Source organism: Ursus maritimus, unplaced genomic scaffold (assembly GCF_017311325.1).
Source record: "Ursus maritimus isolate PB19 unplaced genomic scaffold, ASM1731132v1 scaffold_9, whole genome shotgun sequence".
Taxonomy (NCBI): Eukaryota; Metazoa; Chordata; class Mammalia; order Carnivora; family Ursidae; genus Ursus; species Ursus maritimus.
Genome location: NW_024427107.1, coordinates 22,104,835 through 22,176,923, shown reverse-complemented (window position 1 = coordinate 22,176,923; position 72,089 = coordinate 22,104,835). Strand labels below are relative to the sequence as shown.

The 72,089-nt window shown below is 37.8% G+C and overlaps 1 protein-coding gene across 1 annotated transcript; it reads left to right on the top strand.

Moving 5' to 3' along the window:
* Positions 1 to 17,058: 17,058 nt before the first annotated feature.
* On the top strand, positions 17,059 to 66,752 carry TRPA1 (transient receptor potential cation channel subfamily A member 1). Its single transcript, XM_040625586.1, has 27 exons — positions 17,059 to 17,169; positions 23,262 to 23,421; positions 25,848 to 26,023; positions 30,442 to 30,549; positions 33,674 to 33,782; positions 33,964 to 34,109; positions 34,516 to 34,652; positions 36,921 to 36,969; positions 38,492 to 38,591; positions 39,535 to 39,635; positions 40,671 to 40,840; positions 40,927 to 41,091; positions 42,737 to 42,851; positions 43,728 to 43,894; positions 45,314 to 45,407; positions 48,810 to 48,869; positions 49,596 to 49,694; positions 52,383 to 52,453; positions 52,968 to 53,130; positions 53,874 to 53,963; positions 55,552 to 55,721; positions 57,291 to 57,420; positions 57,829 to 58,011; positions 60,542 to 60,610; positions 64,116 to 64,226; positions 65,805 to 65,902; positions 66,542 to 66,752. Exons 1-27 carry the CDS (start codon positions 17,059 to 17,061, stop codon positions 66,750 to 66,752), a joined length of 3,363 nt encoding a protein of 1,120 aa, XP_040481520.1.
* Positions 66,753 to 72,089: the final 5,337 nt, after the last annotated feature.

Here is a 72,089-nt window from a genome sequence, read left to right as displayed (position 1 = left end):
AAATCAAAATAAAAGAACACTAAGAAATGTATCCAAGAACACCAAAAGAGCATAAAAGTCCACTGAAGGAAAAATCAACAAATGAAGATGGAGATTACATAGTGGTTACTATTCCGGAACAAACACATCTGAGTTTATCTTCTCCCCAAATATTTATTTCACTTGCTAAGATAGTTTTCATGATGTTTTAAATGTTTCATATGCCTGAACACCCTTGTGAATAGGCAACACCACTTTAAGACAGTGATGAGGCAACTTTACAGAAAATCAGGCAACATTTGGCAATATAAACACATGACCATAACAGAAGATTAACATCTGTGCAGAAGGAAAATTAGCTGTTCAAACAGGACCTCAAAATCTGTGGTGTGCAGTGCACACTTGTACCTCTGGTTGGCCAAGTTGGCCAGCATCTTGTGGGAACATGCTCTACGAAAGGAGATTTTCACTGTCTGAACAGATGGATGGAATTGGATTAGATTATTTCCCTGACTGGGACTGGAATCCCTATTAAAGGATGCTCACTCAAGAGAAAAAAAATATTACTCTGGAAGTGCAGGGTGCAGAAGAAGTGGAAGGAAGACAACACTAGGAAGCAACAGGAAGACGATAAAAGATAAAGGATGATCCCCTTCTTGTGGAGATTCTTGGATGGTTTTAGGGGTTCCTTCTTACCCCAAGCTATTACTTTGTACCACATTCTTTCCTCTAACTCAGTGGCACCACTTAAAGAGGCAAGGCATCACACCCACATCGTGGGGTGCTGGTGGCATTCCCCAGGACATTAGTCTTGGCTCTCCTCTCTCTTTATTCTAGATATGGCCCCAAGAGTTTTTGGTTTCGCTTGCACAGTCTTTCTTCTTTCCCCACCTGTTTTTGTCCTGCTCCGTTGCCCTGGGAGGTGATTCTTGTGGGCTCTTTTAAGGGTTGCAGATAGGTGTGGATAAAAGACACCAGGAGAACACTGAAGGACAGCAGGAGAGAGAAGTAGTTCTTTACTGCTTCCTCCCTCTTTCAGTGTGGTCTCTCTGGTGGTGACCTTGTTCCTGCCAGCAGGTCCTCCTCTAGCACTCTGGGTAGTGGTGGGCTCTGGAAGCTCTAGTTCTTCTTTCCCTCAGCCTTAGCAGGCTATCATGCTTTCCAGTGCATTCTTGCTAACTAGAGGAAGCCTCACCAGCCATTGTTGGCTCTTTTCATTCTAACCTGCCTCTGTAAGAAGGCCTTTTATTTCTCTACATTTGAATCATCTGGGTAATTCTGCTTCCTTCTGGGACCTTGACCACACAGCTGCCATCTCCTAAAAGTGGGAAATTGCCTCTTGAAAAAATCAGACTTGACATTACCAGGCCCATATTCTCACATCAAAACAAGTACTTAGAGCAGAAAAACAGAAACAATTTGACCTTTTAAATCAGTGCCTCCCAGACTTTAGCGTGCCTAAGTATCAACTGGGAATCTTGCTAAAATGAATATCTGGGTATAGTAGGTCTGGTGTTGGGCCTGGGATTCTGCATTTCTAACAAGCTTTCAGGTAATGTCAATGTCCATGAACCACATTTTTGAGCAGCGGGACTTTAGACAGGATGTAGTCACCCTCATTTGCCACTCTCATTTATGTTACTTTCACAGTACGTTTATTTAATCCTTGCTCATTTATGATACTAGTCTGGTTTGTAATCTTTGCTTTCTATCTATTCATTTTCGTTGATTTCCTTTAGTCTGATGATCTCAACTGTCCCTCAATTTCAGATCTCTCTCTTGATCTTTAGATGAATGATAACGCTTACCACCTAGAAATGGAGTAATCCCAGAAAAAAAATCCCCTTTCATCTACTCACATTCAATTGCTTAGAATTTTGGCTGTTTCTGTCTCCCATAAATCTTGTCCATCCACCAGGCTCTCCACTTGAATTTCTTTTGCCCCCCAGTCTGACTCTTATCACCTGCCTGTTAGGACCTTCTAACTGGTCCCCCTGTCTTTAGGTTTTGTGCATTCAACCTATTCTTCAGACCAGCACCAGACTGATTATTCTAAGAAGCAAACTGAATGTTGTCCCACTTTTTTTGGGGGGTGGGGGTGGGTGTTTTATACAATGTACAGGATAAGAAAGCCCTTAGCAATCTTGTTTCCACATTCTGATGCAGCCCCTCACCTGTCAATTTCATGCTCTGAGAACACTGAAAAACTTACATCAGACTTCCAATCCCTCAAGCCTTTGTTCATGCTGTTTCTTCTCCCTGAAATGCTTTTGCTACCGTCTCTTGACTCCTGCAAACACACCTATGTGCTTTTCCTCCCAGGAGAAGAACTTCAGGCCAAAAACCATGTCTTTTTCTTTTTCTTTTTCTTTCCTTTTCTTTCTTTTCTTTTTTAATCTCCAGCATCTAGTCAAGAGGATCTTGAGCAAATATTAATAAAATAAATGCATCACTTAAAATGGGAGATTAATATTTGACCATGCATTTATTACAATATTCTATTTCAATTTATACACTAAGATTTATTTTAAATGTCACTAGATATAAAACAAAACTGTGATATTTCTCTTGATGTTTTCAATAGTAGGGAAATAATTTTTAAAGAAAGAGGCTAATAATCTTCACCCTGGCTCTCCATTTGGCCTTTATTAGAGATTAATTAATTTTCTTCCTTGGATCTGTGCTTGGAATCTCTCAATGAGGGTGACAAAGGATTTGTCCAATGTAGACCCTAATTTGGATTAATTTTGTATCTTACTGAGCAAGTAAGCAATTGTAATTTGTTTCTTTTTCTTTCACCACAACACAGGAAATTTATATCTGGAAGGATTTCCTCTTGGGCAGGCAATCTGCCTGGAAGTATTTATTGAGCACAGTCAGGATGAATCAGACTATCAGGTCGCAGTGTTTACAGATAAAAATAACTTACATGAGTAGAGCAACAGAGGGAGTATTTGAGACTTGTTGATGCATAGAGATCATGAAATGTTAGAACTGACAACCAAAGACGCTACAGAATCTCTATCCGTGGCAGTCCTGAAAAGCCATATACATTGACTTGGGAAAGTCATTCCACCATTCCATGCCTTAATTGCCTTATTTGTAAAATGGGTAGAATAAGGACCTACTTTATAAGTTGTCAGGAGAATTCACTGAGGTAATAAATGTGAAGCACTTAAATGAGATAAGTATAAAACCTGGCTCACTGTGTTCATTAATAAATGTTACTATCAATTTAGTAAACAGTGTCCAGTAATTACTGTAAGTATCTTGGTGACTCTGGAATAAAGAAGCATAAAGCATTATTTCCCTTTTATTACAATGACTCAATTAAAGAATTACTCTATAGTCCTTTCCCCAAAGGCTCATCTTATTCCCAAGAACCTCAAATGGGCACCTTTGACTTTAGAAAATTCCAAGATTTACTGCTTCTCCCTCTGAAAGGTTTCTAAGTGTTTAGTCCTGCATTGTGCTCCTAATGCGTTCTCCTATTACTGATCATCGGCATAATAAATAAGCATTTAGTAATGGTGCTCATAAAATCTAGTGATTATGCTGCACTTTACAGGTTAATCAACATTTTCTCATACGCTAATTTGCTTGTAACAACCCTAGGGAGGCTGGTTTTACTATTTCCATTTTGTGCACAAGGGATGAGAAATTCAGAGAAATTACATGACCAACCTAAGGTCACAAAATTGCCAGATGGCAAGTTGGGACACAAACCTTGGTCTTCTTACTTCAAATTCCATGTCATTGCACAAACTTTTGGTCTCTTGGCCTGGAAAAGATTGGTTTAGCAGAGCATTTGTGGAATCTTGTGTGAGTAGGTAGTACTTTGGGCATGGGTTTGCTGATTTCCTCCCGGGATGACAGACCAATATTTGTATTGTCCTTTATATTAGTCCACAGCTGTTTTACTTTCCACTATGGAATTATTGCATTTACTTTATCCCTGGTGAGTCCACAGAAAAACAAAACCAAAAATAATCAAATGTAAAAGGCGGGTTATTTAGTTTGTTTTTTCGTAAGAACTCAAATCATATGGTAAGTTTAAAATAAATGCAGGTCATTCACCACTTAAAGTTTTTGAGCTTCTCATTGAATATATAGAGAAAAAGGTGCTCCATTTCAGTTTTTAAGAGTGATTGTATAACCAAATACATTTTATAGGTCAATTTCTGCATCACTTTTATTTCTTTGAGATTTTGTTATTCCAGGTAATGCAGTATTGCATTTTCAATTTTGAGAGATTTTCCATTCTACCAATTCCAGTTTTGCCAATTTTTATAAGCTATTTTTTATCCTTCAAAGATTTGGTATTGCACTGAAATGTCTGTTATTAAAATGCTTATCTTTGATAATAGATAATAAGTAAAGCATATTATTGGGTATAAGGATTTGAAAAAGATAATTTTTGATTCTGCATCCCTTGAAATTTTGTCATAAATTCCAGAAATCAACATTCTTGCTAATAGCATGATCTTCTAACATTTTTATATTGAACTTTAAAAAACATCATTGTAAATTACAGCATGATGTTTTAGTAATAATAATCATATGCATTATCATCAAATTTCCCAAAAAATTTAGGCAGAAGTGAAAGTCTTCCATATGGAGACATGCCAGGTTTGGAACTCTAGTAATTCTGTATAGAAATCACCTTTTTTATGTTCAAAGCATAATCATTCATTTTAAAATTTGCCCAATATCATTATGCTAAACATCAAAGCTCCTGCCTATCTATAACTAAATCACTTAAACACTAAACTAAGCTGTGCTATTATTTATCATAACAAATGTGATATTATTTCCAATGTTATTAAAGTACTTAGTACTAACCAATAAATTTAAATGCTCATGCTGCTGTTAGCAAGGTCACCAGTGAGATTCTAGTTTCCACATTGAAAAATTACCTTTTGGTTCTCTCTCTCTCTCTCTTTTTTTTTTTTTTTTTGTCATCTTGCAGATTTTGCAAAATGAAATTTTTCTAACATTTTGAAATCTCTCATCTCATGGCCTTCTGGATGGCAGGCGTTTTTTCTCCCTCTCTGAATACATCTCACTTTTTCCCTCCTCCGCTCTCCATCTCAAGGAAACCCGAAGCACTGAAGCCATTCTACACTCTACTTTCACTCATCTCACCCTCGAATTGTCCTCCAATGTCTGTAGTGTCTATGTCCCAGACGTCTAATAAATCCTGCCCCCTCTTTATTTCCATTGCCATGACTCAGAACTTCTTCCTTCTCAACTGTATGGCCACTATGCCATCTTTATTGATTTTACCAACTCTACCCTATCCTGCTTGCTTCATCCCTACAATATTGTTAGAGACACACATAAAAAATGGAGTTTTATGCCCTACAAAGTGGACACCCACATTACAAAAACCATCCACGGCCCTTCATGCTCTATTTTCCTCCTATTCCTTCTTCACAGGGACCCACGTTCTTGACACGCCTTAATTTTACCATCTTCTCTCACTCCTGTGACTTGCACACGGCTCTTCCTTCTACGTACAATGATCTTGCTCACATGCCTCTTCCTTCACCACTCCAGTTTTCTCCTGGTTAGCTGCTACTCATCAAATCGGATGGGCTTTGTGTCCTTCAGAGAGCCGTCTTTGACCAACCTCCTACCCAAGCTGCAGTCCCAGAGCACCTGCAGAAGGGACTATCAAACACACTCCCTCTTCCTCCTCAGCAACACCTTTCCCAGCCTCCTTCGCAGTTATTACGGTCATGTAACCACAAAGGACCTAGCCCAAAACAATTCCCTTGGAGCTGCTCCATGCTTTTTGTCTTCCGTGGCTGGATACAAATAAACAAGGCAACATGGGAAGCCCTGAGATGAAGATGGCAGAGTCACTACAGGAGATTACGCTTGGCTTCTGAATTATCACTTGAAGAAAAGTTTCAGGCTGATTAGGAATACCTATTTTGGACTTTGTGTGATTAAAGTACCAACTTTTATTACCACAGATAGTTTATGCTAATACACTCCGTACACTCTAGCGAAAACATCTACTTTCTTGTCTAATCAAGATGGTAGCTCTCTGGGAAGTCCTAATACACTACCTGTTATAGTTACTACTCAATCAGTGTTTCTAAATAATAATTAAATGAGTGAATAAAAATGCTTTATGGACAGAAAACAGAGAATACATCAAATGGGACATCTTTAAAAAAAAAAAGATTTTATTTACTTATTTATCTGTCAGAGAGAGAGAGAGCACGAGCAAGCACAAGCAGGGGGAGCGACAGGCAGAGGGCAAATCAGGTTCCCCACTGAGCAAGGAGCCTGATGTGGGAATTGATCCCAGGACACTGGGATCATGACCTGAGCCAAAGGTAGATGCTTAACTGACTAAGCCACTAGATGTCCCCAGATGGAATATCTTCAATCAAGTTGTCATAGTTGATGTGCAAAGTTAATTTTTAAATATTACAGCTTTCATAAGGTAATTTGATAGTTACCCTCTTTAGAAATGCATTTTTCTTCAAATCATATCTATGATAGACATAGATACATGCTTATGGTATGAGGCATCTATCATATTTTATTTTAGATATTTCTCCTTGTATAGGCCGGTTTTATCCCCAATTTACTGGTATGTAGCAGATTTTAACAAGTAAGTGATAATGCTATGATTCTTTATTTATTTTTCTTAGTAATGTTTTATTCAGTAGGAAGATGGTAATTAGTTTTCTAAAAAAGCCAGATAATTCTCCTAAGCCTACCATTGTTAACTATTTTGATTTGTGGTACTGCATTATAAAGGGGTCATGGCAGGTGAGATAAACCTACAAGCAATAATTATATTAGGTGATTTTTTTTCAGTAGCCAATAATCAAATTTTAAAGCTGAAATTATGCAATCTTAGTGTTTACTCATCATTTATATAAGATAGTCTAATCAAAAAGCATAATATTGACTCTTAGAATGAACCACCCCTTGTATAATTATATGGAACTATAAAAGTGGGTGCAACCTGTTGACTCTGTCAGGAAAAGAACAGTCCTCTACTTGGACATTTATACTTGTGTAACATCAGAAACAGGATGTCAGTTTCTGTGAATGAAGGTAAGCATAACTTTTACTATCTTGTAACTTTCATATTTTTAAAGGATAATGCATAGATTCAGATGTTAGGTGAGTCAAGTTTTCTTATGTAAGAAATAAGTATTTCTCATGTAAGAAATTAGAAATTTTAATACTAATTATAGATCTGAAATGTCAGTTTGGGTTTCAACTGAAAGGAATGTAGGCTCTCCCTTTGCATTTGATGTTATTTAATCTGACCTACTTCCCATAATGTATTGGATAAAATAACAACTTTATTTTACAACTAATTCTATTGTTACAACTAATTCAAATTGTTTAAGCTATTGTTGTTCAGAATTCGCTAAGAAGCTTAAGACCTGGGATCCTAAAAAGTTTTTCTCTTCCCAGACTGAGATAAATTAATATATCCTTGAAACAGTAAACAAGAATTTCTCTAAATACTAAAGACAGAGTTTGAACTACAGACATTATTAGTGTTAGCTTCTTAGGACAAATTTGATAAAATGTTTTCATATTTTAAATATTTAACGTGTTTTAAAATTTAAATAATTTAAAATATTCTTGGACTAAAAAAGTTCCATATATAATAAAGTTGTTAAAGCAAATAGCAGAGGTGCTAAAGAGAAAAGAGCTTTCTTTTGTATTCTTACTGCCCCAGGCTAAAGTAATCTATGTATAGCTTAGTTAAGTGCATATCAAGTAAAGTTGTACCCTACAGGTCTTTTATAATCTGTAGGAAGCTTCAATTGTACTTTCAAATCCTATAAAGGAATACTACTACTATGAGAAATCTGCCACTATCTCTCATTCACTGGCAGATACCATGGCAACATTTTAAATTTTGTCTGTTGCTTCAGGTTAAATAGTTAGAAATAAAAATTCACAATGTAAAGATTAATCCCATCATAAGATTTTGGCTAACATTTCAGGTTAAATAGTTAGAATAAATATTCACAACATAAAGATTGATTCCATCATCTCATTAAGTTATGGAATAAAAGTTTATAAGAATACAAATAAATTTATATGTCTAATTTTATTCTAAAATTCGAAATATTATTTGGTATGACACAATTAACTTTTAGCAAGGTTTTCCTTATCTAGAAGGCCAACTTTTTTTTTTTTTTTTTTTTTAAAGATAGAGGGAACACAAGCAGGGTGAGTGGAAGAGGGAGAAGCAGGCTCCTAGCGGAGGAGCCCGATGTGGGGCTTGATCCCAGAACGCTGGGAACACGCCCTGAGCCGAAGGCAGACGCTTAAGGACTGTGCCACCCAGACGCCCCTAGAAGGCCAACTTAATTAGCTTTTTAAATATCTCACATTTTAAATAATCTTATCAGATTTGCATTTTTAGTAATTGTTCCAATAATTTCTCTAGACTATGGTTGCTAAGGGCCCTGGGAATGGTGCTGGTTTGGATAATCTATGTACAGCAATTAGTCTTCTGGGAAGTAGAGCAGAATTTGCTTCAGGTTTCTCTGTAACAAAGTACACTGAGTTTCTCGGATTCCCTGGTAGAAAAGAGCATTTCATAGGATGTCCACAGTAGTGTGTATATGTGTGCATGTGTGTGTGTGTGTGTGTGTGTGTAATTTATCTCACTATTTATCAACATTAAGCAGAATTTTCCACGTGAGGCTCTGTTGTCACGAGACTGATGACACAGCCTGGTGAGTAGTAGAATCTCATGAACATTAGTTTCCTCCCTTCCTCCCTGACCCAATCCTTTTCTAATGTAACTTAAATATTTCAAGACACGCTATATGAAAAATTTCTCCTTTCCACAAAATTTGGCAGAAACGGGGTAGAATTTTTGAAAATTACCTAAAAAATAAGAGAAAGCAATTGAATTAAGACAGTTGTCTAAGTACACATATTTATTTTCCTTTCCATCTGAAAACCTATGAAATGTCAAAAAATTATAATTAAGAGTAAATACAAACAAAGCAATGCCACCTATAGTCTAGAAATGTTAAAGAATTCTGGAAAAATGGAAGGGGGGCAGGATCACATCTATAGAGATATAAATAAAGGAAAACACAAGCATAGGCAAAAATATACTATGATGAGAAGAATGACAGGGGAGCCAAGCCACAGGATAAAAGAGGTGGTCTTTAAACATTCCTCAGAGCAGTTGTTAATAGAAGAGAAATGGTCAGAGTAAGGTCAGAGTCAATACCTCTCCCCTCTCTAATTTGTAGTAAGCAGTGGACAGCAATGGTGCTTGCCCATAGCCTAAAGTGGAGTGTGGGCAATGGGGCCCTGGAGCAGAGCAATGTTCCAGAGAGGACAGGAACTGCTGAACTCAGAAGGGAAGCTGAGGCACACTGCATAGCCTCCCAACAGCATATCTGGGTTCTCCCACAAAATCACCAGAGACTGAACTTGAACAGAAAAGGCAAGTACATAGAGATACCAAACACAAAAATGAACAAACAGGGATTACTCAACATTTGAAGGAAATGGCCTCTACTGTAAAAGAGAAAAGGAGATCAGGACTTTAAAATAAAAATGTGAGAATATATTACATTTACAGAGACTCAAGCGGAGATTTTGAAATAAAAATTTCTTCATGAAATTTTAAAAAATACTTGAATGATAGACATTACTAGAGAGCAAAATAGTGAATTGGAAGATCAAGTTGAAGAATTTTCCCATGATACAGTGTAAGAAGAAAAATAAATTATATATGTGCATATATATATATATATACATACCCATATATATGTATGGGTATGCATTCATACATATAAGTGACAGTAGGCTTCAGATGCAAGGAAAGATGGATCAGGAAATGTTAATATGTAACCACAAAAATCAAACGGACAGAAGGTATACAAATATCTACACATCCAGCTGGAAATAGACACTTAGCATCATTCCTCCTTCTTTTGCCAATTGTACTCCAATTGATCTCAGGGTGATAGAAATGATCCTTCCCCCATTCTCAGTCCATGCAATTCAGGCAAAGTTGACTCTAAGTATGACTTTGACAAAGGGCATATAACTCAGATCCAAATAATCAGATGATTGTTTTTCTGGCTATGGTGACTAAGATATTGAATTTATAAATTAATTAGAGCCAGTGGTACATCATGAAATTTTGTAGAGCTGGTAGAAAATTCAGTGATCATACCCAGAGATATAAACTTGAAAGATTTTAGCCAGGTGCTGCTGTAGGTGAGCCTTCAAAGAAGTAGAGAATTTTCTTGCTCTTGATGTAAAAAAGAGATAGAGACAGCTTAAAAAAAAAAAAGATTTTCTAGATTTATTTGAGAGAGAGAGTGAGAGAGAGAGCACAAGAGAGGGACACTGGGAAAAGGAGCAGCAGACTCCCCACCAAACAGGGAGCCTGACTCAGCGCTTGATCCCAGGACCCCAGGATCATGACCTGAGCCAAAGGCAGACACTTAGCTGCCTGAGCCACCCAGGTGTCCCAAGAAACAGCTTTGATGACACAGAGTCCTGGATCCATCTGGGTCTTAAGCTAGTTCTACCACAGGCCTTTTTAATTTTGGAGCCAATTAATTCTAGTTTGGGTTAAGCCAGTTCTGATTGTGTTTTTCTATTGCTTGCCATGAAAAGATGCCTAACCTATGTAGAAATAAATAACAATACTAAACAAAATAGAAGAAAATTTCCCAGAGCCCAAGAAAGATAATCACTAGATTAGAAGTGACCACAGAGTACAGAACAAGATAAACAGCAGAAAATCCCCACTGAGTTGCATGACGGTGAAATTTCAGAACACCAAGAATTATAATAAAAGTCCTAAAGATTTCAGAGAAAAAAATGAAATACAGCATCAAGAAATGAATGAGAAATAGCTAGACATAAGACACTTTATCTGCAAATATTGGATTGTAAAAGGTAACAATAAAGTCTTAAAATTTCTGAGGGAGGGGCGCCTGGGTGGCACAGCGGTTGGGCATCTGCCTTCGGCTCAGGGCGTGATCCTGGCGTTATGGGATCGAGCCCCACATCAGGCTCCTCTGCTATGAGCCTGCTTCTTCCTCTCCCACTCCCCCTGCTTGTGTTCCCTCTCTCGCTGGCTGTCTCTATCTCTGTCAAATAAATAAATAAAATCTTTAAAAAAAAAAAATTTGAGGGAAAATGACTTTGAAAGAATTTTGTATTGATTAAACTGCTATTTAATAGGAAGCCAAAATAAGGAGATCTTTGGACATGCAAGGACATAGACATGTTACCACTAACATACTTTACCTGGCAGAATTACTTACATATAGAATCTAGAAAAATTAATATGAATACAAGAAAAAGAATTATAAAGATTATGAGGAACAACCATACAATTTACAATTGTCTAAATATTTTATAAAGTTTAATTTCTTAAAAATCAGAAACTAAAATAATGGATATATTAATATGGATGGAAGAGACAGGGAGGAGAGAAATGCAAGCATACTAAGCTTATTATATTGTAAATGGGGAAGATATAGACAATCATTAACCACTGTCGTTTAAGCAAGTAACAGCTATATGATATTTTGATGACTTCTCTTCAGAAACAACAGAGGACAGAATAACATTTGAGATGCTTAAGAAAAAGAAACAACTGTTAAATAAAAGTTCTCCACCCAGCAAAGTATGCCTTAACATATTTTTCAAGCAGAACTGCCTTACAAAAAATTCCAAAGAAAGTCCTCCAGGTTGAAAAGAGATGACCCCAGACAGTAACTCAAATCTACAGGAAGAAATGAGTAGTGGATATGGTAAATATAACACTGTATTTTGGAGGGCATAATAACATTTAAAAAACCTACCAATAAATGAGAATCATTTTCTAAAAGAATTGTTGGACACAAAAGAAGGCAGTAAAAGAAGAACAGGTGGCAGAAAAAGATATGAGACATAGAAAACAAATATCAAAATAGAAGTATCATAGCAACAATTACATTAAATGTCAATGACTAAACATTAATTAAAAGGCAGAGACTATCAAGCTGGATAAAAGAGCAACCTCTAACTCTGCTATATATAGAAAATACCCTTTAAAGACAAATAAGTTAAAAGTAAAATGATGGAAAAAGATTTACCATAGAAACAATAAATATATGATACCTGGAATAGCTATCTCAGACAAAATCGACTTTAACAGGAAATATTACTAAAGACAAAAAAAAAAAAAATCTTGTAATGATAAAGGAAAAATAGGAAACGAACAATTACAAATTTGCATATATCTAAGAACAGAGAATCCCCAAAATGAAGTAAATCCTGAACAGAATGAAGAGACTAGACAATAGTTACAATTGAAATGTAAATACTCCTCTCTCAGGAGCTGATAGAATAGACAGAAACTGAGGGTTTTAGAGGGGAGGGGGGGTGGGGGGATGGGCTAGCCTGGTGATGGGTATTAAGGAGGGCATGCATTGCATGGAGCACTGGGTGTTATACGCAAACAATGAATAATGGAACACTACATCAAAAACTAATGATGTACTGTATGGGGACTAATATATCAAAAAAAAAAAAAAAAAGGACAGAAAATCACTGAGAATATAGAAGGCTTGAACAGCACTACTAACCAACTGGACCTAATAACATATTCAGAACCTTGACCAAACGACAGCAGAATACACTTTCTTTTCAAGTAATAATCTCCAGGATAGACCACATGCCAGCCATAAAACATGTTTCAACAAGTCTACATTTGAATTTAGACAGACTAAAATCATACAAAGTATGTTGCCTGACCACAACCAGATTGGATTAGAATTCAACAACTGAAAGAAATTTGGGGAAACCCTACATATTTGGAAATTAAACATTACACTTCCAAAAAATAACTTGTGAGTAAAAGAAGCTGCAAATGAGAACAACAAATCAGAGTTTATGGGATGCCACTAACACAGGGTTTAGAAAGTATCTTGTAGCTTTAAATGCCTACATTAGAAGGATGAAAGACCTGAAATCAATAACCTAAGGTTACATATCAAGGAAGGAGAGAAAGAAGAGCAAATCAAACCCAAAGTAATTAGAAAGAAAGAAAAATCAGGAGGAAAAAAACAATGAAAACAATGAAACCTAAAGTAGAAAGACAATAGAGAAAAACCAATAAAATTAAAAACTGGTTCTTCGCAGGGATCAAGAAATTTGATAAACTATTAGCTAGCAGAGAGCAATGACACAAATTACCAAAATTAGGAATGAAAGAGGGGACATTACTGCAGATCCTACAAGAATTAAAAGTATTATAAGGGAATTTTATGAGTAACCTTATGCCAAAAATAGATGAATAGATATATTTCTTGAAAGGCACAAACCACCAAAATTTACTCAAGAAAAGAATAAATTCAGAAAAGATCTATAAAAGGTAAGAAAAGTGAATTGGTAATTAAATATATTCCCAGAAAGAAGCCTAGACAACCCAATTCACCAGGCTGCACTGGTGACTTGTATCAGAAATTTTAGAAAGAAATAATACCAATACTATATGTACTACTTCAGGAAATAGAAGGGAACATTTCTCAACTCTATCAGTGAGGCCAGGATTACACTGATACCAAAGCCATACAGAGACATTACACAAAAGAGAAACTACAGATCAATATTCTTCACGAACATAAAACCTAAAATCTTTAACAAAATATTAGTAAACTGAATTCAGCAACATATAAAAGTTTTACTTAATAGGAAGTCAATTAATGTAAAATAATAGAATAAATGAGAAAAAAACACATAATCATCTCAATAGTTGTAAAGAAAGCAAATAAAAATGTAACACCTTCTCATGATTAGAAACTCTTAACAAAGTCATCATGGAAGATATGTTCCTCAACCTGATAATAGGCAATTATGAAAATTCTAATATTCTCATTATACTCAATGGTGAAAGACAACGCATTTCCCCTAAGACTGGGAAAGAGGCAAGATGTCCACTCTCTGGACATCTATTCAACAACATCCTGGAGCTTTTAACCTGTGTTTTATGGTGGAAAAAAAGAAGTTAAAGGCATATAGTTGGGAAAGAAAGACGCAAACTGCCCTTATGACAAAAGACATGACCTTACATGTATAAGTTTCTAAGAAATCCAGAAAAAAAACTATTAAAGTTAATAAGCATGATTAACAAGGTTGTAGGTTACAAGAGCAATATAAAAACTCAAATTTTATTTTTATACTTTAACAACAGATAATCTGAAAGCAAAATTAAGAAAACAATTCTGTTCAATATATCTTAGAACTAATAAAATTCTTAGGAATACAATTAACAACAACAACAAAGTGTATGGCCTGTGCATGGAAAACTATAAAACCCTGCTGTGAGAAATCAAGAAATATCTATGTGATGGAGAAAAATGCCATGTTTCTGGATTAGGAGACTTGATATTGTTAAGATGGCACTTCTGCTAAATTGATCTATAGACTAAATGCAATTCCTATCAAAATCCTAGCAAGCTTTTCCATGGAAATTGACAAGGTGATCCTAAAATTTATAGTGCAAAGAACTTGGAATAGCCAAACCAATTTGGAAAAAGAAGAACAAATTTGGAGGAATTACACTATCTGATTTCAAAATTTACCATGAAGCTACAAAATCAAGACTACAAAATTGACTTATTTATGCACAGACTTATCAATCAGTGGAGTAGAATATGAAGTCTAGAAACAAACCTATATATTTATGGTCATTTGATTTTTGACTACGGTCCCAAAGCAATTTGAAGAAAGCATAGTTTTATTTAACAAGTGGTAACAATTGAATATCCATGATGATGAACTTATACCTCTACCTCACACCCTACACAAAAATTAACTCAAAATGAATGTAAAAGAATAAAATCATAAGCCTTTTTAATGAGAACATAAGCAAAAATTGCTGTATATGACCCTCAAAGCACAATCCATAAAAATAAATTAGACGTTTTTCAAAATTAAAAATTTTGCCTTTCAAAAGACACCATTAAGAAAATAGAAGCCACAGAGTCTGCGAAAATATTTGTGAATCATTTATCTGATACAAGACCTGAATCCAGAATAAAGAACTCTTACAACCTAATATTAAGAAGAAAACTCAATTTGGGGGCGCCTGGGTGGCACAGCGGTTAAAGCGTCTGCCTTCGGCTCAGGGCGTGATCCCGGCGTTCCGGGATCGAACCCCACATCAGGCTCCTCCTCTATGAGCCTGCTTCTTCCTCTCCCACTCCCCCTGCTTGTGTTCCCTCTCTCGCTGGCTGTCTCTATCTCTGTCAAATAAATAAAGAAATAAAAATCTTTAAAAAAAAAAAAAGAAGAAAACTCAATTTAAAAAAGCAAAATAATTTACTAAGCATTTTGTTAAGAAGATGTATGAATGGCTGATAAATGAAAAACATGGACAATATCATTAACCATTAGGGAAATGCCAATTAAAACCATAATGAGATACCACTATATACACACTAGAATGATTAAAATCAAAAAGATTGCTGACACCACGTTTTGTGAGGGTACGGAGAAACTGAAATCCTCATACAGTGCTAGTGGGCATGTAAAATGGCCCAGCCACTTTGGAAAATGGTTTGGCAGTTTCATACAAAGCCAAACACATACTTATCCTATGACCCAGCAATTCACTACCACGTATTTAACCAAGAAAAATGAAAACGGGTGTCCACAGAAGGATTTGTATGAAAAATTTCATAGCAGCATTACTCATGATAAACTAAAATTAGAAATAATCCAAATGCCCAGCAACTGGTAAATGGCAACACCTTTAATATTATCCTGCTGAGGAATTCCATTCCTTGGGTGGAATTGATGGCAACCTGCACAATCTATTAATAGATTTGTGTGTTGGGGGCGGAGCTTCCATTGTCCCAAAATATTATGATGCCGCATTACCTGCCCTTAAGTTCAGCCCAGTGTAGCCCCTAGGTCAAGTGGTCCACAACCTTCATTTAGCACAGGATCTATGCCAGGTCCTGGAGCCATGAGGGTCTTACAACAGGTACTGGAGATTGCTAAATGAAGTGATTATGTGATTATGACAATCCAGGGCCTTAAAGGAGCACACAGATTGTCCAAACAAGAGACTGCCAAAGCTGTTTTGGCCTGTGCAAAGTGCAATCCGTTTTTGAAAGAAGTTTTTTCCTTTCTAACCTTGTAGCCTAAACATAGTTGCTACAGTTTCAAAGCGTCCACTGAATGAACAGAGAGAAGCAGCCTCAACCTTCCACTCCACAACTTACACCCATACTGCTGATTAATAGATGCAGCGCAGGCCCATGAAGATAAGCCTTTCACAAAGCTGAGGGTAAACAAGCTGACAGCAGTCAATATGATTCACCTTTACCTAAGTTGTTGTTTGTAGCCATTCTGAAACACCACATCATGAGATTAGTATTGCCATCCACAGGAAATGGGGCCTGAGGTTCAAAGGGACATGATCTAGTTGCTCAAACCAGTGCTAAGATTTAATCTGTCTCCCTAGTCTTCTGGAAAGAGAAGTTCTCATAAAAATCTTATTTCCAACTCAAAGAGTCTAAAATGAAATGGGAAACCCAACCTCAGAAGCTTTTAGGAAAAAAAAAAATTCTAAAAAGGAAAAATCGTCCCAATTTACTCAGTTATTCTCTCACTCTCAACCACCTCCATCCCCCGCCTCCCTTCCTCCCCCCCTCCTCCGCCCCGGTCCTGAGGGTGGGCGGTTCTTACTGTTTTTATTATAAAAGTTTCCAGATTCCTTGGATCCACCCAGACCTGACACCTTGACTCAGGGGGTGCGCAGCCCGGACAGGCAAGTCGCCGCGTTCTCTGCGCTTGAAGTAGCGAGCGGGGGACAGTCTCAGCGCGGCCCCGAAGTCTGTGTCCCGGCCTCCTCCCCGCGCCCCTCTTGCTTCCCGCGCTGCGAGCAGCCCGGGACGCGGAACCCCTTCCAGAAGTTCTGTCGGCCCGGGGAGAGCGAGTTGCCGGCAGCTCTCCGCGCTCCCTCGCCGCAGGTGCCCGCGCACGTGGGGAGCAGCTGGCGCAGGGGGAGCAGCTGGCGCAGGTGGCGCCGGGGTGCGGTCGATGAGGCGCAGCATGAGGAAGATGCTAAGCCCGGGGAAGCAGGAGGAGCCCCCGGGCGCAGTCTACCAGGGCGTGGAGAACGACATGGACGACTCCAAGGACTCGCTTAAGGTACCCCGATTGGTGGGCGGTCGGGACGGGGTCGGGAGCCCCGGCGGGGGCGGCAGTGCTTGACTCTGCCCTCCTGCGTTCGGGGTTTCTCAGCCGGCGGCTCTGGGACGGGAGGACGCCGGGCACTGGGGACCTTCTCAGAATGGGGGCGGGGGGCGATAGGCGGCGTTAGTGAGGCGCCCCAGCAGCCCTGCTGTATCCTTTCTGTTCGCTTGCTGGTTTGCTCACCCTGCCCTTACTCCTGCGCGGGCACCTGCAGTCCGGGGACACTTACCCCAAAGTAGCGGGAATGGCGGGACTGGCGAGCTCCTCCAGGGAGTGGGGCGTCAGGAAGGGCTGTGGAAGGGGAGGCCCTCTGACGTCGGGTACGTGGTCTTCGCTAGGCGCTGAGGACTAGAATGGGCTTGGGTCGTTTGAGCGGCTCCCGGGACACCCGGCGTCTGCAGAGGCAGCATGAGCTCCAAAGGGCGCGGTCAGGGGACAGAGGCTGTTGAGGGTTCAGCAAACCCGCGCCCTGGCTTTCTTCCCATTGTCAGCAGGAGGAGGGGTCTTTTTTTAAACGTGAAAATGTCACGTCTTTCCAACCTCCCAGCCCCCACCTCAAATCCATTTCCGAAGTGGACTCCTGTTAATAGCGCCTCAGGTATTTTCCAGAGCGCGGGGGGAGGGGCCGTTTGCACAAATACACACACGTGGCTTATGAAATTATATTTTAGAGTACTTTAAAATTCAGCACCTGGGGATTTACCTTACTCTTTTTTGCAGCTTAATAGTATTCCCTTGTATGACTGTACCATGATTTACTCACTAGCTCAGCGTGAGTGGACACTTAGGTTGTGTTTGTTTTTGTTTTATTTTGCTATCACACATGTGATTGTGTTTGTGAATGTGAATACGACTGACTCTGTTAGTATATTAGTGAATATGTATGCATGTCAAAGTCTTCGTAGGACCAAGAGGTATGTACAGCTTTAGTTTTGATAGAAATCACCAGACCTCTAAATAGGTTGCACAAATTGACACTGTTGCCAATAGTGTGAGTCAGGCATGTGAATCACAAAAGCCTGGAAGACAAACCAGCCTTCACCTATTTGGGCATCGAGATTAAACACTGACTTTTTTCTTCTCCTCCTTGATTTCATATTAACTAGGGTCTTTTGGCTTAATCCAAAGAACAGAGATCATGAGTTGACTTCAAGCGCTAGGATAGTGTCTTTGGAATTAACATTATGGACTAGAAGAAAATTTTACATTTCAAAAATCTCATCAGAACTACTTCATTTACCAAAGTGGTTTTGTTTTCAAGAGATATTTGCTGAAGGATTTCTGCGCACAGAGTCTCAAACTTCATGTTTTTGTTTGTCTTCATTTAGTTTTATTGCCTAAGTCAAGTAGAGTCATTTACGTTATTTAAGGCTTTTAGAAGCTACAATAGAGCTTGTAGTTTGAAGGGTTTAAGTATTTTATTACCTTCAGTAATTCCAGATCATTCTGTAGGAATGTCAGTGGTGAGACTAATTACAAATCAGTACCTATAATACTGTGGAGAGTTTTGACTCTAGGGGTTTCCTGATTAAAAAGATACGGCTTATAGTATTTTCTCCAGCATTGATACACCATCTCAGGGATACTAACAAAATCAAAGGATGGAAGAAACCTTACAAGATGAGAAATGTGGGAAAAGAACCATCTGACTGAGGCCTTTACCTTTTTCCACGACTTTCTTTCAACAGAGTTAATACATTAGCATTTGACCCTTCATTCGTTAAAACCTTTCACCTAGCTTCCCTCTTTTTTACCCGATTACTGCTTGTATGTATTTCATTAAAGCAACCTAGAACAAATGTATTTAATACCTCTGTTTTAAAGTGCTTGGAATTAGCTGTTTAAAAGTGATCTAGTCTATTATGTTCTGTACCTCATCATATAGTTTGGAATCTAAAAGAATCTTAAGTAACCCTGTGACAATAACAGAACTATATTGAATGGATATATAATAATTATGTCTAAATGACATCCTTGGATTACTTTCAGAACTTTCTTTAAGAAGTCTCTTCAAAACCCGACTTAACATGTGTATAAATTCAGACTGTTCAGTATGTCTGATGAGCTTATATAAAGCACTTAGATGCTCTTTTGTCATTGTGAATTCAGTACCTTACGAGAGCATCTGAACCTCGTACTTGTTCTCAAGAGTGTGTTAATTGGGTTTGTGTTACAGCACATCACTGAACAGACCTGTAAATTGTTCTCTGGCACTGTGGAGTGGGCAGTGTAATCCCTTTATTTTCACTGGGAGAACATAAAATTCAAGTGCTAAAATACTTCCAAATGTAATTAGATACTTTCTTTGATAGAGGCATTGAGAAACAACTTATTTCTGTAAGAACCTCATTTTTAATTTATTACTGAATCTGTTTAAGTTTGGAAATGGTTGCACGCTTATTGTTCTTCATTCACTAAAATTATGTGTAGTTACATAGAATTTTGTAGTTGAAAAGTGATACATGCATATTTAAAGGACTGTCATAGAAAAATGATTTCTTCGGTACCATTCTGTCATAACAAAACAAAAACCAAAGTTCAAACTTTTAAGGGATTTTGTTTTGTTTATTTCAACCTGGCATTTGTTGAATGAATCCTTTTTGTTGTTTTTGAGTAAATCCTAATATGCTCCATGTTTATTAACTATATTAAAATACATTAAATACTTTAACACTGAATTTTATTTCATGCGTGTCAAATGTGACCAGTCACAGCCAAAGGTAGAATTGAAGCAAGTACCTGGCTCATTTGTTTGAAGGAGGTTTCTGCATTTTCAGGAAGTAGTTATTTTACAGTGGTTTCTATGAAAAGCTACTGTCTTGTAAAATGTTTCATTTTTGGTTCAAGTGTTAAGAAATACCTTTAGAAAAAAAAATCAGGTGTATTATGTGGTCACACATTTGCAAAGCTGTGAGGGACACTGAGAAATAATTTTATTCTATGTAATACCATAGCACCAGCATGAGGTTCCATTAATTTTTCCTATTGATTTTTAAAAAGGTAGTCTGGGGAAATTCTAGGGCATATAATAGTCCATATAGCCCCCACCTGCTGCTCTGTAAGAGCTCTGGGTCTTTCTTATTTCTCTCCTTCCTTCACTCTCTCCCTCTTATATATTTACATATATAAAGTATCATGCAAAATAAGTATCCAAATGTGTAGTACACATTCAGCATAGCCTTTGAGGAATGAACCAGAGAGTGTTTCTCAAACTTTTTTTTTTGTCACAGAATCCCTTTAAACTTAAAATTGAGGATTCCAAAGAATGCTTGTTTATGGGGTTGAAGCTACCAATATTAGAAATTAAAGTGGAAAAAAAAATTTTAAACCTGAGAATCCATGGTACACATTCCAGTACCTGTCAATGCTGTAATGTCACTTTACATTCTGTGGCTTGTCTCTCACTGTGCAGTCGTGAGAGACAGAAAGAAAGGCTAGGCTGGAGAACGGCATCTTGTAGCTCTCGTGAAAGCCTCGAGGAGGGAGAATTTAGGAGGGCATTAGGAGGGTGCATTGGAAAGGAAGGAGAGCAGGGTGCACTTGCTTCAGGTGTTCAGCCTGGTAGAGCTCAAGCTAAGCACAACATGAACACGGCACAGCGTGGTACAAGAAGAGGCTGGCTTCTGGAGTAGAAAACTTGTGTGCAATTCAGGGACATGTCAGAGTTTGGCTACAGCCTCAGTTCTGGGCCAAACTCTGCAATTTGGCTTTGGCTTTGCCTTTGGCAATCTAATATCAAAATACCTAATTCAGTGCCATTTCTGGTGTCTTTGGACTGGTGTGTTATTAGTGATACCACATCTAAACAATATAAAAATGTCAGCAATAGAATAAGGCATGTCATTCATATTTGTTGATAATACCTAAATACTCATTTTCAAATATAAGGAATTCTAGAAGCAAGTTTGAATAACACTCTTGTCAGTCAATTGAAGTATAATTACTAAATATAATTATTTTGAAAAATTTTTTTCTTTTTAAAGATTTTATTTATTCGAGATAGAGTGAGAGAGAGCACAAGAGCAGGGTGAGGGACAGAGGGAGAAGCAGATGCCCCATTGAGCAGGGAGTCCGATGCAGGGCTCAGTCCCTGGACTCCAGGATCATGACCTGAGCCAAAGGCAGACGTTTAACCAACTGAGCTACCCAGCTGCCCCAATTTTAAAAATTCTTAATTTTTTGTATAAAATAGATACTAAGAATTTTCAGGTAGGGAACTAGAATAGAGAACTATTTTGTCAGTTAATGTAGATATTAAAAGATGATTACTTAATTTTTGAAAAAACCTAATATACTTTTGATCTAAAATATTTATGAAAATTTAAATAATGCAAGGCAGGATAATAGAAACAAGTTTATCACATGAAGGTTTTTACTAAATTTTGTTTGCTATAGTAACATGAATAGCATCAAATAAAAATTATTTTTAAAGATCTATTTAATTTTTAGTGAGTTTATTCTGTTTAGGCCATGAGATTTTTCTAGAAAAAGTTCTGTTTGGGAATTTTTCATATTTTGTGAGAATGAATCAACGGCAGAATGTCAACATTGTCACCACAAAACTTTACAAGGAAGAGACACAATGTCATTTATGGTAAATCATCCTCAGTCTAGTCATAATAAAGAATATAAAAAGCGTGAGGAAGAAAAGAGTATTTGAGAAAAATAAGGTATTCAAAAAAAGCTCTCACTTCTCCCCTGACATCAGCGGAAATGAGCATGTGTTTGGAGTCACACTTTTACAGCCCAGTGACAACAGCCAGCTGTGCCAAAAACTTACTGAACTTGCTCTCCAAAGTCTGTCTTATGGTTTAAAATATTTTAGTCTGTCACACAGCTCACTCTATGATGATGGTTTTTACCTCAGCTTCAGTTTCTCTTGTATGTTGGTTTTTCCATCATTGACCAGTCAGCCAAAATATGTGTTCCATGCATCTCCTGTTCGAGTTCTGACTTTGCCATTTACTGGGTGCCTTTGGGCAAATTGTGTCGCCTCCCAATGTCCTTGTGTCTAGTCCTAAGTAAGTGCACAACAATGCTAGCATTTCTAGAGTGCAGAGAACAATGAGGAGGTTGAGCTGACTTGGTCTGGTGCAGAATCCCACTAGTCAAAAGAGGAGGAATAACTTAATCCTGGGGGGTGAGTGGACAGCCATCTAGACTACTGACCAAGTAAGTTACATGGCACTGCTTCAGTATGATTCTAGCTCTGCTATGTAAGGAAACATTGAATGGGAATTGACTGTTAGCAGGAAGGTCAAAGAGAGGAAAGTAATTTAGATTCCTGGACTTAATCCTTAAATTCATGAAAATCTTTTTATCTAACCAGCCCCTATGCTGTGATTTAAGTACATTTTCACCTGACAAAGAAAATTTCTCTATATTTTTGGGTGCCTGGGTGGCTCAGTAGATTAAGCGTCTGCCTTTGGCTCAGGTCATGATCTCAGGGTCCTGGGGTAAAGTCCTGCATCAGGCTCCCTGCTCAGTGGGGAGTCTGCTTCTCCCTCTCTCTCTGCCTGCCCTCCCTGCTTGTTCTCTCTCTCTCTCTCAAATAAAATCTTAAAAAATTTTCTTTATATTTTCACTGTAATTACTATTTCTTAGATCCCTTATGATTACTTCAACAAAACTTTTCTCAAGGCCTTTATTTCTATAGCATATACAAATTTATGATCAGAAAAGCAGATGATTATTGCAGTTATTAATGTTCAGGCATTTACTTGTACCTTCTACATGTCTGTACTCATTTTGTGATTTTCAAAAAAATATTTATCATAAGCATGATAAATAGTTTTGGATGATAGTAACCTTTTAACAATCAACTTGTATTGAGGTGTGTGGGCAGCACAGTTGGTTAAGTGTCTGACTCTTGATTTTGGCTCAGGTCATGATCTCAGAGTTATGAGAATGAGCCCCACATTGGGCTCTGCCCTCAGCAGATTCTGTCTCTCTCTTTCTCCCTTTGCCCCGCCTCCCTTAAAAATTAACTTGTATTAATAAGTTTTACATATGCTTGTTGGAGATAACAATTTTTTATATACTTCCAGGTGGTTCTTGAAGGAAGTACATGTAGATTTAAAAACCTCATGAAGAAACGAAAGAAATTAAGCAAATATGATGATATGAGCACATCCCCTTTGCACCATGCTGCAGAAGAAGGTCAAGTGGAGCTGATGGAGATGATCATCAATGACTCCTCTTTTGAAGGTCACAGGATGTTACAATGAGTTCTGTAAAAGTCCATCATCCCGTTAGATTTGCTGGGAAGAGTGGTATGAAGTAATTCTGAAGAGCAGATTAGTTCCAGTTTATAAAGGGCCCGAATATCTCACTCAGCAGTGTGGTTTTCGCTTTGGGCCAGTTTCCACTGAAGTACTGCAAAAGATGGTGCAGGGATCTGGGACATTGCACAACATACAGAGATTTTCTTTACATACATTTTATGTCTTCTTCCTTACTATTTCCTTCGAGGTCATTCTGCACTTAAATTGCATATCGTTGGATAAAATCAGGGCTCTAAGAAGATGGAACATCCTCTCCTATCCAGCTTCGTGCACACACAGCCTTGTTTGAGAAACTCAATTGTAGTCCCATAAGGAAGGGGGATTGCCACAGATTTAAGCAGTGAGATATTGTGATAAGACCTCTGTTATTTAAGATGATTCCATCAATATTGTGGAAGATGGATTGGAAGTGGAAGCCCAATTGAAAGGCTACTTCAGTAGCAAAGAGAAGATGAGAGTCCATGAGGGTTTGAGATTGCAATAGGGAGAAAGAGAAGAATCAAGAGCTACTTTGTGTGTAGAATGGACAGTGCTTGATAAGACATTGAGTGTGAGGAGTAAGCGGCAAACGGCTGAACTGACTTTGAGATTCCTAATTTAGGAGATTCGTCTAATAGTATAGCTATCCAGAAAAGAAGGCATGTAAAAAGAACAGAAGAAAAGTGAGAATGAGGTGTGAAGAATAATGAATTCGGTTTGGTCATACTAAGTCTGAAATGTCCAGAGGACATCTACTTGGAAATATCCAGTAGACTAGTAGCTAGTGTTCTAGTAGACTAGAACTCTAGAAGGAAGGGAACTGCCCCCCCAGGGCCATTGTTCATAGAAGGCATCTGAAGCTATGGAAGTGCATGGAAATGAGACCATGAGATTGATAGCAAACGTAGCTTAATGGTAGCACACCAATGTTAAGGATCAGGTGGCAGAGGAAAAGCCAGCAAGAGGATGGTGAAGAGGGTGGTGGATAAGAGATTGATGGTACAGAAGCCCAGGGAAGAGTTATCAGACACATGCATAAGGGTAACTGCACCCAAGAGCTCAAGTAGAAGGAAGATCACAATAACCCTTGTGTGAAAGGGCCTCAGTGACCTTTGTAAAAATGATTTCTGAAAACTGATAGAGATAAAAGTCAAATTCAAGTTATTTAATTAGTGAATGGGAATTTATCATTGTAGGCCCCTGTTTAAGTTTGGTGCTGAATGCAATGCTTGAAAGGAGTGACTTGATCAGACAGAATGGTCAAAGGATGTGTATGAGTATGAGAAAGTGGGAGTGTGGGGGGGGTGTGTTGCTGAGAATGAGGTACTTGGATGAATGAGAGTGGAAAGATAAAATTGAAAAGGAGAAAAATGGGCAGTGTGGCTGCAGCATGGTTGCATGTGGTCCCCAAATCATATTCATGACTGGATGCTTCCCTCCTCCTCAGACATAATAATATTCTGCCGCTAATTACAATGGGTGATAAAGCAGACAGTCATGTCTATTTTAGAATAGGTATAAGACACTGCAGTATAAAAGGTCATATTCTTATGCTGAGCTAACAGGGTAAATAGTACAATATGCTGCATTGTGGAAATAAGTGGAAAGAAACCATGTGTGGCATTAGGGACACAAGCTCTAATTCTAGTCTTGTGGTTTATTAGTGGTGTGTCTTTTTTCTCATTAACATTTTTTGAACCATTGCTGTGGGCCATTCTACTAAGATCTTTGAAGATATGATATCCTCCTCCCTGAAACAATGTGAAGTATGTATATATTTAAAACATTTCTTTCCCTTCCCTCCTTCCCTCTCCCCCACTCCTTCCTAACAAATTTGAATTTAATAATATTGAGGTTCAAAGAGCAAGGCAGTTTACAGAACTTACATACTGGTTGTATAACATTGGCAAGATTTTCAAACTCTAGGCCTCGTCTTTCTTTATCTTTCTGAAAAAAATGGTCATGGTTCCTTGTGCGCTCTTGGAGGGTTGAGTGCAATAATGGGTGTATGGAACTTAGTAGTGTTTCTGGCATACAGTTACTGCTTTTATATAAGCTCAATATTTTAAAACTATCCTCAAATTCATATGGCAGATAAAAAACATACGGCAACAGGAAAATCTGTTTCTGGTGTATGCTATAGACAGACCTCTAACTCATTTGACAAAGTCAGTGCTGTACTTCAGCACATCCCCTGTAGGTGTCCATTAGATGTTTCCTGAGAACTGAAGCTGTATTTTAATGTTTTTATCAGGAAGGGAAGCCTATGTTGGCAGCACTTGGCGCTGAGCTTTGAGGTCAACAGGCATGCAATAGGTGTTGAATATAGTCCAAGCAAAATCTAACTCTTATTTTGGTGTATTTTTCTAGTGCTGAATGTGACGGATGATTATGGAAATACCCCTCTGCACTGGGCCGCAGAAAAAAACCAGGTTGAAAGCGTTAAGTTTCTTCTTAGCAAAGGAGCTAACCCAAACCTCCGAAACAGCAACATGATGGCACCCCTTCACCTAGCTGTGCAGAACTTGCACAACGAGGTGATGAAGGTAAGGCTGCTGCCTACTCCCCGTTATAGCGCAGGCCAGGACCAGGTCCAGTGGTCTCTGCCTAGGCCAGACTGGCCAACCAGCCTACCAGGATGAATGAAAGATAGTGATTATAACACTGGTTTTGCTTTTGACCAACCGATCATGATTGATGAGGATAGTCTAATCTTTATCAAAGAGTTCTTATGTATCAGCATTTTTTAAAAAGTTTTATATGTTTCAACTTTTTAATCCTCATTAAAAGAAACAGAACTATGTACTAAGACTACTATTATCCCTCTCATAGCTGAGGGAACTGAGGCACAGAGAGAATGGAATAATTTGGCTGATGTCGTATAACTGGTTGAAAGCAAACATTAGGAATTTTGTTCTTGTCTTTGTGTTTGTGAGTTAATGCTTTACTTTTTTACTTGACTGATTAAATGATAAAAAGGAAGACAGTGATGAATGCCTCAGTGAAGACAGAAAACATAATTATGACTTACTATTTTTGTTAGAGTGGACAACATGCGATGGTGGATGGCATGTCTTGGCAGAAGACATGATGATACTTATGGGGCATTTCTTATTTTTTCCAAGGCTTCAGAGTGAGTTTTTTCAAATAAAAGAAAAGCTGGTGAATGCCAAATGGATAAGGTTTAGTCCAAGGCTTTTAAACTGCATTGCAGAGTCTCACAGACACACTAGAAGACACACATGGTTACTTAAAGAGTAATGAAATTTACAAATGGATCGTGTTCCACATATTCATTTCTAAGAGAGGCAATTTGGAACTTATAATAAGTTTTCCTGAGGTAATTATATTGCAAATAATGAGTTGGATATTATGCTAAGCCACATATCCTAATTAGTTCGAGTTACTATAACAAATACCATAGACTGTGGGCCTTAAGCAAAAACATTTATTTTTCACGGTTCTGGAGGCTGGGAAGTCCAAGATCAAGGCACTAGCCGATTTGGTGTCTGGTGGGCGCCTGCTTTCTGTTTCACAAATGCTGTTGTCTCACTGTGTCCTTATAAAGCAGAAGAGGTGAGAGAGCTTTCTGGGGTTTCTTTATAAGGGCACTACTGTCATTAATCACCTTCTGAAGGCCCTACCTCCCAATACCATCGCATTGGGGATTAAGATTTCAACATGGGTTTGGAGGGACAAAAATATCTGGTCCATCACACCATACAAAAATCTACTTTGTCCATAAATCACCAAAGAAGTCCTAGGGGTATTCTTGAGCTCCATGGTCCCTTTAGCCCAGACGCCTTCTCAGCCCCCTGGGTCCTTGGTTCCTTGAAGTCAGGCATAGAGGTGTGAGAGGAGCCTGCTTTCTGCTTTCCCACGGTAACTTGTGTATAGCTCTATCCTGATACTTAGCACATGGTATCGTAATCAAATGTTCATGTGGTTTTCTCCAGCTCTGGCCGGTTATCTTTGAAGGAGGGACTGTGTGCTGACTAATGTAAATATCTCCAGTCCTCACCACTATCGCTCTTGAACAAATGAACGAATGAGGAATGAATGAATGAGTAAATGGGCATTTTAACGCCTGTAGGAGAAGGGATGAGCTTAAGTATCAGCCCTTAAGAAGATCGTTCAGGACAGCGCCCTGAGAAGGTTATTGAAAAGGCCTTTGGCAGCAGGCTATTTGTTTTTTAAATGTCTGCATTGTTCTATACCATTTGCATTGCCACTGGTAACTGTGGGGACCCCTCTCCAACCAGAGATGCCCTGTAATTCCTTGAGGAACTCTAGTGCTTCCTCTGAAGTCCCTTTTCAGAAGCAAACACCCATCGGCTTAATTAACCTTGACTCTGAAAGTGTGATTTGGGAATTCTAGGGCAGGTAACAGTGGAAGGGCTTTTTTAAAATTAGGAATCCGAAATCTTAAGACTAACAAATACAGAAAGCCATCACATAAAAATAGAAAAGGAACTTTAGAAATAAGCTCATAGGTGATTTATAAACTAGATGGGGGGGGGGGGTATAACAAAGAATTTCCTGGTAACACCAGAACAAGGAAAAAAAAAAGCAGGGGTATAAGAGAATTGAAATTAGTTGTCTCTCCTTTGCTTGATCTTCTCAGCCATAACTTCATCTAAAAATATTTCCGAACCTCTCTCCGAACCAGTTATCCCCATGGGTCCCACCTGTACCCCACCAGGCTTTGCTGGTTGTAGGCTGCTTCTCCATTGCCTGCTTGGCCAGACTTCCCCCAGACCTTCTACCACTGCCTGTATGCTTGTAAAGTAAAACACTGTTGCATGTCCCCTCAAGTTCTTGTACAGATACCAGCAGTGTTTCCTCGGACACGTTGGCCTAGGGGTTAGTGAGTGGCCTTGTTTCTCAATAGCCTGTAAGCCTTAGTTGAGGGCTCACCCCCTAAGTATCCAGTGGTTTGACTGTCCGGTGAGGCTGCCTGGATTTTTTATCAAAGGGATGTCTGGAGGCCACACCTGTAAACTTGCAGACTTGCCTGGTCATGAGAGAACCTGAAGTGGGCACGGTTAAGTTGCTCTCTCTGGGACCTCTGCCACATACAATTTTACACAGCTTTATGAAAAACTGTGCTTATGGTAGCAAGCAGTAACACCCTAATAACTGCTACAAATCTATGATCTCCAATTCTAAGAGGACAAAGAGAGAAAGAAAAATCTCTTGCAGACCTGATAGGTATACTTTACATGGGAATCTGGAGTTTGTTGAGAACAGAATGTGAAAGTGCCTGACGTTCAGAATGAACTTGTGCTCTCATTGTCTTTCATCCATCAGTAATCTCCTACATGTTCTTATGTACTAAAATCTCAGTTTAATTTTGTTTTATGGGCAGAGCTAATTAGTAAGCCTAATTCATTTGCTGACATATCAGGGCATATTCTATTAACAAGGGGCTCTGCATTTTTTTTTTTAAGTCAAGGTTTTTAGGGAACAGCTTGTTTAATTTTTCTTAAGGAATTTAATTGTAAGCATGTATTATGGTTTTATCATAGTCTTGCTACAAAAGAAAAGGCCTCTAGTAGGCCAATTCAAAGATTCTCTCTTGGGAGAAACATTTATATGAGATAATTATTGAGGGTGCAGGAAGCGAATGACCCAAACGTGAAGTCAGTCTGTGGGCACGCAGCTGAGATAAGACCTCGGTCTGGTCTGGGTCTGCTCTCCGCACTCACTGCTTCGGATCAGTCAGGCAGGGCCTACTGCGGCCTGCCTGTTTTACACGGTCAGATATAGAGGAGTCCCGTCTGAAGAGTCTGACAGTTTGTTGCCCAAATCCTCTCCTTTCTAAAGGGATTTAATCGGTCTTGGGGCCCTGCAGGCCGCCTCAGTTCCGGGGTGTCGGCTGGTCCTGACAAGATCTCCTAACTGCAGTACCTTAACTGCTTGCATCATTGCTTGACACAGGCCCCTGCCTGACATGAGAGACTCCATTTTGCTCTGTACATGGGAAACAGGTCTTCAGTTAAATTCCATCAGAAAAATTGCTTAACCATTTCCTCAGGAATGCTAAGTTATTACGTCATAGAAAAAGTTTCTATTCCAGACTAAGTTTGAATTAATTGAGTTAAGCCATACCAGTGTTACATGAACTCTCTTTGCTGAAGAGATTAGAGTTTTTAATTGACATTTCCCAGAATACTTAGAATGGAGGTACAGGAAAAATGGCTGGAGGGGAGAAAGCAGCCCTTCCCTTCCCCCTCTCTCCTCCCTTTCTCCCTTCCCACCATCCTTCTCTCTCTCCCTTCTTCCTCTCCCTTCTTCCTTCACACTCACACATTCCAAATGCCTCCACAAATTTATTTTCTTTAAGCTGTTAGTTAACATAGTTTATTTAATTCAAGTGAGAAGTATTAAATGAGCTGATTATTAGTATCCACATTTCTTACTTCTTGTTTCACAACTCCGTATTGCCTTAATTGATGAGATACAGAAATCACCTTCCTTCCTTCCTTCCTTCCTTCTCTTCCTTTCCTTTTCTTCCTTTCTTTCCTTCCTTCCTTCCTTCCTTCCTTCCTTCCTTCCTTCCTTCCTTCCTTCCTTCCTTCCTTCCGAGAGTGGGTACATGCATGGGTGCATGAAGGGTGGGGAGGGGCAGAGGGAAAGGGAGAAAGAGAATATTAAGTAGGCTCCATGCCCACTGTGGAGCCTGACTCAGGGCTTGATCTCATGACCCTGAGATCATGACCTGAGCCAAAATCAAGACTCGATCACTTCCAGGTGCCCCGAAATCACCATTATTTCATCTTTTTGAGAAACGTGTGTAGTACCAACTAAGTACAATGTTTGTGCCAGATTCTGTGGGACAGGGATGAAAGAAGATGAATAAGGACATGGTCCCTAGCATCCAGGAGCTTATAATCTGGTGGAAGACAAATAGTCTTTTCAGAACTTGGAAGCTGTTGGACCGTTATTCCTCTCTTTTGTGTAGGTCTTGACAGAGCACAGCAGTACAGATATTAATTTGGAAGGAGAAAATGGAAACACAGCTGTGATAATCGCATGCTCCAAAGATAACAGTGAAGCACTGCAAATCTTGGTTTGTATTTTAACCATTTTCCCCCATTTTCTTTCCTTTCTTTAGGACCACATTGTTATTTACAGCAGCTCTCAGTTTCTCTTCTTAGCAAAATATAAAATGCAGAAAATGTCAGAAAAAAAAATAGTTCTGTGTGTTTCCGTCTTTGTACACACTCCTTAAATCTTAAATCGATCTGAGATTGCTTACAGAAGACTCACAGGAAAACATTAAAGAAAATGTGAAGAGAACCAGGTGAAAAAGTAGAGACAGCAAAAATGAAGATGAAGCTGCTGGTCAGGATACAAAATACAAAGTATAGTAGCTTGGATGTTAGTAAGAGTGGACCATACTTTTGACTCTGAGCTTCTGAATAGTCCGAGGAGAGATAAATGTAGTCAACTGCAAACTTAACTGTTGGGCTCATGAAATAAAAGCTAAGAGAAACAGCCATTCATGTTCCCAGGACTAGAAGTTGCCACCATGGATTGTCAGAAAGGGAGCCCTGTGTGACATAATGATCAAGGTCCTTGGCCACAGCCCTGTAAGTAGGACCAGCCCACTCTCTGGGGGGATTTCCTGGGGCAGTCCATTGAAACTCTGGAGATGCCCATCTAAAATGACTGCTACCCTACATAGTGTCCCCATCTGAGTGTCATATTAGAATTCCCGAAAAAAGCTTTCTTTCAACCATCCCTTAATCACTTGTATGTTATTCAGGCTAGGGTATATATTTTTGCCACTCGATTTTTTTTTTCTCTCCACTATCCCAGAGAGTAGGAAAATAAAATAAAAATAATTTTAGAACATCTCCTTGAATATTTAAATTTACAAATAAGTTCCAACATGTTAATTAGATGTTTTGGAGAAAAAAATGCATATTCCTATAAACTGTCATGATTGGACCAAAAAGAGGATAAAAATAAATGAATTTCACATTCAAACCAAGAATTTAGAAAAAGAGCCACAAATAAAACAAAAGAAATTGTAATAAAGGAATAGTAAAGTTGAAAATAAAAATTAATGATTTTTGGAATTACTTGATGAGTTGTTTCCTTGAAAAAGATGATAAAATAGAGCTGGTATGGCGCAAGTCTAAATAAAAGAGAAAAAGATAAAGTGCAAATCACAGAGGGCTTTATCTGGGTATGATAGGGAATTTTAAGATGATAAAAGATTGGTATGTGGAATCCTATTCTAAAAATTTAGAAAATCCTTTTTAAATGGATACATAATTGAAAGTAATTGAAATTAAAAAATTAACTAAAAGTTAATTCTAATTTATGTGGAGATTCATAAAAAATATTAAAAATGCATTATTAAGCTCTGGAGCCAGCTAATTTTACAAGCTTTTATAGATTTTACAAGTTCTTTCAAACTTTCAAGGAAAAAGTTTTCATTTCAAGTAACTGTCTCATAGCACAAGAAAAGAGTGAAAATATCCAGATTAATTTTAAGAAGTAAATGTAATAATTCCAAATTTATGGTTTTCCTCAAAAGAAAAATTTAGACCCATTTTTCATGTAAAATAGAGGCAAAATCTTAAAAATACCAGCAAAATTGATTGACATCATTAAAGGAGTAACACACAGTACCACATTGACCTTATCCAGGGAATATATAGATAGTTCAGTATCAGATTATAGCACATCAGTTGACTTGATCAGACCAATCATATGATTATATCCACTTCTTTATCTTAAAATGGATAAAAATTTATCTTTAAGATATTCTTACAAATCTGTGAGGAAAAGACTATAGAAAATTGGCAAGGGACACATGAAGTTTAATTAATTTCTCTAATCAAAGAGAAGCCTGTTGAAATAATGAGATTCTTTTTTTTTTTTTTTTTGGTCTCTTAAATTGGAAGGATGAAACAAACTTTTTTTGTTTTCTTTTTTAAGATTTTATTTATTTATTGGACAGAGAGAGAGACAGGCAGTGAGAGAGGGAACACAGGCAGGGGGAGTGGGAGAGGAAGAAGCAGGCTCCCAGCAGAGCAGGGAGCCCGATGTGGGGCTCCATCCCAGGACCCTGGGATCACGCCCTGAGCTGAAGGCAGACGTTTAACGAATGAGCCACCCAGGCACCCCGGATGAAGCAAACTTGTTGATTTGATATTCAGGGCTAGAGAAATTTTGATGAATTAAAGAATTTCACTCACTGTGGGGGTGAATACTTCTTGATTCACCAATTCCAATTCTTGGAATACATTCCAAGGAGATAAAGCTATTATTGATATAAAGGCTAGTGGTACATATATCAGAGTGAGAAAACTGGGGAAAAAAAGAAGTTCAGTAGTAAGGATTTATTGTATAAAGTTTTGTGTATCCAAAAATGGAATATGTACTTAATAAACTCATATTTTTAAAGAATGTCATTAAGTAAAAATTTTTGAACAATATGATCACACAGTATACACATAATTACTTCTGCAAAGAAATAAGACAAAAAAAATATTGTCTCCTAAAATGTAAACCAACATTCTCCCTCAAAGGTGAGGTTATAGGTAGTATTTGCTTCTTCATAGTTTTCTGCTTTTTCAAATTCTTTACTTTCATGAAAATAAAAGGCACTTGAAACTGAAGTTCAATATAAAATATGATAGCTGAAAATGATGGACCCAGAGATCAAGGTAACTTTCGATTCAGTTCTCCTAACATCCTTTTAGTAGAGAATTTCCAGTAATGAGAATACCTGATTTTCATAGTTTAACAAGAGTGCTGGTCTTCCCATTTATTAATTTTACATAAATGAGAGGAAAAGAATCTGGGAAATATCACCTCATTTTATATAAGGAATTGAGCATAGGTATAGGAGAAGTCATGGTAATGTTGCAAAACATTGCATTAATGCCATTGAAAAATGTGTTGACTTTAGTGGGAGTATCATAATTGATATTTTTATGTCTACATTGTTACTTCATCTTTGGAAAATATAAAGTATCTCCAGTTCATAATCCTAGCCTCCTTCCAAAATGATCTTCTTGCCTAGATTTCATACCTTATGAAGCTTTTCTATGTAGAGTTACATAGGCGCAGAATAATGAAATGGTCTAGGAGAGGCATTTAATTCTTGTTTATTGTGATTTGGGGCTTAGCTTGTGTCAGTTGACTTTTTTTTTTGGTTCTTTCTTTTTCTCCAGTTAAATAAAGGAGCTGAGCCATGTAAATCAAATAAATGGGGATGTTTCCCTATTCACCAGGCTGCGTTCTCAGGTGCCAAAAAATGCATGGAAATAATATTAAAGTATGGTGAGTAGAGGCTTTCATATATTATATACTATAAAGCCTATTCTGGTGGATGCTATTCATTTGAAAAATATTTAATAGAATTTATACACAGGCTTTTATATAAGTCTAAATGTCTTTTTTTTTTAAATTCCTTTTATTTATTTTTAATGTTTGTTCTCTTGAATTCTGTTTTCCTCTGAAGGTGAAGAACATGGATATAACAGACAGTCTCACATCAACTTTGTGAATAGTGGGAAAGCCAGCCCCCTGCACATGGCTGTTCAAAGTGGTGACTTGGAAATGATTAAAATGTGCTTGGACAATGGTGCACAGTTGGAAATGATGGAAGTAATTCTTCATGTTCTACATGCTCCTTTTATTTAGGGTTGTCATAAATTAGTTTCCAAAATGCTTTATAGCTCTTTAATTTAGATTGCGGCAGGCATGATTTTTTTGCTGCTCGGGTAGAAGCAGAACAAGAGAATAACCCAGATTTCAGCCTAGCCAAAGAATCTTGAGAGCTACCCAGAACACTTGCAAACACAAATACAGGACAGGTAACAATACTGCTAATGATAGCAGAGGTACTGTCAGAGCTGTCAGAAGCTCTCAGGTTGCAAGGAAGCAAAATCGCTAGCTGTGATTCTTATATTAATGCTTGATTTTGTTGGGAAGAAAAAACTCACAGCTGAATTTAGGTTATATCCTTAAATTTGGACTTAAATATTGATTCTGATATTAAAACCCTTTACAGAATGGGAAGTGCACACCCCTTCATTTTGCTGCCACCCAGGGAGCCACTGAGATTGTTAAATTGATGATATCCTCCTATTCTGGTAGCCATGATATTGTCAACGCAGTGGATGGAAATCATGAGACACTCCTTCACAGGCAAGTTTCCTACCTATCTTTGTGTGTACACATTTTTAGTCTGCATATGTTAAATTATACCCTGCAAGAAAAAGTTCGTACTTATAGTAGCAGGGATTCTATAGTTCAGAAGAAAAGAACAGAGATAAAGATCCTATGTTTCAACTGGAATCTCTATGTTCCTCTGGAATTAGAGTGTTAAATAGATTTTCTTAGAATAAAATCTCCAGTGGCATGTTCTGGATCATTTCTTGGGCCAGTGGGTATTGGCTCAAGATTAAATTTCTATATGCTCAGGAGTCAACGTACATGCTTTTCTAAGCCTTTTCTTATTTGTTTCAATTCCTTATGTGTCTCTCCTCATTTTTAGTAGAGATAATGGAGCAGATACATCTGGGTGTTCCACTTTTACCACCCCTTCCCGCTCACACTCACGATTATAAATATTTTCAGAACCGTTTTTAGGAAATGGCCAAGCTCCAAACAAGATAAAAGTTTAACAGAAATCCACATCACAGACAAAAAGCATTGAAACTGTAGGCTTACTAGGTGCTAGGGCAGGAAATAGGCAGTGTGGACTGAGAAGGGAGGACAAGGAGTTAATGCTTCCTGTGTGAGTGAAAGAAATAACTGAGATGAGCCTCCCCTCTCTGTGTCCCCGCCTCTCTCTCTCTCACAAATTGGCATTTGTGAATAAAAGATTGGTGATATGAAAATGCCTATTAAATCACAACAAAAACACTAGACTGACCTCCAGACTGGAGGTTCTCAAACACTTGCGTATTAGAATCATGGGGGTAGTTTATAAACTCCCAGTGCCAGTTCCTAACCCACATTACATCAGATTCTTTGGGATGGTCTCGGGAACTTTTTAAAACTCTGTAAACTATTTCCTGATTTTAGCCCATTTAGAAACCCAATGATCTGGATATAGTTAAAATGTGTCCATTTGGATCACAGCTTTAATGTACAAGTATGCATAACAAGGAATTATTTTAGAAAAATAGATAATTCACCAGACCCATAAGTGTCCTCAGCCTGCTGACTGCTCTAGTTGGACATAGTCAACTTTGGATTGGCTGTAGATTTCTTGGACCAATTCAATTCGATTCTGATTAACCTAATACTGATCTACAGTCCTGGAATGTCTTCAAATAGCCAGTGACATGTGGAGTTTATTTTGAGCTTCAAAGGGAAGTTTGCTCTTTGGGCTAGAATTCTTATTGTTACCATAATGCGAAGATTCCAATACATTGTTCTAACTGAAACAGTAAGCTTTGGAGTAAGGGAAATAGGGTGCCAGCCCTACCTGGTTATGTAACATTTGGCAAGTCATTAAGCCCTCCCAGCCTCAATGTTAAGATCTACAGAGAATTTGCATTTTTAATGAATTCCCAGGTGGTGCCAGTGCTGGTCTGCCACCCACACTTTGAGTAGCAAAACTCTAGACTGGGGGTTAGAAGAACAAATCAAATGGGGCCTTAACGTTATTATTCATTTCCTACAGTTGCTAAACGTATTTAATGTAGTTTAAATGTAATACAACCTACTGTGAATTTGCGGTGAAAATAAGCTGATTCTGAAATTTATATACAAAAGGCTAAGAGTAGCTGAGATGATCTTAAATAGGAACAAAGAAGATTTGCAATAGGAAACAAAGTTTTCAATCATTGGTATTAACATTTGTTACGAAGGTGCTTTAATATAGATTGAAAGTTTTTACTTGCTTTTATCCTTACTATTATCCTTATGACTAGCTGTGAGATAATACAAAAGTGTCTTCAGTTCTCCCCCAAATTTGTCTTTGGCTTCAAAACCTTATGAAAGTTAATGCTGCCTTCTTAACTTTTGGCAAAAAGAGGGCATTTTGAACACTGCAGATGAATTTTAGGTGCACCTTGCATGCAAATGTTTTCATTCCCATGATCATGATGATAATGAGTTCTTTTGTTTTAAGCTCTTAGGACAGATGTTACTACTCACTTCATGGCTTCATGATGATTTTACAAGGAGAAAATCATTTTGCTTAAAGATGAGGATGAAAATCTTTGATGTATATGAATTATAACTATTCTCTGAAAATATTGTCCAAATCACAATTATAATTTTTTATAGTTTTATATTTTGAATTACACAAAATTATGAATTTTGAAAGGTTATTGATTGCCAAGCATTTTATTATGTTGTTAAATGGTTATTTAAATTGACTTTTTGAGTACAGTATAATAGCTTTATTTTATATATTTATATCATGAGTATTTTAACATGTGTGTCACTCTCTTTTTATAGAGCCTCACTATTCGATCACCATGAACTAGCAGACTACTTAATTTCAGTGGTAACTATTTCATGGACAGTTTTTTTATTTTATTAGTATTTCCAGTTGAAAAATCATATAATTACATAATATAAGTTTTCAAAATAAGCCAAATTTTAATTTGTTGCTTCTCAGCAAAAAAGTTCATAGAAAGACGACTGATACATTTACAAACAGAATATGTTGTGTCTGAATACATCCTGGCCAGACGTCATTGCCATGAAGTTGGTCAGAAGTACTGAAATGTACTTTCGATACCTGGATCCATGTTTTTGCTGTTGGGGGTTGGTGGGTACATGGCAAGGACAGTTCTGTGAACCAGTCCTAGAAGAGGGTCAGGCTTCACAACTCTGCTGACTCTTCCACGAAGGAGAAGGTAGCACGTGTTCCCTCTGCCATTCACTGTAAGCTTCTACCCCAGCGGCCTCAGTGCCATCTTTCAAACAAGGAAAAACTGAGAAATTAAAAATATTGTCCAAAGTCTGTTACAAGTGAAAGCACACAATCTTTTTCATTCTAAGAAGTATACTCAGTTGGCTTTTAGTTAAATTTTAACAAGTCATTTACACAGATGAATATATGATGTATTTATTTAAGCCCCACCATATCAGCAATGAATGTAATTCCATTTGTAGCATTTATCGTGGGTTTGTTGTCAATAGCAACTATTGAAATTGTGATATTTACATAGAGAAATCCTGGAAAGATTCATTATATGCTGTAGTTTTGTCATGCATGGTTTCCTGCAAATGCAGCTGTATCTTCACCTGGCAAGAAAACTGTGGCAGAACCTCACTAACCAACATGAGATTTTCGAAGGGGACACTGGTGCTATCGTCCTCTGTATTTGCTGGGTCCCCCCAAAATGGAAATATCCACAGTCAGAATTTAAGCTATTTTTATTACTTTGTCCAAAAGATAGAATTCTTTCCATGGACTTTTTAAGCCTTGTTTCTGGTCCTATAAAGTATTATAACTGTAACACATCATGATAAATACTGACTTCGTCATTTAAAATAGATACGATTTTTAAATATAAATTTTCTCAAATATTTGGCTAAAATATTACTTTAGGATCTGAATCATTTCAGTTCAGTTATTTAAGTTCATTTATTTCAGATGAAGTGGATTTTTTAAAAAAAAATCCACTTCTTGTGAGTGTTTAATCACATGCAATAAATTTGGAAGATTTTTTTTATCACAGATGTTTAAAAATATTTTCTTACATTGAGAACTAAACTTTTGCTACAGGCCAGAGGATTTTATTTTTATGATTTAAGTAGTAACATTGATCAATTGCCAGACATCAATCAGAAGGTTAACATGTGAGGATAATTTTTGTTTTTGAAATTGTAAAAGAATGTCTTGATTTCTGATGTTATATGAATTATAGGGAAATTTCAAGTACTTCTGTAGTTAGTCATGTGCTTGAGTGCTAGCCATATTATGGATACTCTATTTTAATGAATTAACATTATTTACATATTGCAATGTAAGCTAACTTGTTCATAAGCTCTTTGTTGAATAACTTATTTTATTTTAGGGAGCAGATATAAATAGTACTGATTCGGAAGGACGTTCTCCACTTATATTAGCAACTGCTTCTGCATCTTGGAATATTGTAAATTTGCTACTCTCTAAAGGTACTACGAGGGGCCAAGCCAAGCTTTTAGAACTACTACTCAATTTGATATTAAACATTTATTGACCATTTATTGTGCACCAGGCATCGGTCCAAGTGCTGTGAATACAAAGATAAATAGATTATGGAACATAAGAAATAGGGAGATCAGTAGGAGAAGGAAGGGAAGAATGAAGGGGGGGTAAACAGAAGAGGGAATGAACCACAAGAGATTATGGACTCTGGGAAACAAACTGAGGGCTTCAGAGGGGAGGGGAGTGGGGGATTGGGCTAGCCCAGTGATGGGTATTAAGGAGGGCAGTATTGCATGGAGCACTGGGTGTTAAATGCAAACAATGAAGCATGGAACACTACATCAAAAACTAATGATGTACCATATGGTGACTAACATAATAAAAAATTATTAAAAAAAAAACAAAGATAAATGGAATACTTTGTCTAGAAAAATTTTCAGTCCAGTAAGGGTGTGATACTTAGAAAGTTAATTGCAAAACAATGATAGACAACATTTATTAAGCAAGTATTTTATCGCAGGGACGTTGCTGAACATTTTATCTATATTCTCTCAATGATTAATCCTGTGATGTAGGTCCTATAACTGCCCCCAATGTAAGTACTAACCTGATGTGAAGATTACAGAGAAGAGAGCTACTGTCCCTTCTCTTTTCTTGATATCTAATCTCTCCATCTTTATATTTCATGCTTTATAAGCTAAGATCTCCTTATTAGTTAACATAACAAATGATTTAGTCTCTACTCCCCCTATACACACACACACCAAGGTAAACCCATTTTAAATATAGTTTTCTTACCTAAATAAAGTTTCCTGTAAATTAATGGTTGACAGAGTTTTGAGTAACTTTTATTTTCTTAAATTGAAAATCCACCATAGATAATGTTTTAAATAAATAAGTAGAAGTTATATTTCTATTGTGTTTTTTTAGGTGCCTGTGTAGACATAAAAGATCAACTTGGACGTAATTTTTTGCATTTGACTGTACAGCAACCTCATGGATTAAAAAATCTGAGACCTGAGTTTATGCAGGTAATATATGTACATGTGGATTTCCATAAACTGAGTTGGGTTCAACAGAGAGTACATTGATTTTGCTTATTATGATTCTCATTATCATAAAGGCTGATGCTGGAATTTGAAAAATTATTTTAAAATAAAGATGCCATATTTGAATACTTATTTACAGCACGGTGATGATATTATGATAATAATACATTTCATTGGGATCGAATTTTCCAAGTTAGAGGGTTCCCGTATATCCCTATCTATAATGAGTCAGCTTTCCATCACTCTTTTAACCATTACGAATTGCATATCACAGTGGAAAAGCCAGGTACATGAGTAAATTAGCAATATTTCATCATTAATTAAGAAAACTTATTCAACATGTTTGACTTGACAGGTTGCAACATTATCTCATATTTATATTCACCATCTCATATTTACTGAGTGACAATTAGGTGTATCTGAAGTTCATCATATTTTTGAAATAAATAGATTTTAATATTGTCAAAGTCTTTAATAAAGAATAAAATACTTTTATTTGAATATTTTAAAAATAAAAATTTATTGATTGGATTAAGTGTTCATTTGGTATCTTTTAATTTAATATTCTTATAAAAATAAAGTAAATCTAATTTCAGCATCTCATCCCTTTTGCCTACAGAACATGTTAGCATTAAGCTTAGCATTAACCTCTTAAGTGTTATTTGGGGGAAAAATGTAAAAGGAGGACTGAAGGGGTGGCCTTTAGCAAAATACATTAAGAAAACGCTCAGTTGAATATGTTAAGTACATTTTTTATTCTTAAGATTTCTCAGAGTCCTTAATACAGTAATGTACATTTTAGGGAGACAGCATACATCATCATCCATATTTATTTTATTCTAGTACCTTTAAGTTATTTATATTTTTGCCCTCGAGGTACACATATTGATCCTTTTTTTTTTTTCTTCACATCTTGGTCCTTATTGGAAAATACTGTCCTACAGAACAGTTTGAAAAATACTAAATTAGCATGAGAACAGAACTATATTTAGAATATTGATTTTTTCTTTCCCATAGATGCAGCATATTAAAAAGCTGGTAATGGATGAAGATGATGATGGGTGTACCCCTCTACATTATGCGTGTAGACATGGGATTCCTGTCTCTGTAAATAACCTACTTGACTTTAATGTGTCCATTCGTTCCAAAAGCAAAGATAAGAAATCACCCTTACATTTTGCAGCCAGGTAAGGGTCAGTTTATGCAACACCTGAACATGTCTTTTCTCTGTTTAATATTTGCTTTGGAAATGTGAAACCTAATTTTTTTCAAGTTATGGGCGAATCAACACCTGTCAGAGGCTTCTGCAAGACATGAGTGACACGAGGCTTTTGAATGAAGGTGACCTTCATGGAATGACACCTCTCCACCTGGCTGCAAAAAATGGGCATGATAAAGTAGTTCAACTTCTTCTGAAAAAAGGTGCATTATTTCTCAGGTAAGGATATGTGGTCAGAATATTTATATATTCTTTTTAATTGGCCATTTTCTGGCTGTTTTTCTACCTTATTTTTATGATGGCTAACTTTCTAAGTACTTTTATCCATCTTATTTAATCCTCAAAATATATTTGACTTCTCAAATATTGAAAGGGACATCAGTATTATTTCTAATTGACAGGTAAAGATGTCACAATTTATAAAGTTGAAGACTTCATTCGAGGCCACAGAATAAGTAGCTTTGTGCAAAGTAGTTCTCAGAATCTTTGAAATACAGTTCTTCATATTTTGCTTCATCATGCTACCATCCTTTTATACAGATACATGTACACACACACCCCATACAAATTCAGACTTTTTCATTTAGTCTGATAAATGATGGATGTGAAAATCTCCCTTCACGCTGCAACACCAGACATGAAGAATTCCTGAATTTCATTATACTGAAAGGAAGTCTAACACAAGGAGCAAAGACAAAATAAGCATTAAAAAGATGTAGTATAATTAAATGACATCTTTGTAAAAAGAAAAGTTTTATAGAAGTTTGGTGAGCTATTTTATAATTTTACCAGCACGGGAGCAAAGAGCTCATTAGCCTAATTTTCAAAAGGCCATGTTCATTTTTTTTTTTTTTTAATCAGAGCACCAATCATGCAAAGTAGGGTTGCAGCTGCAGAAGGAATGCTCTACTCAGTTCCTTCCTGCCTCCAAGGAGGCACCAGGCAGTGGATGTGCAAACAGGATCCCAAATGGATCCAGGCAGAGACTTGTTGCTTAATTACATCATAATAACTGAAATGGCGAGGTGGACTTTGCACCCTAAAATAATTGCTCACGAGCACTGAAATTGTGTCAGATCTCATGCTTTTTTTTTTTTTTTTTCTATCTCTCATTTGGAAAAATGACAAGCCTTCGTTGTATTTACATCTTGAATTTCTGTGAGAAAGGACAAACATTTTCTAAAGGGATTAAGAAAGCATCTTTCAGAGCACAAGCGGAATGCTCTCTTCAGACCTGAACACTTAGAAGAATAAGTAGCATTAAGCTAGGCATTTTAAGACCAAGTGTTGTAAGATGATATTATTATCATTAACAATACCTAGTGGCCATGAAGACTAATACTACCATCATGGATTTTTTTAAGATTTTATTTTTAAGCAATCTCTATACTCACCGTGGGGCTTGAACTCACAACCCTGAAATCAGGAGATGTGGGCTCTACTGACTGAGCCAGCCAGGCACCGCCCCCCACATCATGGCAAATTTTTGATATGATATTCAGTGAAAGAATAAAACATTTAAAATAGTGTGTATAAGTACATTACAGCCTTGAAAAAATATGTACGACAGAGACATGCTAACTCTAGTTTTACCCACCCCCAGATGGTTGATAATGTGTTTATATACTTTTATATGTTAATCTGCTAAATTAAAAAATATGTGCGAATCACCTTCTAGGAAGTCTATTAAAGGCCATTAGGTTTGAAATTAGCTCGTTTGTTAGAAACATATAATACTTAGTTGCTAGAACTCAGACAGGCATTTTGTTGTTGTTGCTGTCCAGCTCACCTTTCCAATGGGCAGCATCCTTCCCACGATTCATCTGTGAAGTGAATGCACAGTCTTTTCTTCACTCTTTCACAGTGACCACAATGGCTGGACTGCTTTGCATCATGCTTCCTTAGGCGGGTACACTCAGACCATGAAGGTCATTCTTGACACTAACTTGAAGTGCACAGATCGGCTAGATGAAGAAGGGGTATGTACTGTGTTCCTCATACCTACCCAATGGCTTGGCATAGGAGAAACTTCCAAAATTGCAAGAAAGCCTCCTTCTTGGCCACTCTCTTTCCTTCCTTGCTGCATTCATACTTTTTGGGGGGTTCTTCCTCTGCAGGGGAAAAGAATAAGGAGAATGCCAATGGGGTGGATGTGTGTTGAGAATACCTCTTTTAAGTCTCTCAGAGACTCCACAGGCCCATGTAGATAGATGAAAAAATTTTCACTACTCCCTGGTGAACCTAGAGAAATGACGAGGTTAGGGATAAGTTTTCATAAAACTAAGTGTATTAGATTTGAAGGACTATCCTTTATTCTGCTATGATATTCTCCCTTTTTTTTTATGGAGTGTATTAGGATAAATGCGCATTGTTTCATGAAATGATAGAGGGTTGTCACTGCTTTTTAAAATGTCTCTATGTGGCGAAATTAAAGACTGGCAACCTTCTAGAAATCTTTGGTTTTTTTTTAAAGTCCACAAGCCTGTGAAAAGCTCAAATCTGGAAATCACTGCTCTAAGACGATAAATCTCTTAGAAGTATTCTGTGTTCACGCCAATATCCTTACCCTGAACGTTTGTCATTTATCCTTGTGGAATCATCCCACTGCAAAAACAAAACAATGCCCTTGGAATTCCATACACACACACAGACAACACACACACACATAGTGTTTGAATTATAAATTCATTATGTGATGCCTGATTCTGGACACGGGCTTTAAATTTTATGTATTTTGGTATTAAATAGTTAAGTTTGTTAATAATTTAAGTAGTTCAACAATGAAAGCAGAAAAATAGCCAAAGGATGACCAGCCATTGTTACTGGATTTTCTGTGTTCTTTTTTTTTCTGAAAGAACACTGCGCTTCACTTTGCCGCAAGGGAAGGCCATGCCAAAGCCGTTGCACTTCTTCTGAGCTACGATGCTGACATTGTCCTGAACAAGCAGCAGGCCTCCTTTTTGCATGTTGCGATTCACAATAAGAGGAAGGAGGTGGTTCTTACCACCATCAAGAACAAAAGGTATGCGGTCTCCCTATCCCACTGTCATTTAGCGTCCTCTGGCATGCAGGATGATCCACAACCTGAGAGGAAACAGGAAAAGAATAAGTTTCAGCTGTTAATCAACATTCCTTAAACATCAGTTGTTTACATACGATTTTTAATTAACTCTTTGGGTAGCAACAGATGTGTTACTTAACCTCTCTGGTTTTCGGTTTCTATCTGTAAATTATGGGAGCATAGATCACCTTCATAACACCCATGTAAGACCATGGGGTTCAGGCATGTGTCATCTAGTCATTGTCTAACACTCTCTGCCCTGCTCTACCTGAATCTGTCCAACACTCTTTTGCCAACAGAAATGTCAAAACGGAATGTTGGTGAAAATAATCTCCAAAGTATATCCATGCTGTTACTAAGGCCATCTATAGGAATTTCCCATAACACATGATCTTTTGTTGTGGTGGATTTTTAAGCCATACTGTAAGGAGTTTTAATGATGAAGTTGGAGGGTAGTTTGTCCTACTTTTCATACATAAATTTTTGTATAATCACAGATATGCTCAAGGGCCCAGTGTCACCCAGTCATGGACACAGAGATGAACCATGTCCTATTCAAGACCAATCAAGCCTGTGTTTGTTCTCAAGATCCCCCTGCTGCTCATTTCTTTGAAACACTAGTCCATGCAAGTGTGCAACTGGACATTTTCTACTGATTATGCAGATATTCTAGATGGATTTTACTGATAGGGTTAACAGAAAATTTGGGTGCTTTTTAGAAATAGTCTCTTATGACATAGATTGGATCTTGGAAGTAGATGTCTCTTCTTTACTTCCTGTTGGGGATTTATTTCCCCTTTGGTATCATAAGTATCTTCTTGTTCTGTCCAATTGGATGGTGATGAAGAAAGGAGCAGGCTATGCAATCTCCTGACAGAGTTCATGCTTATTAATGTACTTGACACATGTTGTTTTGTAGTTTAATGCAACATATGATGTATACATGGATTAAATGCTAAATATCTTGTGTCCAGTACTGTGTTGGCTGTTGTATATACATGAATGTGAATATCTCTACCCAACATGACCAGCTCACACAATTTCACGGTTTCAGGATGAAAAGAAGGTAAAAGCTTGCCTTCTTTAGAAGGCATTTAGAGAAAGAGAACAGTGATCATAACAGGCATCCTGGAATTTGCCCACATTTCTAATTTCCATTAATGGACAATAATTTCCTATTATTCGATTGATCTTGATTTACATATTGGTTCCACTGGAACAAATTCAGGTTTCTCGATTCATGTATTGGTTCTATTGGAACAAATTCAGGTTTCTTGTAAAGATATAATCTTGAATTTCAACTGGTAGCTTTGTTGTATGGAACAGAAAGATTAAGACTTGTGTTTGTTTTATTATTATCACCATTGTTATTTTTTACAGATGGGAAGAATGCCTTAAGGTTTTTAGTCATTATTCTTCAAGCAATAAATGTCCAGTCATGGAAATGGTAGAATACCTCCCTGAATGCATGAAAGTAAGCTCTCTAGACAGAACTGCTTCTGGTTATATGCTTAGCATATCATATGAGGATTTATTGTTGTAATCACAATGTAGATAATAGTAATTTTCATTTTTAAAGTAAAATTTCTTGTTTCCCATAAGCTAACAGGGAAGTTAGCCAGCAAGTATTTAGAAAGGACCTACTTGGACTAAAGAATGTTACTGTTGTGTGGAATATAGGAAAATATGGTCAACAGATTTTTTTATTCAAATAATCCAAGTCTAAAACCGAGAATACTAATGGTGGTTGCTGGCTTAATAAAGTCTCTAGGTGTTTTCTGGGGGCATGCATGTTATTGTTTCAAATCTACAGTAGTTGTTAACATTTAAAACCAGGATGCCTCCCTTAAGGATCCACATATATGGCTTTTTGTAAAAATCAGAAGATCTGGTGACTGGGCCTCCTGCTCATGAGGCAGGAACTGCCAGACTAGTAGCAGCTGCTTCCTTTAGATGGGGCAAACACTCTCCCTTTTGGTACACCCCACCTCTTCCCTTTGTATACTCCGTCCAATGCCTGCTGTTGGTTGCCATGTATTGTCATTCTGGTGCAACTTCTCTCCTTGTAGTAGAGAGAGATTTCTCTATATCTGCCTCTACTCAAACTGTGAAGACAGAAGCCAGCCCAGGGAGAGCCAATATTTCAGAAACAATGGGAAAGAGCTTTTAAGGCTGGCACAGTTTTTTCATTTACGTTACCTGCCTGGCCTCTAAGGACCTCCAAATGTGTGCTTCTCTGCTGGATTAAACATATACCCCGCATGTGACTGGACTCCTACAACAAGAGAAACACCCATGAACTGTTGAGGATGTGAGTGTTTAAGGATGCAGATAAGAGACCTCCTTGGGAAGGTTGAAGTTTGAAGATTGGGATAGATATAGAATAATAATAAAAAGAAGGACATTGAGTGTCATTCATAGGGAAAAATATATTCAAATACTGGAGGAAGCAGTGAGACATAGTGATACAAGGGACATAGAGCCAGGTTCAGAGCCTGATGGTCCTGGGATTTAGTCCTGGCTCTGCTTCTTGCTGTGCTGCTTTAGGCAAGTCATTTCACCTCTCAGCTTTATTTTCTGCTTGCTTTCTTTTAAAAAAAATTTTTTATTTTTTATTTTTATTTTTTTTAAAGATTTTATTTATTTATTTGACAGAGATAGAGACAGCCAGCGAGAGAGGGAACACAAGCAGGGGGAGTGGGAGAGGAAGAAGCAGGCTCCCAGCAGAGGAGCCTGATGTGGGGCTCGATCCCAGAACTCCGGGATCACTCCCTGAGCCAAAGGCAGATGCCTAACCGCTGTGCCACCCAGGCGCCCCTAAAAAAATTTTTTTAAAGATTCTCTTTATTTGAGAAAGAGATAGAGTGCAAGCAAGGGGGGCGGGGAGAGGCAAAGGGAGAGGGAGAAGCAGATTCCCTGTTGAGCAGGGAGCCCAATGACGTGATGATGCAGGGCTGGATCCCAGGACCCCAGGATTATGACCTGAGCCGAAGGCAGCTGCTTAACCGACTAAGCCACCCAGGCACCCCCATTTTCTGCTTTCCTTATCTCTAAAAATGTTGCTGATACTGATCTTGTGAAGTGATTAGAAAAATCAGAGGTAAAATATATGAAGTATTCAGGATGGTGTTTAGCTTATATTATACCTCCTATTTTTATACTGCTTCTGTGGTTATTAGTACTACAGCTACTCACACTTACTATTTTTATTTATTCAGTAAGCATTTAGTATGCGTTAAGTGCTTCGCATGCATTTTTTTCTTTACAGTATCTAATAGAAATTGGAGCCAGTCCAGTCCATAAATTACCATTTCAGGTGCTTAAATTTCATCAATATTGGGCACATAAATATTCAGGATTGAAAATGATCTCAGAATTTCTTACTTAGTAATTCCAGTTGTTGGAAAGTACTAATGAATAATCAGAGTATAGACAGATTTATATACAGAAATGTTTTCTGCAGCATTATTAATAATAGTAAAAAAATACATGTTAGAAATATTCACATATGGAAAACATGGGATAGAACTGAAGAAATTATACCAAAATGTTATTAAGAATTATCACAATTGTAGGATTATGATAATTTTTTTTCTTTTTTACACTACTTTTTTTATAGTTAGTTTTCTATAATTTCCTTGTATTTTAATGTTGTGAATTTTTCCTTAAATAGGGAAACATGAAGGCTTTTCAGTTTAGCCTCACGTGACACATTTGAATAATTTACATAATCCCTCCCCCTGTATACCTCCACCTTCTCCCAACCTCCCCCACAGCCTATCTTCATTTTGCTTATGCTGATGTTTATAAAATTCTCAGTCTCAGACCTGCTTCTCTGGTTCTGCTTTGCGCAGCACTACTGACTAGCTTTGTCTTTATTTCTTTTATGATGCCTTTATTATCACTGCCTGGTCACCAACAGAGATTGAACTTTTTTAAGTCCCTCTGGTGCTCGAGACCAGACAGGACAGCAGTGCCCTGCCAGTGGGGTCTGGGTCCCTGAAGAGTGCTGTCCAGTCCTCCACCCTTGTGTTCTGCAGGTGGGGTTGACCAGATGCCCCAGGAGTTTTGGGCAACACACTGGTGGGATCATCTGAGGCTTTGTGTCCAGACTCTGTTCCTGGAGGGCAACCTGACGGGGCAATATTTTTTTCTCAAGATGAATTTGGGTCACCAGAAAGGTGCCAATACACAGATTTGGGATGACTGAAATTGTTTATGTTAATAGGCACCCCATAAAAATATTTGTCCCTACACACCCTAGAGGTGTGGCTCTAATAATCCCTTAAGCATTCCCTCCTTTTCTTAAGCATCTAGAGGGCCTTTCAGTATTGCTGCGTGTAACAGCTATTCCACACTATGCTGTCATGCTGCTCTGGATGAATACTTCGTCAGTGTTGCTCAGCAAGTGAGGTACAGAACCCAACACAGCACTCCATGCTTGACAATATGGAAGATGACACCTGACCAAAGACCCCAGTGCTCAGCCGTGAGGTCACACTTACAGACAATAAATTATCACTATAAGATGCTGAGTAAAGAAATCCTTTATATATTCTCTAGAAGCCCAGGACATCAAATCTTAGGCAAAACTCATTAAATTTCTTACTCAAATTTTAGTAAATGTAATTTCATGCTTAATTACGTGGTACATTTTCTGAATCACTTGGTATTTCTGAGGCATTGCAGTGGTAGTTGAAACACTTTATATTTTAAACTTTGATCCTTAATGACATGGATTATAGTTTATCCTTGAGGTACCAGAAATAAAGGGAAGGGAAAGGAATATATTGGGTATGATTTTAGAAAGGGAATCAAATCTTGTCTCTTATGTAGTCTTCTGACTACTATCTGAGCCACTTTTTCTTTCTTAAAGGTCCTTTTAGATTGCTGCATAATACCCTCCACAGGAGACAAGTCCTGCCGAGACTACCATGTAAGTTTATCATGATAATTTAAAGTTTATTCTAATTCTTTAATGACTATTAAAAACAATGTTATTAGTTTCACAGTCTCAGATGTTGGTAACTATGGTCTTCATTTGTTATATCATCTACTTGTGAGAACATTTTTCCTCCATTTTCTCCCAATAGTTTGTTTCTAATAGCGTTATGTAGGGTTGTTTCTAGTCTTTGTATTTTCTTCAGTAGTGTTGCCTGAAGAATGAAGTTCCGAAGATCTAAGTGATCTTTTGAGAATTCATCTTCTTCCATGACTACGGGTTCGAGAAGTTTAAGTAACAGCCTTCTAAGATATATTTTTTAAATTTTTAAAAAGGTTTTATTTATTTATTTGAGAGAGAGAGAGAGAGAGAGAACACCAGACCATGAGTGGGGCAGGGAGGGGCAGAGGGAGATGAAGCAGCAGACTCCCCTCTGAGCCAGGAGCCCCACTTCGGGGCTTGATCCCAGGACCCTGAGATCATGACCTGAGTCCAAGGCAGAGGCTTAACCAACTGACCCACCCAGGTCCCTCTAAGATACTTATTTTTTGAAATTAAGATGAAATAATTTAATCTACATTTCTTCAGACAAAATGACTCAATTTTATTTGAACTACTTAATTTTCAGCAGAATGATAGCCTTGCATATTTGATTCGTCAAGACCTATTGTGGGGGTATATACTGGACTGTTAATTTTTTCAAAATTTTATCTTTTACAGATCGAGTATAATTTCACATATCTTCAGTGTCCATTAGAATTTACCAAGAAAGTAACACCGGCCCAGGATATTACATATGAGCCTCTTACAACCCTGAATGTAAGTCTGGTGTTTTCATTATCCAGGTAGTTTCTACATGGGTTCTATAATGTTTTGGTACAATAGTTCTAGGAAGGGGCCTGGAAAGAATTCCACATTAATAGTTTTAGGTCTCTGTCCTCCATGTGTCCTAACCCTTTATTTTTTAGGAAAGAAAGTAGTCACTTTCTGTAGTTGCTATAAGTTGATCCGCCTTCAAGTTCCACAGTCTTGATCACTTTAGTCCTAATGGTCATGACAACATAGGCTGACAGTCAGCACTTGCTCCCTACCTCTGTCCATCTAAATATAAACATATATATTTAAGAGTTTCCTCCATGCAAAACCACGGGAAAATTCAAGGTTGACATTTTATAGTCATAGCTTCCAAATCAGCTAACCACTGGGCTCCATGGTAAACTCTGACCTTTCAGAACCTCTTAGATTCTTCTGGAGGAGTGATTCTGATCTGAAAGCAGGCCCAACATGCGCAGTTTGGACCCAAATTGCCCAAGACACTTAAGATCAACCAGCTCTTATTCCAAAGAGTACCTTTACATTTCCAGCAGGTGGAACTTGAAAAACATGCCAAGGTGGTCCACTGCAGTCTAAATCAGGGGTCTCAAACTCAAATAACTACAGGGGAAACAGGTAACAGATGGTTTAAAAGGAGGTCAGCTGTCAGCATCAACAAATTGGTGCCGTGTGGGAAGGGCAGCCCAGCCTTATAAACACTGGCAACAAATTAATACTGTGTACAAGCAAAAGAAAACCTATTTGAGGGTTGAATTTCCAAATGTGGTCTAGGGTCTAGATCTGTGCTGTCTAATATGGTAACCACGAGACACATGTGACTACTTAAAACTAATTAAAATTAAAGTTAAAAGTTCATTTCTTCATTTGCAGTAGCCACATTTCAAGTTCTCAGCAGACTATGTGCCTTGTGACTCTCCTTTTGAACAGCACAAACATAGGACATTTCCATCATTGCAGAAAGTTCTATTGGACAGCACTGGTCTAGACCAATTGGGAATTTTCATTCACTTTAAATGAGTTCGTTTCTCTACATGGAAGCCTTTGGTACAGACCGTGGTATCAGCCATCACCTAAGTGATATCTAGAAGCTTACTGAGTACTTGGAGTAGGAAGGATGCAGAGTCAGTCACATGGACTTTATGCCCACAAGGCTGGCAGTGGAAACTGACTCTCACATTGGCTTTATGCAAAGCATTTTAGCTCTGCTGGAGTATGTTATGTTTTGCAGTTGTTATTATAGTCCAGACTCAATAGCCAAATGACCTAAAAGTAACTACTACAGCTATACTTAGGAGAATTTTTGTGTATGTATGTGGAGGTTTTTAAATTGTAATTTAAAGAATAGGCAATACCTCTATCGGAATGCATTGTTTCCACCACCAGAATGAGAATAGGAGGAAATAAAATCTTTGTAGGTTCTAAAAAGTAATAGACGTAATAAAATATAGACTCAGAATAATTTATATGAAACAGTCTTGCTTGAATAAATACACTTCTCTTAGTGGATGACTTTTGGCATGATTGAATAGTTCTTTAATAATATGAGAAACCTCTCCTTATTATAACTGAGCTGAGAGGGGTTCTTCTGGAAGGATAGCTGGTCTGTCACAGGAAATTATTGTGCACAGAAATCTGAGAGCCGAGATGGACCTGTCAGTGCTTAGATTCAGGCAAGACAAAAGCCAGTCCCTTGGGCAGCTCTCTGCCAAGTTAGAACACTCCACACCTCTCTTTCCTCCTCAGGGAGAAGCTAGGAGTTGGAAATTTTCTCTCGATCTCACTGCTCTGTGCTGGGAGAGGGACTATGGCGAGTGAATGCCGTGAATGTTCCTGCTGTCTTTGATGTGGTTCTTCTTGGCTACAGGCTCACTTGGGGTGCAGGAACCTCTTAACTGGTTTTGGTATTTCTCACAAAGGCAGTTGTTGTAGGTATTGGTATTAAATAGTTGATGTCTCTTCTCTCCATGGGCATAGGAGGGTCTGGGACTTTCTGTTGCATCCTGCTGACATCACTTCCTCTATGTATTTCTTGAATAACTAAAAATTAATTTGGGGGCATCTGGGTGGCTCAGTTGGTTAAGCGTCCGACTCTTGATTTTAGCTCAGGTCATGATCCTCAAGGTTATGGAGACTGAACCCCATGTTGGGCTCCACACCCAGTGTGGAGACTGCTTAAGATTCTTTCTTTCCCTCTCCCTCCTTCACTCCACTAAAAAAAAAAAAAAAATTGAAATAGATACTAGTAGTTCCCAATAATTCATGAAAACCTAATAATGTACAAGCTAATTTACTATTTATGTGTACTACACTATTTAAAATTATTCTAGAAAGATAAGCCTGAGTTCTTCAAGGAAAAAACAAGGGTGTAGGTCTTCCTTATTTATCTTTAATATCCTTTCCAGTTGTAATTTTGTATCAGATTAAAATGCTTATTCTATCTCAACTAGTGAAAAATTGAGACAAACTGAATCAAATAACTGCATCTGTATAAAATGGTTCTCTCTAGCTTGTTTTTTAAAATATACATTCTTGCTATAATTTTTGATTTTTCAAACTATCATAAAGAAGTGTTACTTTTACAATATTAAGTTATAAAACCAGCAAACAAAAAGCTTAGTTTGTACTTAATAGTTTAATAGAATTTGTTTTTATTCCTCTTTCCTTATTTCTCAGGTAATGGTACAACATAACCGCATAGAACTTCTCAACCATCCTGTGTGTAAAGAATACTTACTTATGAAATGGTGGGTATTAGCTAGTATTTCTTTTTAATAATGCCCCCGTTAAGTTTGTTTAAAGTCTTCTAATTAATTTAGATTTTATTATTTTAATGTTTTATACCTTGAAAAAGAAATGTGAAGGCAAATTTTGGTATTAAAATGCTGTTATCTTTGACATTAAATGAAATATTTAGGGGGTGGAAATCCTTATATAAGACATGAAGAAGCAGTCCCCCTGAGCCTTGCATTTTAGTGGACAGTGAAATGAGAGGGGTACCTGGGAAGAGCAATCAATGTGGAAGTCAGAAAGTATGAGCTAAAGTCTCTGTTCTTCCATTAATTGATGAGAGATTTTAAGTAAGTCATGATTTTCTGGGAAGTTGAGATTCCTTTTCTGAAAATGAAAAAAGGTGAATTTGAAGATATTGGTTCTAAAGTTCAATGAATTTACCAAATAGATTTCTGAGAGAGATTATAACTACTTTTTCCACTTTCTATCTTATGTATTTTTTGTTGAAATTGTGATTTATTTTTGTAGGTTGGCTTATGGGTTTAGAGCCCACGTTATGAACTTAGGATCTTACTGTATTGGTCTCCTGCCTATGACCTTTCTTGTTGTCAGTATAAAGCCAGGTATGGCTTTCAACTCAACTGGAATCATCAATGAAACTAGTGATCATTCAGAAATATTAGACACCAAGGTATTTTCAATTGGTCTTCATATTTCAACTTTTTAAAATAAAATCAAAGGTGTGATTTTTTTTCTTAAAAATACCCCATAATGAATCTGAAAAATAGGACTTTATTATAATTAGACTGTAGAATTCATAAAAGAACAATTTCTCCTAAAATCCTTTGTGGAATGAGAGGGACTGTAAACAAATAGGTCAATAAATGAGTTTGTAAATTAAAGAGAATTGACATGTATGAGATACTAGCTTTAATGCCGAAGTATAAAACTTTAAAATAGGCCTACAGGAAAGCAGATTTGTCACTGTCAGGGATTTGGGGGTGAGGGAGTGGTTCTTAGTGGATACAGGGTTTGTGTTTGGGGGTGATGAAAAGTTACAGAGCTAGAAGATGATAGATGGTGGTGGTGGTTGCCTTAATGTCACAGAATTATACATTTTGAAATGTTCGTGTAAAATGTAAAACTTCGAAAACGGTAAATTTTATGTTTACGTGTATTTTACCATAGTAAAAAAATTTTTTTACATAGGTTTACAGATTCATAGTCTTGGTAATTTTTGAACCTTTCTTAAAAAGGACATTATGAAATGAGTATGAGTTGTCTTTATATTAGTATCACAGTAACTTTCTATTTAAAGTAAATATGAACAGTACGTAGGAATGAAGCAGAAGAAAAAATACTAGTGGAAATTATGAAGACACTAAAGTGTTTTATTTGATATCCTTCATAACTGTTTTTACTTTTGTGTTTCAGAATTCATATTTTATAAAAGTTTGTATGATTTTAGTTTTTTTATCAAGTATATTTGGATATTGCAAAGAAGTGGTCCAAATTTTCCAACAGGTACACAATACATTTTATATCTCTAAAGTTGCAAATATTTAATATGCAGAACATAAATTCTAAACTATTATTGAAGCAATATACATCAGAATAAAATCACATAACTTGGCAAATGTGTGGATTGGAAATACCAAGCATAGACTTTTCAAACTGTAGAAATCCCATGATTTTAGATAAGACTCCTGCACTGAATGATGCCTATTTGGTAAATCTGAAGTAAGGATGTTCTAGTTGTACTAGTCCATATGGCTCTGCTTGGCTACAAATGAACTTATGAATGCCTTTTCTGTATTTTCTCTGATATCAGATATTTTGCTAACATAATAGATTTTGAATTTGAAACTTTTGAATGTAACAATTTATAAAGAACTTACTTGGTCCATGACTCCATTTCAAATGGGCTTTTCTTTGAATTGCTTTCTTAATAAGAATGCTTTTCTTTATTGGATGAAATTTCAAGTTATAATAAAATTTGGGAACTCTTTATAGCATAATTTTTACTTCATACCTTATTTTTTTTAATGGGTGGACCAAGTTCAGATCAGAGTCAAGAATTATGTGAATTATCTACAGTCCTTACTTTGGCTAATAATTGGCATCAATCTTTTATTTCTCAGTGTGGAGGTTTAAAGTCTTTTATTTATTTTTTGGGTTTTTTTGCATCTTTTTATAAGATATATATCTTTTATACAATACCTCATTTTATGTGAAAATTTGTTATATAAGCACATTGATATCTACATTAAAGAATGTTAATGATAGTTACAATGCTTCACATTTGTTTGACATGCATTGCAAGTACTTATATATGTGTATATATGTGTGTGTATGTAGGTGTGTGTGTGTGTGTGTGTGTGTTTATATAGTTGCAGTAAATTGTCACAATTCTGAGAATTAGACTATATTGTTCCATTGTAGCTTAAATGATTTAGGGCATATTATTTAATCTTGTCATAATTTTCATTGTTTACAGATTATAGCCTGAAGTAAACTCTAAAGTTATATGATTTCTCTAACAGAGTTGGTCTCCACATTTTTTTTATTGATACTAAAATCATCGCCTCTATAGGAAATTTGATGTCCAAAACATGAAATCTTTAAGAGCAGGAAATGACATCAAATTGTTATGGTCCTTAAGTATTAGCACAGGTCTCAAACCTCCTTAGAAGCAGCTTTAGTTTATTTGTATCCTGAGAAATTCACATGTATGTCCTCACACAGGCAGAAAGGAATTAGCTAAACTAACATGCAGCTCCCCAGGAATTTCCTTAAGAAGGAATGGACTCTACAGAGAAAGCCCAGAAAGTTGTAGAATTTCCTTAGGTATCAGATTCCCAAAGTGTGCCAGGTCAACAGAAGAGGCTGGGCCACCTCCAATACTGGTCCATACCCAGGGCTCTGAGTTTAGTCAATGATGGTAGGAGATGGCTTCTTGGTCCTAACCCTCTCCAGCTGCACTGCCACAAAAATGTTGCTGCTGGTCAACGTGTGTGTGTGTGTGTGTGTGTGTGTGTGTGTGTGTGTGTGTGTGTAAGATGCCAGGTCTTGGTCTCTACATGTGGTAGTTCTGAATTCTTTTCAACCCCAGAAAAGGAACTATATTTTGGATAATGCCAACGCAGTTGAATGGGTTATCTACACAACGAGCATCGTTTTTGTGTCGCCCTTATTCATTGGTATACCAGCGTCTGTGCAGTGGCAATGTGGAGCGATTGCTATATACTTCTATTGGATGAACTTCTTATTGTATCTTCAGAGGTAAAGCCAGCTTGAATGATTTCTATATCCCTTAGGTATTTTTAATATTAGAAGAACTGTTTTAAGTACCATAAAGTTGTAATTGGCTTACTCCTTTTCCAATTGTTTCAGACTGTGAAGATACCTTTTATGCACTATTAAGGAAAAGGTGAGGGAGGTTTGGAGCTCAGAGTGTAGACCAAGGTTTCTTAACCTTGGCACTACTGAAATTTGTGGCTAGATATATTTTGATGTGGGGGGTGTCCTGTGCATTGAAGAATGTTTAGCAGCATCCCTGGCCTCTATTCACTAGATAGCTAGTAGCAACACCCCCACTATCTGACAACAAAACATGTATCCAGATATTGTCAAATATCTTCTGAGTGGCAAAATCGCCTGGGGTCAAGAACCACTGGTCTAGACAAATCTAGGTTAAATGTGGGAAGTAAATGGGAATAAAAGTATAGGCTATTATTGGCTTTACTTGGTAAAGATATTTTTGAATTTATTTACTTTATTTGCTAAGCATTTACTTTAGATTAAAATAATCAAAATGAAGTGATAGGTATGGGGATGAACAGTGATATAAGAGAAAAAAGTTCAAAAAAACCTAATTCTAGAGGGGGAAAAAGGACTAAGCTCCTTCACCTCCCACACTTGCTAATGTTGAGATAATGTTATTTCATATAATCTTTACAATAATAAGAGGTAAATGTTATCACTCACAGTATATAAAAGAAGAAAATGAAGAGCTGAGTTAAGGAACTTTCCCAGGATCTCAGCTAGTAAGTGGACATTTTACCCATGTCTTTCTAACCCCAGGGACCATGTTTTTCCTACCATATCCTTTGCATCACTGTTCACAAGCACAGTGCTGTGGGGTTGAGTCGCGCCCTTTGGAAAGGACATGGTAGGGTAGGAAGAACTGTGGTCTGGAAGTCAAGAGGCTTCAAGGCAAGTCCAGGTACTGGACTCCCTTGGCTTTGCTATTATCAGTGACCTTCCTGAGTTACTGGACATCTTTTGGGAACTTAGTTTCTGAGCCTCTAAAGTCCATTTCAGCTTTAAAGTCTCACAATTCCCCCTTTAACAAGTTGTCTTTGCCAAAGGAAAAGTCCAAACTGGTGGCTAGATGACACATCCATTATCTTCCTAAACACTTCACAATTTTGGCTCCTAGGAGCGAAAAAGGAAACCTCAGGAGGCCGTGTAAATCACGGGGGTGCCCTTCAGGTGCGTGAGCTCATTCAGAGTCTCCAGTGAATGCACCGCGTGACTCATCTCCAGGATCTCTTTATCAAGCTTTCGGAGCGCCGTCTGTGATCCTGGGAAGACTTTTCTCTCCTACTTTGTTTGAAGTGATACCCAGTGGTCAAGTAGTAAAACAAAGACAAACATTAACAAGAAAAGAAAACCGTTTGACAGTTTGAAAATAAGACAGCTATTCATGATTTCTCATGTCTCCTTTTTGAAAGTGGCCTCAGTTACTCATCTGTGAAACATACTGCCTAATGCACGATAACCATTAACACTGAATGAAATATAATTTGACCAGAAAAGTAAATATATATTTTAATTTAATTTCCCTAGATTTGAAAATTGTGGAATTTTCATCGTTATGTTGGAGGTAATTATGAGAACTTTGTTGAGGTCTACGGTCGTGTTTGTCTTCCTTCTCCTGGCTTTTGGCCTCAGCTTTTACGTCCTCCTGAGTTTGCAGGTGAGGCAGCTCCATCAGTTGATTTTGTTGATGTGAATATTGGGAATACATGTTTATGCTTAAATCTGAATGGCCTAGAAAATTAGTAGTAACATGGCACTTTTTTTAATCTGATAAAATTGCCTTCAAATGATCTTTATTGCAGGAAAAAATATAGTTTAACTCAATGACTTTTTTCCATTGTCAAAATGTTTATATATAATGCATGATGACTTGTTTTAGATACAGAAAAGATCTTTTTGATGACTTTATTGTTAGTTTATTAGTAGTTCTTACCACTTTCAGTAGCTATAGTCCTGTGACTTAAAAAAGTATTCTAAATATGATTTTTATCATTTTACTCTTCAAGAAATATTTTTTCATTATATGCATTTTGCATTTCACTTTTACCTTACCATCTTTTCTCAGGATGCTTTCAGCTCTCCACTGCTTTCTATAATCCAGACCTTCAGCATGATGCTAGGAGATATTAATTATCGTGATGCCTTCCTAGAACCATTTTTGAGAAACGAATTGGCATATCCAGTTCTGTCCTTTATACAGATTATTGCCTTTACCATGTTTGTGCCAATTGTGCTCATGAATTTACTTGTAAGTAATTTATCCTTATATTTTCTTTTTGTTGATCATTTGGGGTATTTAGCAATGATAATTATTCTTAGCCTCCTTCATCTCCCATCATGAAAGGAAAAAGGAACTATTATAAAATCCATTCAGTCAACATTCATTTAGCATGCCAGGCACAGCATGAGGCCCAGGGGATGCCAAGATGCATTCACTGGGCAGATATTTATGAGGAATCTAGACACTGATCCAGGTGCTGGGAAACAGTGGTGAATAGACCAATACCCAGTCCTTACATTATAACCTCGTCATGAAGTTAAATAGTAAATAAATAAATATGTAATATAATGTCACGGGGATGATAAATGCTATGAGGAAATACGAAGCAGACTAAGGAAAGATGAATGGTGTGTGCTGCTCTGGGGTTGGGGTGGGGAGTCAGAGGCTGGGCAGAGATCTTGGTGGAATGAAGGATTAAAACCTCACCTCTGCCTTTAAATTTCTCATTGACTAGAGATTCAAGTGGGGAAGAGCCTCCCAGGCACGAGGGCATCTGTGGCATTCAGGTGCCATGTGTAAACCAGTTGCAGGCTGACCATCCTCAGCAGACATGAACATGCCCTTCAGAGAACCTGCTCCAGCCATGAGCATCTTAGCCAATGCAGGCAGCGGACGTCCCGGGTCCATGGAATGCCTGAGCTGATGTTACAGAGCATTTTTTGTCCTTATTCATTTATGCGTACATGCACACATTCAATTCACTTTTACCGAGTCTGTGCACCAGGGATTGCTCTATACAGTGTTTCTGGAAAGAAAAGAAAATATCGACTACTTAATGTTTTGATTCACTTACTTGATGCAACTCCAGAGTTTTATTTTGATGACCTAGAAAAGTAAAGGATAGCACGAAGAATAATAACGAATGACCCAAAGCCCACATTCTTCCCTTAGAATCTCTTCTGTTTTGGGAGACAATTATCTAGAAGAGGATTTGGCCTAGCAGTAGTACACATTGGTGCCATCTCTACCTGCATGTCCCAGAAGAAGATCAAACCCAACAGAGCCAGACTGTCAACATGTGCTTCCCTTCAAACTCTGCTGCTACCTCTCAGTAGCCCCTTCCTGGTCATCTGACTTAGATCACTGGAAGACACTAGATTCAGCTCTGCCCTTCCCTCACTTCTTCCAGTAAATAGCTGCCTCTTATGCCTACTTCCAGTTGGCTCACACCTTATGGTTCCTCATCCATATTGCTGCAGTAGCCCAAAGGCTATCTGGTCTCACTTCTCTAATACTTCCTGCAAATTGTCACCACAGTGACATTCTAAGGAAAAGCTGAACCTGTCGGTGACTTTTTCATCCTCCCCACCCCCCACCCCAAGACTCTTCAATTCAGTCTAAACCTATCAGCATGGCACGCAAGGGTCCTCATGATCTGGATCTTACTCAGACCTCACCAAGCTCCCCACTGTTGGCATTAAATATATGTTAGCTACAATTAATTATTAGTAATTTATCTACTCTATGCCTCACAAGATCAGATGTCTTCAGATCCTAGGCAAGTATCTTAAATGTGTGAAGCAGTCGGTATGAGACAGCTGGTTTTGATGGAGGCTGATATGAACTAGGGAGAATGCCCACCGAAAAGCTTCTAAATTAAAAATAAAAAACATTATCCTGCCAAGTCCTACTTGTTGACTATACATGGTTCTCAGTGCTAGTCTGCACACCCTGGAATATACTCTTTCACTGCTCATTCATTCAGTAGCTCTTTTGTGTACTTATTGTATGCCCTGTATGGTTCTAAGCACTGGGCATACAGTGCTCACTTGGACAGACCGAGCCCTTCTTTCATGCGGTTTACTTGACATTAAGCTTTTTGAGAGCATCAGCAGCCAGGAGGCTGGATCAGCATAGGCAGGTACTGATTGTCTAACAAATGTGCATCAGCTAATGTAAGTAAGTGGATTTCATCTGGATTGAGTAGAACTGAGCCGATGGGTTCCCCTCACCTAATTCTGTGAAGCCGTGGATTTCTAGATGGAGTTACTGTTTGTTTTTGTTTGCTACCGAAGCCACACCTACCCTTGAGGTGTACTTCTTCCTGCCAGACCTATGTAAGGTATACATTTCTGCATCACCTCAGTTTGCTATTAACTTTTCCATGTTGTCCATACACTCTTGTTTACCTTAGATGCTAAACTCCTGGAGTTTGCAACCATGTTGCGTGGCTGCCCCAATGGCATTTGATATTATATCACCCCTGTCATCTCCAAAAATAACAAATTTTTATTTTAAATTAAAATAAATTTCAGATTAATTTGTGTGTTCTAATTTTTTATGATAACACTTAAAATTACTGAACCCACCAATGTGGCTACCATTGTCACAAAGGTATACAGGCTTTGCAGTTTGCTGCAAGATGTGTTAGTCATGTGTGTTGAGGCCACTGCTAGGCAATTACATGCTCACTCTCTCACTGCAGCCAAAGAGATCTTGGTGCATTTTTAGGTGAGCCATTAAACTGGTGATGACTCTGTGCTGTGCTGTTTTTCAGATTGGTTTGGCAGTTGGTGACATTGCAGAGGTCCAGAAGCATGCATTGTTGAAGAGGATTGCTATGCAGGTAAGTATTGTATTTATTTAAAACTTCTTGAAATTAGCATCATCTTAATTATTCACGTATGAGAATAGCTGCATTCTGTGAAATTATTTAAAACAGATATTTTCTTAGTGCTGAGAAGCACTAATCATTTCTGCTGTAGTCAAAGAATCCAAAATGATGAAAAAACTTCCCTAGAACAATTTCAGCAGAGAAACTGACAAATTACCTGGGCCTCTTTCAATGTCAACATGTGGCCAACCAGGTGGCTAGTTGCTAAATAAGAATATGACAGGTGTGAGGTATTCTGTCTTATCACAGCCCTGCTGGTGCAAGGAGCTCCTGATACTCTGGCCACAGCAATGCAAGGTTCCCACACCGCATGGTCTATTGAAATGTTCACTGCATCCATGAGATTTTGTTCCTTTGTCATATTCCTTACATTTTTCTAGATAATTCGATGTAGACTTCACTGGAGTCAGAGGCTTCTGGATAGGTCCTTGGCTGTTGAATCTTGTGAGGTGGTCTCCTGTTACACAATGCAAAACTATTTCTATGCTCTTATTTGCATTGTCTTTAAATTTCAAATTTGAATGGGAATATTTGATGCTTCAAAAATATCTGATGACCAGTTGAACATACACATTCAGAAACTTAGGCCAGTTCAAGAAAAAGACAAATTCATGGTAAGATTTATACTTGACCCTCTTCACTTTTGTCATGCTGCTTTCTTCTCTGTTACTCAGCTATCTATTAGCATATGTTTATTTCTGAAAAATGCTCCAATACACATGTGTGTGGCACACAGTACAACTTAGCATGAGTCACCCAGTTACTTACTGACTTTAATAAGTAAAATCAGTCTAATGAGAGAGCACCTCAACATTCAGAGTATAAAACATCAAAATCAACTTAGAACCATCCTTAAACTCTCTTTTCTGTGACTACGCTGTACATTATACAGAGGGCTTGGCACATTTAAGGAGCAAGAATATATAAATTAAATGGTTAAAATGTTAGGTTCAGAAAATGAATGCAAGCACAGCTAAGGAAATGCTACATGGAAGAGCTGGCATGTGAGTCAGACATAGAAAGATAGGATTTAGAAGGGCGGGACCCGGCAGGAGCAAAGGGCTGACGACAACAAGAAGTTAGGCTAAGGAGGGGTGAAGGGCCGTCTGGCCTGGAAGGATGGCTCCTTAGACGGTACTAAGGCTGCTCAAGAGATAGAGGGCTTCATTTAAAAATAGCAAAAGAAAACCTTAGCTTTTTCTTTTTTTTTTTAAAGATTTTATTTTTGAGTAATCTCTACACCCAACCTGGGGTTCAAACTCACAACCCTGAGATCTAGAGTCTTGCTCTACTGACTGAGCCAGGCAGGCACCTCCGAAAACCTTAGCTTTGAAAGAAAGGGCAGTAAAGATGAAAGTGCTTCAAGTTATTTTGTTAGTCAGTGGACCTTATTATCAGCTCTTCCAAAGAACGAGAACAAAATGAAAGTGGTGTGTAAGATGATCTGTTACTATCTCGATTTAGTGGAGAAAGATTAGAGGAAGGAAGAGCTAACTGACCAGTTACTACTGTAACAAAGATGGAGTGCAGGACTCGAAGGAGGTGGGTGAGGAGAGGAAAAGAGATGTATCGACCTCTTCGCAGGCTTGTCAGCAGTACTTCATAGCAACTCTTGAAAAGATCAAGGGAAGTAAGTAAAAACAAAAGAAGCAACAGCACTACATAAGACATCTGGGGGAAGCCCACTAAACCACACTGTCAGGACAGTGGATATGAAAAGCACAGTTCTATATTAGATTGGATCTCTTTGCTGAAACACAACAGCACAAAGGCCTGTAAAGGAAACAGGCAAAGCAAGTGCTCCTGTGTTATCTGTTCCTTGTTTTGGATCATGAAGGCACTGGCTAGAAAACCAGGAAGCCATTCTTTTATTTCCCCTAAGCTGTTTTTTAAGCAAATCTCTACATCCACGTACAACTCTCTCTGTCAGACTTACAACCTCAGTCTGAGGCCACATCAGAACTGGAGCGGAGGGACCTTTAGTCTTCTCACAAAGTCATCTCAGCCCTAAGTGGGGACAGAGAGCTTCTTGGGGCGGTGCATGCTGGGAGATGTAACAGTTACTCAAAGACAGGCGTCGTGAGTATTTTGAGGAACTTGGAGCACTTTAGTTTTCAACATTAGTATCCACACTTCCGGTTTAGGCTGGCAGCTGTAGACACTCCACGTGTACAGACAGGCCGCACATCACAAAAGGAGACCCACGGAGCCTTACCTTCCACATGGGAAACCCACCAGATAGAGGAGGTGAAGATGAGCCCTTAGCCCACGGGAGCCATGTTCAGTGGGTCCCTCTAGACCCACCAAGGTTGGACTTGAAGCTCTGCTTGCCATCCTCCCCAGGACCATATTTGAGAAAGGAAATCTGGGAGGTCCTATGTAGAAAATGAACAGAGTTAAGACACACCTCGTGCTTTGTCTGTTGGCAGGCACTAGACTTGAATAAATCTTTTTCAATCAAGTAAGTGGATAACATGTGACCTCTGAAAAAATGTCTATTGCAAGAGGAAAGGAATATTGTCTTTAAGACCCAAGGGAAAAGGGAACCTTGGAATTTATTTATTATAGAAACTCAAATAAAATACCTAATTAGTGTTGTGAATAAAAGAGAAGAAAACATAGCTGTTCTTGAAACTGGAATATATAGCACGTTAAGTGGTGGTAAGTGCTATAAAAATAGGGAAGCAAGATACAGAGTGTTTAAACAGGTGGTCAGGAAAGTTCTTAGCATCTCACCATTTGTGGATGTGAACCACTGAAATGCCCATTTATAAAAAAGCTGATGGTCTTAGCAAACTCTCACCTACATGGTAATTACAAAAAATACATCTAAACAACAGACACAAAGGACTATAAAAAAGAAGATAAATTTGGCAAACAAAAAGTAAACTAAATATCAACTCAAGGTTAATCTGTTAAATGAGACAAAAGATTGTATCTCTGAAAATAGAAATTAGACTCAAGATAGGTCATGGATAAACTATTTTGCACCCAATAGCACAGCCTGAAAAGTCGAAGTACTACCCCTCGATGTGGCAGTTGCCATCCTTTCACTGGTTCCTGTCATGGTCCTCCCTCTCAGCACAGCTTCCTCCCCCGTCACAGGTGCACACCATGCCTGCCGCACCGCCCGGCTGTGTGCAGCTTGTAGTGCGGTGCCCCGAGTATGGGCCAAGTCTTATATGCCCGGTGTCAGTCACGGTCCCTGAACAGTGAACATCTGCTCACTTACACTGACTTCCTTCTTTAAACAGTTTGCCCCAACTGCGGATCGCTGCCCCTGTCTTGTCAATGGATGAGCTGAGAGACAGGGAACCTGGCCAGCCCGGCTGCTTGTGCATAAAGCAGGACACAGGAGACAGTTTTCAGTTTGCTGTACTAATGGCTGCTTGTGTGTGGTGTAAAATTCCAGATGCTTATTAATGATCCCTCTCAATCAATCCAAACTGCACGTTAGGTGGAGCTTCATACCAGCTTAGAGAAGAAGCTGCCCCTCTGGTTCCTACGCAAAGTAGATCAGAAATCCATCGTGGTGTATCCCAACAGGCCCAGATGTACAGGGTTACTAGTAAGTACATGTGAAAAACATCAGCATGGTACGTCTGACATCTGTTCACTGTGTTATCCTTAAGGGTACCCTTTGATAGACTGAGTCGCCATACCTGTGGAAACAAGTAATTGTGATTTAAAAAAAAAAATAAGCGCATGATTAACCCACAGTGAGAAAGTGCTGGGCAATGGGAAGGAGGCATTTGTCCTACTGGTTCATTCACAACATTTGTGTTAAGTGTGTACCACACCCCTGTGAGAGTAGATGGGTGGGTTGGTGGATCAGCCATGCCCTGTATCTTTCTTACAGTGTAGCTTTTCTGTTTTTCTTAGTCACATGTCACTTACATATATGTGCAAAAAAATGTGTGTGCAAATATAGAGCACGTATGTACTTAAGCTCAGATATATACACACACACTTGCATGGGGAGTGAACATTATAGAAAATATATTAAGTGTTGAAGACTAAGCAAGCCACTGCATTATAATGGAAAAGGGACTGTACTGAGAGAAGTACTGGATGCTAATGTTGGCCATGCCTGGGCTTCCTCCTCTCTCTATGAATAGTCTTTCTGACTTCTTTGCATATTAATTTTCCATTGTGTAGCCATGAAATGATAAAGTCGATCGAGTGTCGGCCTAGGCTTTATTCTAACTACACTACTTCCCTGTTTAATTTCATTCATATCCATGGTTGCAACTACTCCTAAAATACAGAAGGCTCAGCAATTGATTCTCTAGCCTAAAGCTCTGAGTTCCAGGCTCCTACGTCCAGCTGTCTACCTGACATCTTCACTGGTATGTCTCAAGGTACCTCAAATTCTGCATATTCAAAACAAACTCATGCAAAAGAAACTCACAATTTTCACTCCTCCCATGTTTTACTCCCCCTGCAGAGAAAAAAATGAAAAAAAGCCTCTTCTCTCTCCAAAGTTTCCTATTTCAATTAATGTCAACGCCATTCATTTGCTTGTGCAAGATGTCATGCTTGATGTCTCCTTCCCCTCTCCTGACCCCTCACACCCAGTCACTCTCATGTTTGCTTGGTTAGGCTTCCTGGATGGCCTATGTGGACTGCCATCTTCTCTTGCCTGGACTCTTAGAAGTGCCTCATTCCTAGTTATTTCATATCTGCTCTTGACCCATTCCAGTCTACCAATGGTTTGAAAGACACTAAATTTTAAAAATATATATTAAAATAGCATTTCAGAAATGTCCTCATGGGAAATTCAGATGTGTTGGATAATGGTGCAGTTTTAGAGAACTAATCCTGTATGGAATACCACCACTTATGATGAGCATTTTTCATGAGAAAATATAAGATGATCCAGTTAAACCTTTTCATAAACAATCTTTCACTCCAATTTCCTCCTTCTATATTATCTATGCATCTTGTACTTTATTCATGATTTGTTTTATAGCTCTTTATATGTCTGTTTCTCTCAACAGCTGTGAGCTCCTTGAGGGCCGTAGCTATGTCTTGGCTATTTGTGGTGCTGGCGTACCTGGTTCAGCAGCTGAATCGCAGCACATGTTCAAGAAATAGTTCCTGAACTGAGTTCAACCTGAGTAACTATTCATTTTTTATCCCACAGCGTATATTTCAGTTTATGTTTTGCACCAAAGAAACAAGACAGGAAATTCCAAATGTTGACACATCTCTAGAAATAGAAATATTGAAGCAGAAATACCGGTATGTGTTTTTCTTTATATCTGCATTTGAGCAACTTAAAACTTTTAAATAATGATGTATAAAGTTATATTGTATATTTGCGTTTACCTCCTATATTAAGTCATACTTGAGCTGACTGATGTCATAGTATATTGAGAATCATGAGAAATTTTTTAGACGCAACAACTTATTTGCTGCAATTCACCGGTTTTGCCAGTCAGTATCTTAAACGGCATTCCCACGAGCCATCTGCATCATATACCAAAGCTTCGACACATTTTGAGGATTCCTAGAGAAGTTATATAGTGTACAGTGGTTAAGCATGCGGGCTTTAGAGTTAATGTACCTGAGTTGAAAGCCCTGTTCAACTGCTTATTAACTCTATGACCTTGGGCAAGCCACTCACTCTTTCTGTGCAATAGCATTTTAATCTTTAAAATGGGAACAAAAATAAACTGGCCAAGAACTAACAGTACAACCTGAAGAAGAACACTTAAACTTAAAAATGTGTATTGCTTAGAAGGGTTATGACTACCATGAAGCTGTGACCTGGACACAGCCCATCTGATAGAGAATACTTCTAGTAACCCAGGCTTTTCTGCACACGAGGACTGAAAAGATAATTGACGATAAATTCATAAGACATGTATATCCTTTTAGGCTGAAGGATCTCACTTCTCTTCTGGAAAAACAGCATGAGCTTATTAAACTCATCATTCAGAAGATGGAAATCATCTCTGAGACAGAGGATGAAGATAACCATAGTTCTTTTCAAGACAGGTTTAAAAAAGAATGGTTAGAACAAAGGAATAGCAAGTGGAATTCTGTGTTGAAAGCAGTAAAGACAAAGACACACAGCCCTTCACGTTAGCCTGCAGTGGGGCTTCCTGGGGGGAGCAGTTTGCATGACCCTATTGGGTCCAATTTCCAGTTTGGCGAAAGTGAGGAAAACAGAAATATGATTCTGATTTCACTACATGTGAAAGGATGGTTCCTGTAGTCTTTGTAAATTATTCCTTTCTATTCATATTTTATGCCAATTAGTATGTATAGAGAATATCCTTGCTAGTAAGTTCAATTTGCACTTCACTTCTCATTTGAATGGGTAGAAAACTAACTTGTTAGAACACATGATAAGTACTAGTAAATGTAACTGTTAACCTAGAACACAAATGTCAATACTGGATCCTGCTTGATAATTATACAATATGTAATGTATTAGACAATAAAGTATTATATTAGGTTATACCATTTGGTATGCTTTTTTTCGTGTTGGAAGAACCTGTGGGTGGAACACGTGTACTCTGTTCCAACTATAATAAATTGCCACACCCTTCTTGCTGCTAACACACCTGATGTCACTTTGAGTTGAGACCCAAATTAACAGACCTTATAATATGCATGAATTTTACTATAGATATATTATATGTTGTCTCTATATTTTTGGTTTGCTAATAACCATAATAAATGTACAACCTATATATTCACCCCACTGATTATTGTGTGAGCTTTTTACTACATTTAGTTTTTTGAGATTTGTAAAAATGCTTCCATCACATATGGAACCGGAGAAAGACACTACAAAAAAAAGAGAACTGCAGGCCAATATTTCTAAATGGACATAGATCCTCAGTGAAATATTAGCAAACTGAATCCAACAATACATTTAAAAAAATCATACACCACAATCAAGTGGGATTTATTGCCAGGATGCAAGGGTGGTTCAATATTTGTCAAACAATCGACATATGGCACATTAGTAAGAGAAAGGATAAAAACCATATGATCATTTCAATAGGTGCCAAGAAAGCATTTCACAATGTACAACATCCATTCACCATAAAAACCCACGGCAAAGTGGGTCTAGAGGGAATATGCCTCAACATAATAAAGGCCTTATACGAAGAATCCACAGCCAGTGTCATAGTCCATGGTGAAAAACTGAGCTTTTCCCCTAAGGTCAGAAGAAGACAAAGATATCCACTCTTACCACTTTTATGCAACATAGTCCTGGAAGCCCTAGGCACAACAATTAGACCACATACAGAAATAAAAGGCATCCAAATTTGGTAAGGAAGAAATATAACTTTATTTGCAGATTATATGATACTATATATAGGAAACCCTAAAGACTCCACCAAAAACGTACTGGAACTGATAAATGAATTCCGTGAAGTCGCATGGTACAAAATCAACATACAGAAATCTGTTGCATTCCTATACATTAATAATGAAGCAACAGAAAATGAAATTAAGAAAACAGTCTCATTTAAAATTGCACCTAAAACAATTTTCTAGGAATAAATTTAACCAAAGACCTGTACTCTGAGGACTATAAAACATTGATTAACGAGATTCAAGATTATGCAAAAAAAAAAAAATAGAGATTTCGATGCTCATGGGTTGGAAAAACAAATACTGTTAAAATGTGCATACTACTCAAAGCAATCTACAGATCTAATGAAATCCCTATCAAAATGCCAACAGCATTTTTCACAGAACATACAATTCTAAAATTTGTATGGAACCACAGAAGACATCGGATAGCCAAAGCCATCTTGAAAAAGAGAAACAAAACTGCAAGTATCACAATTCCGAATTTCAATTTATATTACAAAGCAGTAGTAATTAAAACAGTATGGTATGGACACAAAAACAGACACACAGATCAGTGGACTAGAACAGAAAACCCAGAAATAAACCCACAATTATACAGCCAATTAATCTTCAACAAAGGGGAAATGAATATACAATGGAAAAAAGATAGTCTCTTCAAAATATGGTGTTGGGAAAACTGGACAGGAACATGCAAATGAATGAAACTGAACCATTTTCTTTCATCATACACAAAAATAAACTCAAAATGGATTAAAGATTTAAATGTGAGACCTGAAACCATAAAAACCCTAGAAGAGAGGACAGGCAGTAATTTCTCTGACATTGGCCATAGCAACATTTTTCAAGATACATCTCCTGAGGCAAGCAAAATAAAGCAAAAATAAACTATTGGGACTTCATCAAAATAAGTTTCTGCACAGTGAAGGAAACAATCAAGAAAACTAAAAGGCAACCTACAGAATGGGAGAAGATATTTGCAAATGACACATCCAATAAAGGGTTAGTATCCAAAATATATAAAGAACTGATACAAATCAACACCCAAAAAGCAAATAATCCAGTTTTAAAATGGGCTGAAGTATGAACAGACATTTTTCTAAAGATGACATACAAATGGCCAACAAACACATGCAAAGATGCTCAACGTCACAAATCATCAGGGAAATGCAAATCAAAACCACAATGAAATATTACACCTGTCAGAATGACTAAAATCAAAAACAAAACAACAATGTTGGCAAGGATGTGGAGAAAACAGAACCCTCACGCACTATTGGTGGGAATGTAAATTGGTGCAACCACCGTGGAAAACAGTATGGAGGTTCTTTCAAAAATTAAAAATAGAAGTACCATATGATCCAGTAATTTCACAACTGGGTATTTACCCAAAGAATATGAAAACACTAATTCAAAAAGATATATGCACTTTATGTTTATTGCAGCATTATTTACAATAGCCAAACTGTGGAAGCAGTCCAGCTGTCCATCAATAGATGAATAAAGAAGGTGTGGTGTGTCTATCTCAATGTATATATGTGTGTATCTATACACATACATACAAAGGACTATTGTTCAGCCACAAAAAAGAATGAAATCTTGCCATCTGCAACATGGATAGAGCTAGAGAGTATAATGCTATGCAAAATAAGCCAGAGAAAGACAAATACATGCTCTCACTCACATGTGGAATTTAAGAAACAAATGAGTGAAGGAAAAAGACAAATCAAGAAGCAGACTCTTAACTATAGAGAACAAACTGATGGGGAGGTGGGTGGGGGGTTGGGTGAAATGGGGTGAGGAATAAAGTACACTTATGATGAAAAAAAATGCTTCCATCACATATGCCCTTTTTTCTTTTGATGTCCACCACAAAGTACGAATCAGTCACATACATCATTGTTGATCTTTTCAAGGTCCTTGTTTTTATTTTACCCTTCACCCTAATTCTCATGTTTATTCCTTCACTTGTGCTAGGAGATACCCACTCTAATGAATGTCTTTGGCCATGTGTGTACCCTTGTATTACACTAGCCAGTGTTGGTTCATGTGTGTTTTTGTTTACATAGGTGTTATTATGCCAAGGTTCTTGTTCTCCTCACTTCTTCCCACTTAATATGTCTACAAGATACAACTGTGGTACTCTGTCCATCTAGTACAAGGGTTCTGACAGATGTTATTGTAATTTTGTGGACCCCATTCCATGGACTCCTCTCTTCTCCACAAATGGACATCTTGGTGGCCTCCACCTCCTGCTATCATACACATTCTCAACCACACACTTACACAAATAGAGTGCTAAGTGGCAATACGTAATATGAGGAAACCAGATATTTTTTCATTCATGGTCCAACAGAATACATGCCATAGAGACAATATTGTATGTTCCTTAATCTTTGATTCAGACAAGATCTCTGTCCTTTATTTTCCTTAAAACAGAAAGGCTGGAAATTCACAGTACAGGAACAATCACCAGGATGTCCTAATCATGAAAACAAATGGTCTTCTCACAGTCTTCCCACCTCTCAAACTTTGTAGAGCATTGCACGTTATTCATTTAACATTTACTGAACGCCAAGAATGTTAGAATATGTGCAATATTGTACTACACTAAATAGGTTATCTAACCTGCTCTCAAGGAGATTACAATTTAATAAATCATTTAGCTTTCTGAAATTCTCCCTTCCTTTTACCCCCAAACACTAGATTCTGCTTTTCCACTATTTTTCTTACTGCTCCTCCTCTGCTTCCCACTGACTTCTCTCTACTGCCTACTAGCTAGATATTTACACCCCTGTGGTCTGTCCTTGACCCCCTCCTCTTGCGTACTCATCTCTTTGCCATCTTGCCATATCACAACTTTGCTTACATTTGTAACTGACTACTTAATATAATCTCTCCTGCCCCTCCTACCAAAGTCCAGTTCTGCATTTCCATAGTTCTTCAAACTAAATAGCATAAATCCGAATGGGGGAGTGCAAACCAGTTCCTCCAGGTTTCCTATTTCCTATCAACGGTACCAACATTTTCTCAGGGTGCTAGACTTGAAACCGACATACTGCATTGCTTAATCTTTCTCAAGTACAGCTCTCGGCCTTCGCATCCACGCTATAAAGCTTTAAAGACTTTCCTTTTCTTTCACAAGCAACCTTATCTTCCTAACTTGACTCTTCAGTCTAATTTAGCCTTATCAGCATTTCATCCAAACCAGATCACTATTTCACCCAAACACACCATGGCTTCCCAGTGCACTGCCTCTTACTAGGCTCACTTCCCCCCAGAATGTTCTCCCTCCAGCTCTTCTCAAGCTTAGTGTAAGTGGCACCTGCATCCCAAAGTCTTCCCTAATGACCCAACTGCTGATGCTCCCTGTGCCTCCTCAGAACTGGTGACACTGCATTTCTCTGCGGCCACTTCCGCCTGTTTGGTTGACCATGACTCTCTTTCCAGTAGGGTCCATCTAGTAGGAAGGAGTCCATCTCAAGTTCATCTTTAGACTATCATCATCAGTCTCAAGTGATCCAAAGAATTACACCTTGTGGGTTTTTTTTTTTTTTCCATCCTTTGTGGCTCCTGGCCCATGCCCTTGCACATAACAGATGTCAATGAATACACACATATAAATTACTAAAAACCAGTGAAACAATATCACAGGCCTAAAAGACACTGCAAGAAAACTGGTTCAATCTGCCTCAGAAAAGAAGTTTATTGTCCCTGTTCTGATGACCCTCTGCCCTACATAAGTTGAATAGTATGCTTCTAACTGGTGGAAGAGACATTAAAATACCACTTTTCTGCCTTTTCTACTGCTTCTGTCTTCTGTTGTTGTTCGTGTTGATTCTGGTTTTTGACTATGGTTAGTGTGGGTGAAGTCTGTGCTTTGCAATAAGACAACTTGACCCGAATTCCTGCTGACTGAGTGACTCTGGGTATGTTTCCACATCTCTACAATGGTGATCAGAGCATAAATTGCTATGGTGTTGGTAGGATTGGAAAATATCATGCATGCAAAGTACCTACCTCAATAAAATTCCTCATGGAATTTCCTCAGATACGAGCGGGCCCTCCCCAGTACTTTTTTTTTTTCCCAAGA

Bases quoted from the DNA above. Each gene is read 5' to 3' on its own strand.
- TRPA1 (XM_040625586.1), top strand. From the start codon at position 17,059: ATGAGGCGCAGCATGAGGAAGATGCTAAGCCCGGGGAAGCAGGAGGAG. The intron at 52,454-52,967 runs GTGGGTATTAGC...TTATTTTTGTAG, and splicing joins GAATACTTACTTATGAAATG to GTTGGCTTATGGGTTTAGAG. The intron at 53,964-55,551 runs GTACACAATACA...TTTCAACCCCAG, and splicing joins TGGTCCAAATTTTCCAACAG to AAAAGGAACTATATTTTGGA.